This window comes from Aegilops tauschii, chromosome 1 (assembly GCF_002575655.3).
Source record: "Aegilops tauschii subsp. strangulata cultivar AL8/78 chromosome 1, Aet v6.0, whole genome shotgun sequence".
NCBI lineage: Eukaryota > Viridiplantae > Streptophyta > Magnoliopsida > Poales > Poaceae > Aegilops > Aegilops tauschii.
In genome coordinates this window covers 333,063,570-333,124,517 of record NC_053035.3, presented here as the reverse complement: position 1 = coordinate 333,124,517, position 60,948 = coordinate 333,063,570, and the positions used below count along the sequence as shown (strand labels likewise).

The 60,948-nt window shown below is 44.6% G+C and overlaps 2 protein-coding genes across 5 annotated transcripts; both read right to left on the bottom strand.

Moving 5' to 3' along the window:
• Positions 1 to 24,274: 24,274 nt before the first annotated feature.
• LOC109771504 (beta-glucosidase 22) lies at positions 24,275 to 28,338 on the bottom strand. Its single transcript, XM_020330200.4, has 12 exons — positions 28,116 to 28,338; positions 27,912 to 27,975; positions 27,185 to 27,243; positions 26,736 to 26,811; positions 26,556 to 26,627; positions 26,386 to 26,473; positions 25,897 to 26,268; positions 25,593 to 25,813; positions 25,463 to 25,491; positions 25,261 to 25,363; positions 24,868 to 24,958; positions 24,275 to 24,754 (listed from the first exon to the last, which is right to left on the bottom strand). The coding sequence occupies exons 1-12, from the start codon at positions 28,269 to 28,271 to the stop codon at positions 24,523 to 24,525; spliced, it is 1,563 nt and encodes a 520-aa protein (XP_020185789.1). The 5' UTR covers positions 28,272 to 28,338; the 3' UTR covers positions 24,275 to 24,522.
• Positions 28,339 to 35,726: 7,388 nt separating this feature from the next.
• On the bottom strand, positions 35,727 to 43,474 carry LOC109771501 (uncharacterized). 4 transcript variants are annotated; one of them, XM_020330197.2, is made up of 6 exons: positions 43,371 to 43,474; positions 39,760 to 40,066; positions 37,881 to 38,188; positions 37,753 to 37,806; positions 36,962 to 37,368; positions 35,727 to 36,392 (listed from the first exon to the last, which is right to left on the bottom strand). In XM_020330197.2, exons 2-6 carry the CDS (start codon positions 40,035 to 40,037, stop codon positions 36,051 to 36,053), a joined length of 1,389 nt encoding a protein of 462 aa, XP_020185786.1. In that variant the 5' UTR covers positions 40,038 to 40,066; positions 43,371 to 43,474; the 3' UTR covers positions 35,727 to 36,050. The 4 variants fall into 4 exon arrangements, with proteins under 4 accessions (XP_020185786.1, XP_020185785.1, XP_040241997.1 ...); XM_020330196.3 differs by having other exon boundaries at positions 43,366 to 43,459; XM_040386063.3 differs by lacking the exon at positions 43,371 to 43,474 and adding an exon at positions 41,141 to 41,566 and having other exon boundaries at positions 36,962 to 37,365.
• Between the last annotated feature and the right edge of the window lie 17,474 nt (positions 43,475 to 60,948).

Here is a 60,948-nt window from a genome sequence, read left to right as displayed (position 1 = left end):
ATACGGGGGAGGGGGGCACCCCATAGACAACAAGTTGATTGTTTAGCGATGTGCGGTGCCCCCCTCCACAGATTTCCACCTCGGTCATATCGTTGCAGTTCTTAGGCGAAGCGCTGCGCCGGTAGCTTCATCATCACCGTCACCACACCGTCGTGCTGACGAAACTCTCCCTCGACCTCAGCTGGATCTAGAGTTCGTGGGACATCACCGAGCTGAACGTGTGCAGATCGTGGAGGTGCCGTACCTTCGGTACTAGGATCGGTCAGATCGTAAAGACGTAAGACTACATCAACCGCGTTGTCATAACGCTTCCGCTTTCGGTCTACGAGGGTACGTGGACACACTCTCCCCTCTCGTTGCTATGCATCACATAGATGGATCTTGCGTGTGCATAGGATTTTTTTAAATTATTGCGTTCCCCAACAGTGGCATCTGAGCCAGGTCTATGCGTAGATGTTATATGCACGAGTAGAACACAAAGAGTTGTGGGCGATAATAGTCATACTGCTTACCAGCATGTCATACTTTGATTCGGCGCTATTGTTGGATGAAGCGGCTCAGACCGACATTACGCGTACGCTTACGCGAGACTGGTTCTACCGACGTGCTTCGCACAGAGGTGGCTAGTGGGTGTCTGTTTCTCCAACTTTAGTTGAACCGAGAGTGACTACACTCGGTCCTTGTTGAAGGTTAAAACAACAAACTTGACGAAAAATCGTTGTGGTTTTGATGCGTAGGTAAGAACGGTTCTTGCTAAGCCCGTAGCAGCCACGTAAAACTTGCACCAACAAAGTAGAGGACGTCTAACTTGTTTTTGCAGGGCATGTTGTGATGTGATATGGTCAAGACGTGATTATATAAATTGTTGTATGAGATGATCATGTTTTGTAACATAGTTATCGGCAACTGGCAGGAGCCATATGGTTGTCGCTTTATTGTATGAAATGCAATCGCCATGTAATTGCTTTACTTTATCACTAAGCGGTAGCGATAGTCATAGAAGCAATAGTTGGCGATACGACAACGATGCTTCGATGGAGATCAAGGTGTCAAGCTGGTGACGATGGTGATCATGACGGTGCTTTGGAGATGGACATAAAAGGCACAAGATGATGATGGCCATATCATATCACTTATATTGATTGCATGTGATGTTTATCCTTTATGCATCTTATTTTGCTTAGTTCGGCGGTAGCATTATAAGATGATCTCTCACTAAATTTCAAGGTATAAGTATTCTCCCTGAGTATGCACCGTTGCGACAGTTCGTCGTGCCAAGACACCACGTGATGATCGGGTGTGATAAGCTCTATGTTCACATACAACGGGTGCAAGCCAGTTTTGCACATGCAGAATACTCGGGTTAAACTTGACGAGCCTAGCATATGCAGATATGGCCTCGGAACACTTAGACCGAAAGGTCGAGCGTGAATCATATAGTACATATGATCAACATAGTGGTGTTCACCATTGGAAACTACTCCATCTCACGTGATGATCGGACATGGTTTAGTTGATATGGATCACGTGATTACTTAGATGATTAGAGGGATGTCTATCTAAGTGGGAGTTCTTAAGTAATATGATTAATTGAACTTTAATTTGTCATGAACTTAGTACCTGATAGTATTTTGCATGTCTATGTTGTTGTAGATAAATGGCCCGTGCTATTGTTCCGTTGAATTTTAATGCGTTCCTAGAGAAAGCTAAGTTGAAATATGATGGTAGCAATTACACGGACTGGTTCCATAACTTGAGGATTATCCTCATTGCTGCACAGAAGAATTACGTCCTGGAAGCACCGCTAGGTGCCAAACCCGCTGCAGGAGCAACGCCACATGTTATGAACGTCTGGCAGAGCAAAGCTGATGACTACTCGATAGTTCAGTGTGTCATGCTTTATGGCTTAGAACAGGGACTTCAACGACGTTTTGAACGTCATGGAGCATATGGGATGTTCCAGGAGTTGAAATTAATATTTCAAGAAAATGCGCGGATTGAGAGATATGAAGTCTCCAATAAGTTCTATAGCTGCAAAATGGAGGAGAATAGTTCTGTCAGTGAACATATACTCAGAATGTCTGGGTACCACAACCACTTGACTCAACTTGGAGTTAATCTTCCTGATGATAGTGTCATTGACAGAGTTCTTCAATCACTGCCACCAAGCTACAAGAGCTTCGTGATGAACTATAATATGGAAGGGATGGATAAGACAATTCCCGAGCTCTTCGCAATGCTAAATGCTGCGGAGGTAGAAATCAAGAAGGAGCATCAAGTGTTGATGGTCAACAAGACCACCAGTTTCAAGAAAAAGGGTAAAGGGAAGAAGGGGAACTTCAAGAAGAACAACAAGCAAGTTGCTGCTCAAGTGAAGAAGCCCAAGTCTGGACCTAAGCCTGAGACTAAGTGCTTCTACTGCAAAGGGACTGGTCACTGGAAGCGGAATTGCCCCAAGTATTTGGCAGATAAGAAGGATGGCAAAGTGAAAGGTATATTTGATATACATGTTATTGATGTGTACCTTACTAATGCTCGCAGTAGCGCCTGGGTATTTGATACTGGTTCTGTTGCTAATATTTGCAACTCGAAACAGGGGCTACGGATTAAGCGAAGATTGGCTAAGGACGAGGTGACGATGCGCGTGGAAAATGGTTCCAAAGTCGACTGATCGCCGTCGGCACGCTACCTCTACATCTACCTTCGGGATTAGTTTTAGACTAAAATAATTGTTATTTGGTTCCAGCGTTGAGCATGTACATTATATCTGGATCTTGTTTGATGCGAGACGGTTATTCATTTAAATCAGAGAATAATGGTTGTTCTATTTATATGAGTAATATCTTTTATGGTCATGCACCCTTGATGAGTGGTCTATTTTTACTAAATCTTGATAGTAGTGATACACATGTTCATAGTATTGAAGCCAAAAGATATAAGTTTAATAATGATAGTGCAACTTATTTGTGGCACTGCCGTTTAGGTCATATTGGTGTAAAGCGCATGAAGAAACTCCATGCTGATGGGCTTTTGGAATCACTTGATTATGAATCACTTGATGCTTGAGAACCATGCCTCATGGGCAAGATGACTAAGACTCCGTTCTCCGGAACAATGGAGCAAGCAACAGACTTGTTGGAAATAATACATACTGATGTATGCGGTCCGATGAGTGTTGATGCTCGCGGCGGGTATCGTTATTTTCTGACCTTCACAGATGATTTGAGCAGATATGGGTATATCTACTTGATGAAACATAAGTCTGAAACATTTGAAAAGTTCAAAGAATCTCAAAGTGAAGAGGAAAATCATCGTAACAAGAAAATAAATTTTCTACGATCTGATCGTGGAGGAGAATATTTGAGTTACGAGTTTGGTCTTCATTTGAAACAATGCGGAATAATTTCGCAACTCACGCCACCCGGAACACCACATCGTAATGGTGTGTCCGAACGTCGTAATCGTACTTTACTAGATATGGTGCGATCTATGATGTCTCTTACTGATTTACCGCTATTGTTTTGGGGTTATGCTTTAGAGATGGCTGCATTCACGTTAAATAGGGCACCATCTAAATCCGTTGAGACGACACCTTATAAACTGTGGTTTGGCCAAAAACCCAAATTGTCGTTTCTTAAAGTTTGGGGCTGCGATGCTTATGTGAAAAAGCTTCAACCTGATAAGCTCGAACCCAAATCGGAGAAATGTGTTTTCATAGGATACCCAAAGGAGACTGTTGGGTACACCTTCTATCACAAATCCGAAGGCAAAGTATTCGTTGCTTAGAATGGATCCTTTCTAGAGAAGGAGTTTCTCTCGAAAGAAGTGAGTGGGAGGAAAGTAGAACTTGATGAGGTAATTGTACCTTCTCTCGAGTTGGAAAGTAGTACATCACAGAAGTCAGTTCCAGTGATTCCTACACCAACTAGTGAGGAAGCTAATGATGATGATCATGAAACTTCTGATCAAGTTACTACCAAACCTCGTAGGTCAACCAGAGTAAGATCCGCACCAGAGTGGTACGGTAATCCTGTTCTGGAGGTCATGTTACTTGACCATGACGAACCTACGAACTATGAGGAAGTGATGATGAGCCCAGATTCCGCAACATGGCTTGAGGCCATGAAATCTGAGATGGGATCCATGTATGAGAACAAAGTGTGGACTTTGGTTGACTTGCCCGATGATCGGCAAGCCATAGAGAATAAATGGATCTTCAAGAAGAAGACTGACGCTGACGGTAATATTACTGGCTACAAAGCTCGACTTGTTGCGAAAGGTTTTCGACAAGTTCAAGGAGTTGACTATGATGAGACCTTCTCACCCATAGCGATGCTTAAGTCCGTCCGAATCATGTTAGCAATTGTCGCATTTTATGATTATGAAATTTGGCAAATGGATATCAAAACCGCATTCCTTAATGGATATCTTAAATGAGAGTTGTATATGATGCAAACAGAAGGTTTTGTCGATCCAAAAGGTGCTAACAAAGTGTGTAAGCTCCAGCGATCCATTTATGGAGTGGTGCAAGCATCTCGGAGTTGGAATATACGCTTTGATAGTGTGATCAAAGCATATGGTTTTATATAGACTTTTGGAGAAGCCTGTATTTACAAGAAAGTGAGTGGGAGCTCTGTAGCATTTCTGATATTATATGTGGATGACATATTGTTGATCGGAAATGATACTGAATTTCTGAATAGCATAAAAGGATACTTGAATAAGAATTTTTCAATGGAAGACCTCGGTGAAGCTGCTTATATATTGGGCATCAAGATCTATAGAGATAGATCAAGACGCTTAATTGGACTTTCACAAAGCACATACCTTGATAAAGTTTTGAAGAAGTTCAAAATGGATTAAGCAAAGAAAGGGTTCTTGCCTGTGTTACAAGGTGTGAAGTTGATTCAGACTCAATGCCCGACCACTGCAGAAGATAGAGAGAAAATGAAAGTCATTCCCTATGCTTCAGCCATAGGTTCTATCATGTATGCAATGCTGTGTACCAGACCTAATGTGTGCCTTGCTATTAGTTTAGCAGGGAGGTACCAAAGTAATCCAGGAGTGGATCACTGGACAACGGTCAAGAACATCCTGAAATACCTGAAAAGGACTAAGGATGTGTTTCTCGTTTATGGAGGTGACAAAGAGCATGTCGTAAACGGTTACGTTGATGCAAGCTTTGACACTGATCCGGATGACTCTAAGTCACAAACAGGATACATATTTTTATTGAATGGTGGAGCTGTCAGTTGGTGCAGTTCCAAGCAGAACGTCGTGGCGGGATCTACGTGTGAAGCAGAGTACATAGCTGCTTTGGAAGCAGCAAACGAAGGAGTCTGGATGAAGGAGTTCATATCCGATCTAGGTGTCATACCTAGTGCATCGGGTCCAATGAAAATCTTTTGTGACAATACTGGTGCAATTGCCTTGGCAAAGGAATCCAGATTTCACAAGAGAACCAAGCACATCAAGAGATGCTTCAATTCCATCCGCGATCAAGTCAAGGAGGGAGACATAAAGATTTGCAAGATACATACAGATCTGAATGTTGCAGACCCGTTGACTAAGACTCTCTCACGAGCAAAACATGATCAACACCAAGACTCCATGGGTGTTAGAATCATTACTATGCAATCTAGAATATTGACTCTAGTGCAAGTAGGAGACTGAAGAAAATATGCCCTAGAGGCAATAATAAAGTTGTTATTTATATTTCCTTATATCATGATAAATGTTTATTATTCATGCTAGAATTCTATTAACCGGAAACTTAGTACATGTGTGAAAACATAGACAAACTGAGTGTCACTAGTATGCCTCTACTTGACTAGCTCTTTAATCAAAGATGGTTAAGTTTCCTAGCCATGGACATGAGTTGTCATTTGATTAACAAGATCACATCATTAGAGAATGATGTGATTGACTTGACCCATCCATTAGCTTAGCACTATGATCGTTTAGTTTATTGCTATTGCTTTCTTCATAACTTATACATGTTCCTATGACTATGAGATTATGCAACTCCCGAATACCGGAGGAACACTTAGTGTGCTATCAAACGTCACAATGTAACTGGGTGATTATAAAGATGGTCTACAGGTGTCTCCGATGGTGTTTGTTGAGTTGGCACAGATCGAGATTAGGATTTGTCACTCCGATTGTCGGAGAGGTATCTCTAGGCCCTCTCTGTAATGCACATCATTAGAAGCCTTGCAAGCAATGTGACTAATGAGTTAGTTACGGGATGATGCATTACGGAACGAGTAAAGAGACTTGCCGGTAACGAGATTGAACTAGGTATTGAGATACCGATGATCGAATCTCGGGCAAGTAACATATCGATGACAAAGGGAACAACGTATGTTGTTATGCGGTTTGACCGATAAAGATCTTCATAGAATATGTAGGAATCAATGAGCATCCAGGTTCCGCTATTGGTTATTGACCGGAGATGAGTCTCGGTCATGTCTACATAGTTCTCGAACCCGTAGGGTCCGCACGCTTAACGTTCGATGACGATCGGTATTACGAGTTTATGTGTTTTGATGTACCGAAGGTTGTTCGGGGTCCCGGATGTGATCACGGACCTGACGAGGAGTCTCGAAATGGTCGAGACATAATGATCAATATATTGGAAGGCTATGTTTGGACATCGGAATGGTTCCGGGTGAGTTCGGGCATTTACCGGAGTACTGGGGGGTTACCGGAAGCCCCCGGGCAGTCATTGGGCCTTAATGGGCCTTAGTGGGAGAGAGGAGGAGGTGGCCAAGGTGGGGGCGCGCCCCCCAATCCCAATCCAAATTGGGAGGGGGGCCGGCCCCCCTTTCCTTCTCTCCTTCTCCCTCTTCCTTCTTCTCCTACTCCAACTAGGGAAGGGGGGGGACCTACTCCTACTGGGAGTAGGACTCCCCCCTTTGGCGCGCCATGAGAGGGCCGACCCTCCCCTCCTCCACTCCTTTATATACGGGGGAGGGGGGCACCCCATAGACACACAAGTTGATTGTTTAGCCATGTGCGGTGCCCCCCTGCACAGATTTCCACCTCAGTCATATCGTTGCAGTGCTTAGGCGAAGCCCTGCGCCGGTAGCTTCATCACCACCGTCACCACACCGTCGTGCTGACGAAACTCTCCCTCGACCTCAGCTGGATCTAGAGTTCGTGGGACATCACCGAGCGGAACGTGTGCAGACCGCGGAGGTGCCGTACCTTCGGTACTAGGATCGGTCAGATCGTGAAGACGTACGACTACATCAACCGCGTTGTCATAACGCTTCCGCTTTTGGTCTACGAGGGTACGTGGACACACTCTCCCCTCTCATTGCTATGCATCACCTAGATGGATCTTGCGTGTGCATAGGATTTTTTTGAAATTACTGCGTGCCCCAACATATACTTCAAAGCGAAGAATATGACAATCAAATTTGTCAGAGAGAATTTCATCAAGTGATAGTAACTTTAGTAGCATATAGGACGTCACAAATGAAAAAATCATTTCATCATGATTATCTTGTGTCCCAAAAAGCATTTCTCACGTCTCCAGCAATTTCATCAGACGTTGAATTTAGTATGGAGACCTCACCCTGCAGAAGAAATTAGTTCTTCTTCTTAACCACCCACATATGTAGGGGTGACTGAGAAGCAATGTATCGAAGTGCGCCAATAGAGAATTTAGGCACTGAAGAATATGGATTTCTCTTTAAGGGGGTTAAAGTACTCAAATGAATATTGATGTCTACTACGCAACCTTCTTCTTGTAGACGTTGTTGGGCCTCCAAGTGCAGAGGTTTGTAGGACAGTAGCAAATTTCTCTCAAGTGGATGACCTAAGGTTTATCAATCCGTGGGAGGCGTAGGCTGAAGATGGTCTCTCTCAAACAAACCCTACGACCAAATAACAAAGAGTCTCTTGTGTCCCCAACACACCCAATACAATGGTGGATTGTATAGGTGCACTAGTTCGGCGAAGAGATGGCGATACAAGTGCAATATGGATGGTAGATATAGGTTTTTGTAATCTGAAAATATAAAAACAACATGGTAACAAGTGGTAAAAGTGAGCGTAAACGGTATTGCAATGCCAGGAAACAAGGCCTAGGGTTCATACTTTCAGTAGTGCAAGTTCTCTCTACAATAATAACATAATTGGATCATATAACTATCCCTCAGCATGAAACAAAGAGTCACTCCAAAGTCACTAATAGAGGAGAACAAACGAAGAGATTATTGTAGGTCCGAAAACACCTCAAAGTTATCCTTTCTAATCGATCTATTCAAGAGTCCGTGGTAACATAACATGAAGCTATTCTTTCCGTTCGATCTATCCTAGAGTTCGTACTAGAATAACACCTTAAGACACAAATCAACCAAAACACTAATGTCACCTAGATACTCCAATGTCACCTCAAGTATCTGTGGGTATGATTATACGATATGCATCACACAATCTTAGAATCATCTATTCAACCAACACAAAGAACTTCGAAGAGTGCCCCAAAGTTTCTACCGGAGAGTCAAGACGAAAACGTGTGCCAACCCTATGCATAAGTTCACAAGGTCACTGAACCCGCAAGTTGATCACCAAAACATACATCAAGTAGATCACGTGAATATCCCATTGTCACCACAAATAAGCACATGCAAGACATACATAAAGTGTTCTCAAATCCTTAAAGACTCAATTTGATAAGATAACTTCAAAGGGAAAACTCAATCCATTACAAGAGAGTAGAGGGGGAGAAACATCATAAGATCCAACTATAATAGCAAAGCTCGCGGTACATCAAGATCGTGCCAAATCAAGAACACGAGAGAGAGAGATCAAACACATAGCTATTGGTACATACCCTCAGCCCCGAGGGTGAACTACTCCCTCCTCGTCATGGAGAACGCCGGGATGGTGAAGATGGCCACCGGTGATGGATCCCCCCTTCGGCAAGGTGCCGGAACAGGGTCCCGATTGGTTTTGGTGGCTATAGAGGCTTGCGGTGGCGGAACTCCCAATCTAGGTTATGTTCTGGAGGTTTCTGTATTTATAGGAATTTTTGGCGTAGGTCTCACGCCAGGGGGGGTCTCCGAGTCGTCCACGAGGCAGGGGGACGCACCCAGGGGGTAGGGCGCGCCCTCCACCCTCGTGGACGGCTCGGGACTCTTCTGGCCCTACTCTTTTACTCCGGGGGCTTCTTTTGGTCCACAGAAAATCATCAAAAATTGGCACGTCTATTGGACTCCGTTTGGTATTCCTTTTCTGTAAAACTCAAAAACAAGGAAAAACAGAAACTGGCACTGGGCTCTAGGTTAATAGGTTAGTCCCAAAAATCATATAAAATACCATATAAATGCATATAAAACATCTAAGATGGATAATATAATAGCATGAACACTTCATAAGTTATAGATACGTTTGAGACGTATCAGTATCCCCAAGCTTAATTCCTGCTCGTCCTCGAGTAGGTAAATGATAAAAGAAATAATTTATGAAGTGTGAATGCTAGCAGGTGCACAAGTTTGATCAATGATAATTTCAATCACCTTTTCTAGCATCATTATATGTCATAACAGTAGCTCATCTCATAAAACATTTCATGATCAAGTAACAAGCTATTCACATGTTAAATTATAGATCATAAACTTTCTTGAAACTAACAAACCATGCTCTTAGTCATCAAACAATTGCAATTCATCTTATTTCGGGAAGGGTCTACGTAAGAGCTTTGATTCAGCAAACTCCACATACTCAACTATCATTTAATCTTTCACAATTGCTAACACTCACATGATATTTATGGGTTCAAAGTTTTAGTCGGACACAGAGAAAGATAGGGGCTTATAGTTTCGCCTCCCAACCTTTTACCTCAAGGGTATGAAAACCTACATCCAAGTGGAAATATATATCCGGATCGCTCCAACACAAAGTGCTTGCCAAAGGAAAAAGTGTAAAAAGGAAAGGTGAAAATCACCATGACTCTTGTATAAGGGTAGAAGGTAAAAGTAAAAGATAGGCCATTCGCCGAGGGAAGCAGAGGTTGTCATGCGCTTTTATGGTTGGATGTACAAAATCTTAAAGCAAAAGAACGTCACTTTATGTTGCCGCTTGTGATAAAGACCTTTATTATGCAGTCCGTCGCTTTTATTTCTTCCCCATCACAAGTTCGTATGAAGCTTATTTTCTTCGCACTAAGAGATCATACATATTTAAGGAGCAATTTTTTTATTGCATGCACCGATGACAACTTTCTTGAAGGATCTTACTCAATCCATAGGTAGGTATGGTGGACTCTCATGGCAAAACTGGGTTAAGGAATGTTTGGAAGCACAAGTAGTATCTCTACTTGGTGCAAAGTATTTGGCTAGCATGAGAGGGAAATGCAAGCTCAACATGTTGGATGATCCAAGACAATATAACGTTTCGGATATAGGAAAACATAACCCATTAAGTTGTCTTCATTGTCCAACATCAACTTTTTAGCATGTCATATTTTAATGAGTGCTCACAATTACAAAAGATGTTCAAGATAGTATATTTATATGTGAAATCTCTCTTCCTTCAATATTCTTTCATGAATTGTTCAAGTGACCAACACAATGTTTGCTAACCTTAAATAAATTTACCACCTCTACTTCTTATATGTGAAGTCATTACTCCCCATGGGATAAGCATATGAAACATATATAATTTCAGATTTATGATATTCAATTCATTCAACGATTTACTCATAGGATATAAGTGAAGCACACGAGTAAATGACAAAACTACTCTAAAAAGATATAAGTGAACATCAATGAGTAGTTAAATAATTATGTAGCTATGTGAAGACTCTCTCTCATTTAAGAATTTCAGATCTTAGGATATTATTCAAACAGCAAGCAAAAAATAATAAAACAAAATGATGCTCCAAGCAAAACACATATCATGTGGTGAATAAAAATATAGCTCCAAGTAAGGTTATCGATGAACGAAGACGAAAGAGGGGATGCCATCCGGGGCATCCCCAAGCTTAGGCTCTTGGTTGTCCTTGAATATTACCTTGGGGTGCCTTGGGCATCTCCAAGCTTAGGATCTTGCCACTCCTTATTCCATAGTCCATCGAATCTTTACCCAAAACTTGAAAACTTCACAACACAAGACTCAACAGAAAATCTTATGAGCTCCGTTAGTATAAGAAAATAAATCACCACTTAGGTACTGTTGTGAACTCATTCTAAATCCATATTGGTGTAATATCTACTGTATTCCAACTTCTCTATGGTTCATACCCTCCGATACTACTCATAGATTCATCAAAATAAGCAAACAACACATAGAAAACAGAATCTGTCAAAAACAGAACAGTCTGTAGTAATCTGGTAACTTTCCATACTTCTGTAACTCCAAAAATTCTACCAAATTAGGAAAACCTGAGCAATTTGTGTACCAATACAGAGCAAAAAGAATCAGATCAAAAGCACGTTTTTGTGAATTATCAAAACTAATTTACTGGGCGCAAAAGTTTCTCATTTTCAGCAGGATCAACACAACTATCACCATAAGCTATCCTAAAGGTCTTACTTGGCACTTTATTGAAACAAAAGCTATAAAACATTATTACTACAGTAGCATAATCATGTGAACACACAAAAACAGTAAAGATAAATATTGGGTTGTCTCCCAACAAGCGCTTTTCTTTATTGCCTTTTTAGCTATGCATGATGATTTCAATGATGCTCACATAAAAGATTAGATTTGAAACATAACAGGAGCATCATGAAGAATATGACTAGCACATTTAAGTCTAACCCACTTCCTATTCATAGGGATTTTGTGAGCAAACAACTTATGGGAACATGAAACAACTAGCATATGAAGGTAAAACAAGCAAATCTTCAAGATTTTCAACACATAGAGAGGAAACTTGATATTATTGCAATAAATAGAAGCATAAGTTCCTCTCTCATAATAATTTTCAGTAGCATCATGAATGAATTCAACAATATAACCATCACATAAAGCATTATTCTCATGATGCACAAGCATAGAATTTTTATTACTCTCCACATAAGCAAATTTCTTCTCATGAATAATAGTGGGAGCAAACTCAACAAAATAATTATCATGTGAAGCATAATCCAATTGAAAAATCATGATGACAAGTTTCATGGTTATTGATAATCCCCAAGTGCAGGGAATCGTCGTAGCAATTCCCAATGATGGAAGTGATAAGTATGGAGTGTCGAACCCACAAGGAGCTAAAGGTAAGATCAATATTCTCTCAAGTCCTATCTGCCACTGATATGACTCTACGTACACCGAGCATTTGCTTCCAACTAGAGACGAGAAATAAAACTACGTTGTGGGTATGAAGAGGATAATTTTGCATGATATCGGAGAGCTAAAATATAAAAGTAGGTGTTGTTATCATAAAGTTAGAATATATTACTAAATATTATAAATAGCGAGTATGGAATAATGATAGATCGTTGTGCGGAATTGTCCTAGGCAATTGTTAACAAGAGCGGTAGTCCTCATTGCAATTTCATATGAGGGAGAGGCATAAGCTAACATACTTTCTCTTCTTGGATCATATGCACTTATGATTGGAACTCTAGCAAGCATCTGCAACTACTAAAGATCATTATGGTAAAACCCAACCATAGCATTAAAGCATCAAGTCCCCTTTATCCCATACGCCACAACCCCCTTACTCGGGTTTATGCTTCTGTTACTCAAGCAACCCACTATAAGCGAATCATGAACGTATTGCAACACCCTACAGCGGGAATCCCTCACGCTTGCGCGACACGGAGGGCACAATAGGACAGCACCAAAATAAAACATACAACTCATACCAATCTAGATCATCAATCAACCCAAAGACAAAGGATATCTACTCAAAACATCATAGGATGGCAACACATCATTGGATCATAATATGTGGCATAAAGCACCATGTTCAAGTAGGGATTACAGCAGGGTGCGGGAGAGTGGACCGCGTAAAAGAGATGAGGATGGTGATGATGGTGGTGATGTTGATGAAGACGATCACCGCGGCGATGATTCCCCTCCCGATGGCACTCCAGCGCCACCGAGAGAGAGGAGGAGAGGTTCTCCCCCTTGTGCTTCCTCCTCCATGGCCTCCCCATAGATGGGGAGAGGTTCTTCCTCTGGTCCTTGGCCTTCATGGCGATGATGGCCCCTCCCGGATCCTCCTCCATGGCCTCCGGTGATGATGGCCCTCTCCGGCAGGGTGCCTAGATTGATTTCTCGGGGCTACAAAGGCTTGCGGTGATGGAACTTCCGATCTAGGTTATTTTCTGGAGGTTTCTATATTTATAGGAATTTTTGGCGTAGGTCTCACGTCATGGGGGGGGGGGGTCTCCGAGTCGTCCACGAGATAGGGGCCCACGCCCAGGGGGGTGGGCGCGCCCCCCACCATCGTGGACAGCCCGGGACTCTTCTGGCCCAACTCTTTTACTCTGGGGGCTTCTTTTGGTCCATAAAAAATTATCAAAAATTGGCACATCAATTGGACTCCGTTTGGTATTCCTTTTCTGCGATACTCAAAAACAAGGAAAAAACAGAAACTGGCACTGGGCTCTAGGTTAATAGGTTAGTCCCAAAAAAATCATATAAAATATCATATAAATGCATATAAAACATCTAAGATGGATAATATAATAGCATGAATACTTCATAAATTATAAATAAGTTGGAGACGTATCAGCATCCCCAAGCTTACTTCCTGCTCGTCCTCGAGTAGGTAAATGATAAAAGAAATAATTTATGAAGTGTGAATGCTAGCAGGTGCACAAGTTTGATCAATGATAATTTCAATCACCTTTTCTAGCATCATTATATGTCATAACAGTAGCTCATCTCATAAAACTTTTCATGATCAAGTAACAAACTATTCACATGTTAAAGTATAGATCATAAACTTTCTTGAAAACTAATAAACAGTGCTCTTAGTCATCAAACAATTGCAATTCATCTTATTTTCGGGAAGGGTCTATGTAAGGGCTTTGATTCAGCAAACTCCACATACTCAACTATCATTTAATTTTTCACAATTGCTAACACTCATGTGATATTTATGGGTTCAAAGTTTTAATCGGACACAGAGAAAGATAGGGGCTTATAGTTTCGCCTCCCAACCTTTTACCTCAACGGTAATGTCAACAATAATAATTTATGAAAACCTACATCCAAGTGGATATATATATATCCTGATCGCTCCAACACAAAGTGCTTGCCAACGGAAAAAGTGTAAAAAGGAAAGGTGATGATCACCATGACTCTTGTATAAGGGTAGAAGATAAAAGTAAAAGATAGGCCCTTCGCCGAGGGAAGCAGAGGTTGTCATGCGCTTTTATGGTTGGATGCACAAAATCTTAATGCAAAAGAACATCACTTTATATTGCCTCTTGTGATAAAGACCTTTATTATGCAGTCCGTCGCTTTTATTACTTCCATATCACAAGTTCGTATAAAGCTTATTTTCTTCGCACTAATAGATCATACATATTTAAGGACCAATTTTTATTGCATGCACCAAGGACAACTTACTTGAAGGATCTTAATCAAACCTTAGGTAGGTATGGTGGACTCTCATGGCAAAACTAGTTTAAGGGATGTTTGGAAGCACAAGTAGTATTTCACTTGGTGCAAAGAATTTGGCTAGCAATGAGAGGGAAAGGCAAGCCCAACATGTTGGATGATCCAAGACAATATAACGTTTCAGATATAGGAAAACATAACCCATTAAGTTGTCTTCCTTGTCCAACATCAACCTTTTAGCATGTCATATTTTATTGAGTGCTCACAATTACAAAAGATGTCCAAGATAGTATATTTATATGTGAAATCTCTCTTCCTTCAATATTCTTTCATGAATTGTTCAAGTGACTAATTCCGCGTTTGCTAACTTTCAATAAGTTTACTACCTATACTTATTATGTGTGAAGTCATTACTCCCCATGTTATAAGCATATGAAACATATATAAATTCATATTTATGATATTCAATTCATTTAACCATTTACTCATAGGATATACGTGAAGCACGTGAGTAAATGACAAACTACTCCAAAAGATATAAGCGAAGAACACTGAGTAGTCAAATAATTAACTAGCCATGGGAGGATTCTTTTTCATTCAAGATTTTAGATCCAATGATTTTATTCAAACAGCAAGTAAAATTGAAAATATGCTCCATGCAAAACACATATCATGTGATGAATAAAAATACCGAGTAAGGTATACCGATAGTTTTGAAGATGAAAGAGGGGATGCCTTCCGGGGCATCCCCAAGCTTAGGCGCTTGAGTCTTCCGTGAATATTACCTTGGGGTGCCTTGGGCATCCCCAAGCTTAGGGTCTTTCCACTCCTTATTCTCCTCATATCGATATCTCACTCAAAGCTTGAAAACTTCAATCACGCAAAACTTAACGGAACTTCGTGAGATAGGTTAGTATGATAAAGAGTAAACCATTCACTTTGGTACTGTAAAAGACAAGGTTCATAATTGTTCTCACACAATGCCTACTGTACCATACCATTTCTACAATTTATATTGAGAAATATAAGCCATAGAAACTAGAAAACAAGCAAACTATGGAATGAAAACAGAATCTGTCAGAAACAGAACAGTCTGTAATGATCTGAACAGCAACCGTACTTCTGCTACTCCAAAAATTATGAGATAAATTGGTGGACGTTAGGAATTTGTCTATTAATCTTCTTTAAAAAGAATCAACTCAAAAGCACTCTTCTGTAAAAAATGGTAGCTAATCCCGTGAGCGCAAAGTTTTTGTTTTTTACAGCAAGATCACATTAACTCTCACCCAAGTCTTCCCAAAGGTCTTACTTGGCACTTTATTGAAACAAAAAGCTATAAAACATGATTAATATAGTAGCTTAATCATGTAAACACACAAAAACAGTAAGGGTAAATATTGGGTTGTCTCCCAACAAGCGCTTTTCTTTAATGCCTTTTAGCTAGGCATGATGATTTCAATGATGCTCACATAAAAGAAAAGAATTGAAACATAAAGAGAGCATTATGAAGAATATGACTAGCACATTTGAATCTAGCCCACTTCCTATGCCTGGGATTTTGTGAACACATAATTTATAGGAACAAGAATCAACTAGCATAGGAAGGCAAAACAAGTATAACTTCAAAACTTTAAGCACATAGAAAGGAAACTTGATATTATTGCAACTCCTACAAGCATATATTCCTCCCTCATAATAATTTTCAGTAGCATCATGAATGAGTTCAACAATATAACCATCACATAAAACATTCTTTTCATGATCTACAAGCATAGAAATTTTACTACTCTCCACATAAGCAAAATTCTTCTCATTCGGAATAGTGGGAGCAAATTCAACAAAATAACGGTCATGTGAGGCATAATCCAATTGAAAATTAAAATCATGATGACAAGTTTCATGGTTAACATTATTCTTTATAGTATACATGTTATCACAATAATCATCATGGATAGCAACTTTGTTTTCATAATCAATTGGAACCTCTTCCGAAATAGTGGAATCATTACTAACTAAAATCGACACTCTTCCAAATCTACTTTCAATGATAGTATTATTCATACTCCAAAAGATATAAGTGAAGTTCATGGAGCATTCTACAATTGATATAGACTAACCAATATCCAAGCTCAAAATATATAAGTGAAGCACGAAGAGCATTCTATAAGATCATACTCAAAAGATATAAGTGAAGCACATGAAGCATTCTATAAATCAGTGAAGGGCTATCTCATACTAGCATGGTTCTTAAAGAAAAAGAAAAACACAAAGGACACAAATCATGTGAACAAAACAAAAACCAAGGTATACCGATATTTGTTGAAGAAGAAAGATGGGATGCCAACCGGGGCATCCCCAAGCTTGGATGCTTGAGTATCCTTTGAAATATTTACTTGGGGTGCCTTGGGCATCCCCAAGCTTGAACTCCTGCCTCTCTTTATTCTTCTCATATTGATAGCTCCTCGATCTTCGAACACTTCATCCACAAAAACTTTGTGAGATCCGTTAGTATACTAAATCAAATCACTACCTTTAGGTACTGTTGCAAACTCATTCCAATTTCATATTAGCACCTTATCTACTGTATTCCAACTTCACCATGATTCATACCCCCCGATACTACCCATAGATTCATCAAAATAAGCGATCAACACATAGAAAACAGAATCTGTCAAAAACAGGACAGTCTGTAGTAATCTGGAAGTTTAGTAAACTTCTGTAACTCCAAAAAATTCTAAAAAAATATGAAAATTTAAACAATTTGTACATAAGTAATGTGCAAAAAGTTTCAGACCCATTTGACTTTACAGTAAAAAATGTAAATTCACGCACTACAGCCAAAGTTTCTGTTTTTGTACTGCACATAATAAACAAGCAATCTAATCATCCTAAAACCAAAGCTTGGCACATTATTTTTATAATACAATGGATATATACAAGGGGATAATTATTTTCAGAGAAGCTTCCATGAATTTTTTTACATTGTTTCCATGAGCATGAACACAAGTGTTCAAGGTCGACCCTCACTTCTCCAATGCATAACCTTCCAATCACTTCTCTTATTGAAAAACTTTTTAGGCATGAGAGGCAAGTAATTTTTTTTGTATTTTCATTCTTAATTTTTTTCCGTATGTTTCACCCACAACTAAACAGAAACAAAAAGGAAAAACAAAATCTACTTAGTGAAGAAAGCAAACAAGCACACACGAGAATATCAACCCCACGCTATTGCTCCCCGGCAACGGCGCCAGAAAAGAGCTTGATAATCCCCAAGTGCAGGGAATCATCATAGAAATTCCCAATGATGGAAGTGATAAGTATGGAGTGTCGAACCCACAAGGAGCTAAAGGTAAGATCAATATTCTCTCAAGTCCTATCTGCCACTGATACGACTCTACGTACACCGAGCGTTTGCTTCCAACTAGAGACGAGAAATAAAACTACGTTGTGGGTATGAAGAGGATAACTTTGCATGATATCGGAGAGCTAAAATATAAAAGTAGGTGCTGTTATCATAAAGTTAGAATATATTACTAAATATTATAAATAGCGAGTGTGGAATAATGATGGATCGTTGTGCGGAATTGTCCTAGGCAATTGTTAACAAGACCGGTAGTCGTCATTGCAATTTCATATGAGGGAGAGGCATAAGCTAACATACTTTCTCTTCTTGGATCATATGCACTTATGATTGGAACTCTAGCAAGCATCCGCAACTACTAAAGATCATTAAGTTAAAACCCAACCATAGCATTAAAGCATCAAGTCCCCTTTATCCCATACGCCACAACCCCCTTACTCGGGTTTATGCTTATGTTACTCAAGCAACCCACTATAAGCAAATCATGAACGTATTGCAACACCCTACAGCGGAAATCCCTCACGCTTGCGCGACACGGAGGGCACAATAGGACAACACCAAAATAAAACTTACAACTCATACCAATCTAGATCATCAATCAACCCAAAGACAAAGGATATCTATTCAAAACATCATAGGATGGCAACACATCATTAGATCATAATATGTGGCATAAAGCACCATGTTCAAGTAGGGATTACAACAGGGTGCGGGAGAGTGGACCGCGTAAAAGAGATGAGGATGGTGATAATGGTGGTGATGTTGATGAAGACGATCACCGCGGCGATGATTCCCCTCCCGATGGCACTCCGGCGCCACCGAGAGAGAGGAGGAGAGGTTCTCCCCCTTGTGCTTCCTCCTCCATGGCCTCCCCCTAGATGGGGAGAGGTTCTTCCTCTGGTCCTTGGCCTTCATGGCGATGATGGCCCCTCCGAGATCCTCCTCCATGGCCTCCGGTGATGATGGCCCTCTCCGGCAGGGTGCCAGAGAGGGCCTAGATTGATTTCTCGTGGCTACAGAGGCTTGCGGCGGTGGAACTTCCGATCTAGGTTATTTTCTGGAGGTTTCTGTATTTATAGGAATTTTTGGCATAGGTCTCACATCAGGGGGTCTCTGAATCGTCCACGAGATAGGGGCCCACGCCTAGGGGGTGGGCGCGCCCCCCACCCTCGTGGACAGACCGGGACTCTTCTGGCCCAACTCTTTTACTCCGGGGGCTTCTTTTGTTCCATAAAAAATAATCAAAAATTGGCACGTCAATTGGACTCCGTTTGGTATTCCTTTTCTGCGATACTCAAAAAGAAGGAAAAAACATAAATTGGCACTGGGCTCTAGGTTAATAGGTTAGTCCCAAAAATCATAGAAAATATCATATAAATGCATATAAAAAATCTAAGATGGATAATATAATAGCATGAATACTTCATAAATTATAAATACGTTGTAGACGTATCAGTTATCTTTATTCTTTATAGCATATGTGTCATCGCAATAATCATCATAAATAGGAGGCATGCTTTCATCATAATAAATTTGCTCATCAAAACTTGGGGGACTAAACATATCATCTTCATCAAACATAACATCCCCAACCTTGTGGCTTTGTATATCATTAGCACCATGGGTATTCAAAGAATTCATACTAACAACATTGCAATAATGCTCATCATTCACATATTTTATGCCAAGCATTCTATGTAATTCTTCTTCACGAAAGACATTGAAAAGATGAAGCATATGAGGCACCCTTAATTCCATTTTTTTGTACTTTTCCTTTATAGACTAAACTAGTGATAAAACAAGAAACTAAAAGATTCGATTTCAAGATCTAAATATACACCTTCAAGCACTCACCTCCCCGGCAACGGCGCGAGAAAAGAGCTTGATGTCTACTACGCAACCTTCTTCTTGTAGACGTTGTTGGGCCTCCAAGTGCAGATGTTTGTAGGCCAGTAGCAAATTTCCCTCAAGTGGATGACCTAAGGTTTATCAATCCGTGGGAGGCGTAGGTTGAAGATGGTCTCTCTCAAACAACCCTGCAACCAAATAACAAAGAGTCTCTTGTGTCCCCAACACACCCAATACAATGGTGGATTGTATAGGTGCACTAGTTCGGCGAAGAGATGGCGATACAAGTGCAATATGGATGGTAGATATAGGTTTTTGTAATCTAAAAATATAAAAACAGCATGGTAACAAGTGGTAAAAGTGAGCGTAAACGGTATTGCAATGCTAGGAAACAAGGCCTAGGGTTCATACTTTCAGTAGTGCAAGTTCTCTCAACAATAATAACATAATTGGATCATATAACTATCCCTCAGCATGCAACAAAGAGTCATTCCAAAGTCACTAATAGCGGAGAACAAACGAAGAGATTATTGTAGGGTACGAAACCACCTCAAAGTTATCCTTTCTGATCGATCTATTCAAGAGTCCGTAGTAAAATAACACGAAGCTATTCTTTCCGTTCGATCTATCCTAGAGTTCGTACTAGAATAACACCTTAAGACACACATCAACCAAAACCCTAATGTCACCTAGATACTCCAATGTCACCTCAAGTATCTGTGGGTATGATTATACGATATGCATCACACAATCTCAGATTCATCTATTCAACCAACACAAAGAACTTCGAAGAGTGCCCCAAAGTTTCTACCGGAGAGTCAAGACGAAAACGTGTGCCAACCCTATGCATAAGTTCACAAGGTCACTGAACCCGCAAGTTGATCACCAAAACATACATCAAGTAGATCACGTGAATATCCCATTGTCATCACAGATAAGCACATGCAAGACATACATAAAGTGTTCTCAAATCCTTAAAGACTCAATCCGATAAGATAACTTCAAAGGGAAAACTTAATCCATTACAAGAGAGTAGAGGGGGAGAAACATCATAAGATCCAACTATAATAGCAAAGCTCGCGGTACATCAAGATCATGCCAAATCAAGAACACGAGAGAGAGATCAAACACATAGCTACTGGTACATACCCTCAGCCCCGAGGGTGAACTACTCCCTCCTCGTCATGGAGAGCATCGGGATGATGAAGATGGCCACCGATGATGGATCCCCCCTCCGGCAGGGTGCCGGAACAGGGTCCCGATTGGTTGTGGTGGCTACAAAGGCTTGTGGCGGTGGAACTCCCGATCTAGGTTATTTTCTGGAGGTTTCTATATTTATAGAAATTTTTGGCGTAGGTCTCACGTCAGGGGGGTCTCCGAGTCGTCCACCAGGCAGGGGGACGCACCCAGGGGGGTAGGGCGCGCCCTCCACCTTCATGGACGGCTCGGGACTCTTCTGGCCCAACTCTTTTACTCCGGGGGCTTCTTTTGGTCCACAGAAAATCATCAAAAATTGGCACGTCAATTGGACTCCATTTGGTATTCCTTTTCTGTAAACTCAAAAACAAGGAAAAAACAGAAACTGGCACTGGGCAATAGGTTAATAGGTTAGTCCCAAAAATCATATAAAACATCATATAAATGCATATAAAACATCTAAGATGGATAATATAATAGCATGAATACTTCATAAATTATAGATACGTTGGAGACGTATCAGCATCCCCAAGCTTAATTCCTGCTCGTCCTCGAGTAGGTAAATGATAAAAAAATAATTTATAAAGTGTGAATGCTAGCAGGTGCACAAGTTTGATCAATGATAATTTCAATCACCTTTTCTAGCATCATTATATGTCATAACAGTAGCTCATCTCATAAAACTTTTCATGATCAAGTAACAAGCTATTCACATGTTAAAGTATAGATCATAAACTTTCTTGAAACTAACAAACCATGCTCTTAGTCATCAAACAATTGCAATTCATCTTATTTCGGGAAGGGTCTACATAAGAGCTTTGATTCAGCAAACTCCACATACTCGACTATCATTTAATCTTTCACAATTGCTAACACTCACGTGATATTTATGGGTTTAAAGTTTTAATCGGACACAGAGAAAGATAGGGGCTTATAGTTTCACCTCCCAACCTTTTACCTCAAGGGTAATGTCAACAATAATACTTTATGAAAACCTACATCCAAGTGGATATATATATCCGGATTGGTCCAACACAAAGTGCTTGCCAAAGGAAAAAGTGTAAAAAGGAAAGGTGAAAATCACCATGACTCTTGTATAAGGGTAGAATGTAAAAGTAAAAGATAGGCCCTTCGCAGAGGGAAGCAGAGGTTGTCATGCGCTTTTATGGTTGGATGCACAAAATCTTAATGCAAAAGAACGTCACTTTATATTGCCACTTGTGATAAAGACCTTTATTATGCAGTCCGTCGCTTTTATTTCTTCCGCATCACAAGTTTGTATAAAGCTTATTTTCTTCGCACTAATAGATCATACATATTTAAGGACCAATTTTTTTATTGCATGCACCGATGACAACTTTCTTGAAGGATGTTACTCAATCCATAGTTAGGTATGGTGGACTCTCATGGCAAAACTGGGTTAAGGAATGTTTGAAAGCACAAGTAGTATCTCTTCTTGGTGCAAAGAATTTGGCTAGCATGAGAGGGAAAGGCAAGCTCAACATGTTGGATGATCCAAGACAATATAATGTTTCGGATATAGGAAAACATAACCCATTAAGTTGTCTTCCTTGTCCAACATCAACTTTTTAGCATGTCATATTTTAATGAGTGCTCATAACTACAAAAGATGTCCAAGTTAGTATATTTATATGTGAAATCTCTTTTCCTTCAATATTCTTTCATGAATTATTCAAGTGACCAACACAATGTTTGCTAACCTTAAATAAAATAGTTTAGTATTTTTATAGTTTTAAAAGAAATTAAATCATTGTTTTGCCCTCTGCTTTATTTATTTTAGGGCACTAAACCACTTTGTAAAAATATTGGATCACACCATAATTAACTATGGAACAATTGCCATGTGATGAACAATTTAGGTTCGACATTTGAAAATTTTAATTATCTGACTTCATTTTAAATTTGAATTCGAACTGGATTGAATCAAAGAGGGATTTAGCAACAGTGAAAATGATGACATGGCATCATTAATAAGGGATTACTGTAGCTTAATTATCTGGACGTTACACAAGCTCAGGTGGCGCGCCCTCAGGGGGGACACCGGTGAGCTTGTTGGCCCCTCGGAGGCCCCTTCACCTAATTGCAACACTATAAATTCCCTAAAATCGTGAAACCCCCAAGCGAGACCCGAAACAATTTTGTCGCCACCGCAAGCCTCTGTTCTTCCGCGATGCCATTTGGAGGCCTGCGCTGGTACTCTGTCGGAGGGGGAATTGATCACCTTGTTGCCTCCATGATGATGCGTGAGTAGTTCTCCACAGGACCTACGGTTCCATAGCAGTAGCTCGATGGGCTCGTACGAGATGTCAGGTTTAGTAGCTTCGGCGAGAGAAGCTCAAAAAAGCTAACCTAAACAAGCAAGCACGTGGATTGATTCCTAAGCTAGCCACGGGACTTATTTGTGAGATTATGGACAAGTTTAATGGGTGTAAACATTAGTTATTAGCCATCACACCAGGCGGGGCGGCAGTGGACACGAAATTGAGCGGCCAGACGCCACCAATGCGATGTCCTCGAGCGCGGGTTGGACAGTGTTGAGGCGCCCGACCCCCGTGGAGATGGGGAGGTGCTGGATGAGGATCGACGCTGATTGCAGGAGAGCGGGAGAAAAGGGGTTGTGGAAGAAGATGGATATGACATGTGGGGGTATGGGTGTCGGTGAGAATAGATCTTAATCCCCGCCGGGATGGACCTTATCCCGATACGCCAAACAGCTCCAAGGTCGAAATTGATCAGGATCAATGAGTACATAACGTTGATTTCAGGGATTAAGAGGTTGAGGTTTGATTCTGACGAGCCATATGAGTTCAAAGTTTAAAACAAACTTCACTCAAATTTAGATGGGAGCTACCTGGGCGAGCTGGGCACGCCAAATATTTGCCACCAATCCAAGCAATGACCAAATCCAATGGGCGAACCAATTTTTTGGTAGGGTCACCATATAGTTTGAGGAGTTTCCCCCCAATCTTTTGACGAGTTAACGGTTTTGAGGGAAGAGCCAGATAGGTTTTAACTTCTCAAAATATATTTTTTGCGAGTTAAAAGGATTTGAGGGAAGAGCTGGAGACGTCTAATTTGAAGAATAGCCCTAGACTCTTCGTGCGATTGAGGTCTTTAATCAGGTCTTGCACATGCATGAAGTTATCATGGATGCATCGCTTCGGCACAAGGGCACTTTGGCACTTTTTTTTGGCAATTTGGCACAAAGACACTTTGGCACTTGAAGACAAGCATTGGAAATTGTCACCATTTTTTACTTCGAACTTCAAAGACAATAACTCAAATGGTTTTCTCGCAAAAAAAAAACTCACATGCTTAAGTATGGTCTGCTTTATTTATATCTGATTACCAAAACGTAATTAGTCATGACACCAAGAACATAAGGGTACAAACCTATTTCTCATCAGAAAAACACATGATGGTGAGCCACCATCAACTATAAGAGGACGAATAAAATTCCATCTTTCCAAACCGAACAAGAAAAATTATAAGCAACCATCTGGACTTTTTCTTGTTTCTCCAGTCCCCCCGACCTGAATATCTCTATGCACTGCTAGTTAACCTCATTGTTGAGCATGTGACCTCGTGTGAGGACTAACCATGTTCTCTATGTTTATCCCAATTTCACTCTTTAAGAACTTGGAGTACCACTTAGCAGAGAGCTTTGGCTGCCTTGGCAACTCAGGATCCTGAAAATCAACGTAGTGCAGTCCGTATCGCGAATAATAGCCCGCCATAAACTCGTACACGTCCAGGAATGACCAAACAAAGTAGCCCTTCACGTTGGCTCCATTCCTACAATAAGGTTTTTAAGTGTTCCCCTTGTGAACCCAATGGCTTAAACTCTACTAATAACACCAAGTTGAGACAAAATATTCATCTTCAGTGATGTACAGAATAACGCTCACCTGAGTGCAGCGAGTGTGCTCCCGATGTAACCACTTAAGTACTCCACTCTGTTATGATCATTGACCGAGTCGATGAAGAACTGCCCATAGCCTGAAATATGATAACGTGGAAGAATAGGCCAGAAAGGTTTGATTTAATGTTTGACTTGATACATAGTAACTCGGTGATGAAGCGGCAATGTCGTGTCTCAGTTTTGCAGAATTTGCCGGCAATGTATATTTTTGTTTCAAACTATGGCAATGTGGAATATCATCATTGGATTATTTTAGGCACTTCCGAAGGATTACAGAACACATAAGACTGCAGTGCCCATGATCTTGGATACTATATTATGTCAACAATGGAAGATACTGTAAACAGAAAGATTATAGACAAAAGATGAGAAGGCTTACCATTTTCTTGGACATAGATAGGGATGTTCTGGTATGTGTCCGTGAGGTACTGGAGCATACATTGCAGCCCTTGTGGATCATTGGGCATGTTGATAGGGATGAACTGTACCAATAATGGATAGGTAAAGGACAATTTGACTGGCTTTACCCAAAATTCGTCCAAAGAAAAGGTAAAAATCAAAGAAAAGAGTAACAGAAGCACCTGACCAGTACCGCTATCATTCCTTGACACTGAAACACAAAACAAACAAACGACACAGTTATTTCATTGTTTGTCAGGTGGTTTGAACCATGCTTTCTTGATCCAAAAAATATACTCTATCTAGACATACTTCTGAATGTAGCAGACATGTCGGCGTTGTAGTCCCGGAGGCTCGCGTCGGCGCCGCTCTTCCCATCGCTGACGTACACCGACGTGTAGTGGTTGATGCCGACGAAGTCGATGGCCCCACGGATCAGCTCCGACTGCTCTTTGGTGAAGGACGGAATCCGTGACCCGGCCTTCTTCGTCATGATCTCAGGGTAGTCTCCTTTCACCAAGGGGTCCAAGATCCTAAACAAGAAGGTCCAAGTTATAGATAGATCATAGATAGTAGATAAACGGGACATGTCCATGGAGAAGATCTTAATTCTCACCAGCCGACCATGAAGTCGAGCGACCTCTGCGTGGCGGCGACGTCGGCGGGGGTGGGGGAGAAGGGGTAGTTCCAGAAGCTGTAGATGTTCATGCCGACGACGCCCCCCTGCGTCGCCTGGTACTTGTCCCGGTAGAGCCTGACGGCGGCGGCGTGCGCCAGGATGGAGTGGTGCGCCACGGTGTAGGGCTCCACGGTGGAGTCCCCCGCCGTGCAGTTCATCCCGAAGGGTGCCGAGCAGCGGCACGGCGGGAAGGCGCCGCTGTCGTAGGCGGCGATGGCGATCACGTTTGGCTCGTCCATGGTGGTCCAGTGCCGCACCCGGTCCCCGAACTCCCGGAAGCACGCGTCCGCGAACGCCGTGAAGTCATCCCTGCATGCATGCATGCAACACCCATCAGAATGCAATGCACACCCTTGCACTTGCAAGTTCCAACACCCATCAGAATGTACTAATAATTTGTGTAGCCAAATAGTAAGATCTTCTTACACGACCCTGGGGCTGAGCCAGCCGTGGTACTCGTCTTCGAGGATCTGAGGAAAATCGAGGTGGTACAGGGTGACATGTATCTGGATCCCTGCAGTGATGGGTAACACAACACAAGGATATGAGCCTGAAAAAGGGAATTCCGACATTGATTCATGGATATTTTCTGCTACCTCTTCTTGTCAGCTCATTTATCAGGTTGTTGTAGTACTCTAGACCTTTCGGATTGATAGGCCCTCTTCCTCCTGTTTTCATGAAGGGAAGGGAGAAAATAAAATCATCAGTCAGGGGAGGTTGCAAGGGTGACGACAGATCTTGGTCTTTCAAATGAGGTGCAACTGGTGTGCTCTTACTTGGAATGAGCCTGGACCAGGAAATGGAGAACCGGTACGCCTCCAGGCCGGTGTCGCTCATCAACTCCACATCCTCCTACAAAATGCAGTATATAAGAGAAAAAATAACCGAGCATCGAAAACCTAACGGTACGTCATTTGACACGGTGAATTCGAATACTAGGATTCCACGCACAAATGGTCAAGTTACAACTTCTTCTGCACATTTTTCAATTCTTCCGAAATGAGCCTGCACATGTTCTGACGAAAGCCGTAGCGGCGTACAATCCATTTGTCAACAAGAAAGGTTGAAAATGACAGCCACATGAGCTCCAACCAGAACGATACATACGCCTAGAAACCAACGCATGGCATCGCTGTCGATCCGAAAAATTCAAGAGACGACCCCACTTTTGTATGCAAGCTAAGCTAGGCTAGCCTAGTGCACTGGCGGAGGAACATATGCAGACCTTGTATCTGTGGTAGCCGTCTGCGCCCAAATCGCCGGTGCTCTTGTCTGGCATCCTCCCTGCGGTCACGGTCAGATCAACAACGTCATCGTCAGTTCCGTGCACTATCAGCACAAGTTAGTACTGTACTTTTGTGTTGAGACTTGAGAGGTGGAACGAGATAGAGCAAGTTCTGGGGCAGAGGATTTTAGCTGGAGTTTAGAGAAATTGCTCTGTTCTCTGCCAAATTATGCCTTGTTCAACACATGTTTCAGGTAAGCAAGAGATAAATAACACTGCTGTAAGTTGTAAAACAGAGCAGACTTGTTCACAAAAATACATATTGAACTCTCTATTCCTCAGTCACCGGAAAAGTTATTTCTGAATCCGCTGATTTGCACATCATAAGTCTTAAAATTGCCCATGATCTATAAAATGTGCAGGCAACTAGTTCTGCTAGATAAGAAATCTTCTTTCATCCCAGATATACGGTGGTGCCTGGCACTGAATTATCATATGCAAAAGAGTAACAAAAAAAACTAAGCTCATAGCATTGTTTTTTCACCAACATAGAAGGTGCTCTGTTTTTTCATTCAGAATTGGAGAAATTACAATCAGTGATCACTAGCATGATCATGGAAGGAACTCAAGAAAGAGAAAAAAAAACCATTTAGCCATGAAGCTACATGTAAATATGAATATATGATCATGCAGCACGGAGCCAATAAGATGTGAGATTTATCATCACCTGCATGAGTAAAAGTGTCCCAAATGCTTGGGCTCCTCCCGTCTTCGTCGGTCGCCCCCTCGTACTGAACCCGCAACACAAAACCAAGCAAGAAACCCATCAAATCGACGGGAAAAACAAAGCAAAGCCTGCTCCGTTCCATCACGGGAAACAAGCGCTAGGACCAAACAACTGCGCCGCTACGCCGAGCGAACACGCACGTACCTGGTAGGCCGACGTGCCGGCGCCGAAGACGAAGTCCCCGGGGAAGTCCGCCCTCGTGAAGTTGAGAGCTCCGGCCGCCGTCGCGCCGCCGCCTCGCCATGGCGCGACGAGCAGCAGCAGCTGGATGAGCGACACGGCGCAGGGTATGGCCCTCATATCTCTCCGTCGCCCAACAGTGACGCCTCGTGTTCTTCTGGGCAACCTCTGGCTCCTATATATGTTGTTGGCCGCATGTCGTATTTATCAGCTCCTAGTTTGCGCCGAACGGCAGGTGATGGCGACGCGCTGTGTTTGGTAACCACGAAGAGGATCTTTCTTGCTTGGGGTACCCATGGTGCCGAAACTGCCAGACATTGCGCGGCCGGCTGTACAAGGAGATGGAGGGAAATGCCAAAAATGGGGCTCTTGCAAGTGAGATGAAATGGCTTCCAGAGAACCGTAATAACTTTATAAAATATGTACTGACCCTGTTTCAAAAAATGTAGTGCATAATAGGTTTTAAAAGTCAAACATGTGCATATTTGATCAGGTTTATAGAAAAAAATACGAACACCCGTAATACAAATTGGCATCATTAAATTCACCATGAAGTGCATTTTTACCGTTTACCTGTTTTGCATTTTAGTATTTGCAATCAACTGAACCGAACATACCTAGGAAACATCTTGCTGCTCCAACTGCCAATAACTTTCCGTGTCCTCGACAGTTGGTTCTCTCAGATACTTCGGTTCAAAGACCTTCATCATGGCGCATGCAAATTTCATCGTGGCCTCAAGGTATGTGCTCTCCCCCGTCTAGACAATCTCATCAACGCCATCTGCAGCTTTACCATATGCAAGCCTTCTCATAGTAGCCGTGCATTTCTTTATAGGAGAGAACGACCGTTGTCCGCAACAATTCTTCCTCGGCTTGAAATAAGAACCATATTCCTCCACATCATTCACTATGCACAAGAACAATGGTCTGCTCGTCAGAAAGCGACGTCGAAATAACCCTTCATGGTACGTTAGACCAGGTTTGAAGCAATCCTTGTAGAGAAGCCGTGCGCCAATGATCCTATCCTTGGGAACAACTCTCCTGCCTTTATGGAACCTTTGAAGCTTAAAACATGCTCCACTTACTTTCAATTTCTTCCTGGATGCTCATCATCAATATCATTTCAACATCTTCATCGTTCGAATCCGACGAATCGACGGAATCTTTGTATATGAAATTATTAAGCTCCTTGTTCTCAAAAATCATCTGACGAATCCATCATTTGTCTACAAATAAGCAAAATAATCTAAAAAATAGCTCGAACATTTCATCGAACAAATAGAGGGCGAGGTGATTGTCCGTAGGAGTAGGATGTACCGGGCTGGTACGGACAACCGGGGAGGGGGGTCGGGGCCGGTGGTGGGGGCGCTATGGGTTGGAGACGGCGACGGAGCTAGGTAGGAGGAGGGGACGAGGCAGACAAGAGAAGAGGAAGAGGATATGTCAGGCTAGGTTGGGCACGATTTGAAGAGATTTGTGAAGGGTCCGACCTATTGGATACGACGCGACAGACGCGTCCGGCTTCGAGCAGGCGTCCCCATATCCGCCGACATTGGGATGGATATGAGGAGTGTGAGACAACCCGAACGTTTGGGCTGGGTTTGGGTTCCGTTTGAGTGACGCTTTATTGTCTGGGCTGCCCGCCCGGACGTTTAGGAAGTAAGGGATCTGATTGTAGATGCTCTAAAGCTATAAAGCTATAAGAATGTAGAGCATTGGCAGCTCATATGGAGCGATAGCATCTTGTGATATGTTGATTACTGAATGGAGGGAGTTCTACATAAAAAGGGTCCAACTATCTGAATCGTAGTTAGATAGAGCAAAACCTTCTTTGGCTTACAAGAATTTTGTAGGATGTAATTTTTGTAGGAAAATTTTATTTAGAGTTCTTCGTTTTGCGGAACAAATTCACATTCTGATCCTTCATATTTCAAAAATAAGCATTAGCTCATACTTGACCGAAACACTCTATGCTACGAACTAGACGACTTATTTTTTTTCATACCTATTATATTTAAGATACATATCATTTTATTTTCTATAGCTTTTCTATTTATATAATATTATTATACTATGATCAAAGAGTCCTAAGATCTTCTCACTTGGAAACGTACTTATTTTAGAACTACATGTATATTCACTCCGAGAATATATAATTGGTTGAAAAACCCCACCCCATCCTCCATGCGCCGTCCCCGCATGCGACAGGGAGGGAACCCTAGCCGTTACCGGTACCCTCCATCCCCTTCCCTTCTCCCCCTCAGCACCGCCAGAGGGCATTGTCCGGCGAAGCCCGTTCGGCATCGACAGGGCCTTCTCGTCTCCTTGCATGGTGGAATCAACACAGCCCGATGCTGCTAGGTCGAGATGCAGCACTGGCGGGGTGTGGAGGCATGGTGGCAGGGCGTGCCTGGAGTGGCAGTGGCGGGTTTCTCGGTCAGATTTGCTCACCAAGAGGGGCGGGGTACGTGCGGGTGCCTTTGCCATGGTGAATTCAGCCGGTGGATGTGCTGGTGTGGTTGTGGTGGTAGTCGTTTGATGGCAGTTGGTGCCGGCCTGGCTCGGTCCAATGTGCTCGGATGGCTCTGGGCAGGCATTGCGTGCATTTCTCTGCGGGTGCATTGGCTTTGATTGATGACTGGATGGTGGCCCGCTATAGGTGGCGACGGAGATTGACTCGTCATGGGGGGCATTGGAGGCTGCAATGATTGACGGCTGAGGCTACCCGAGCGGTTGGAGTGCCGGCTATCTGGGTGTCCCCAGTCAAGATCTGGAGCGACCTAATCTGACGGGGCGGTGGTCGAGGCCCCCTCTGGTGGGGCGTGTCGCAAGTCGGCCAACGACACGAACCTAGTCGCTGGTATGGTGATGTGGCATTGCCCCCTGCTCGGGACTGGATTCCCTCAAGTGTGGCTTGGTGCCTCTTTGCCAGGTAGCCGGTGTGTCAGTTGTGACCTCTTTCCGCTCTTCTATCAAAGTGGGGTTCATGGGTCGGCTGGGAGGTGTCTGCTTCCCTTTCTAGTGGATGACGTAAGCGCGTTTTGCGTCGACGAGATGTTTGGCTTAGAGTGCCGGAGCGGTGGCCCCGGATGGCGGGCTATTAGGTCCGCTCTGTAACGGGCGCCGTGGTGACGGTGGTGATTGTGGCCCTTGGTTGCATGGGCGGCAATGGGTATAGCGATGGATGGCTCGTGGTCTTACAATAGAAGTGTCAAGGCCGATTTCTAGATTGGTGGGCTGGACTTCCACGCAGTTAGGGATGGCGCAGGCGTCTGATGGTGTGGGTAAGGGCTCAAGCGAAAGCTTCGTACATTGATGCAGACGACGGGGCATCTATGAGTGTCACTTTTCTTTTAAGGACGTTTTAATGGATTTCCTTCCGAGGTCAGGCCCCAGATGAAAACCCATACATGTTTGGACTCGATAGCGGTAACACCTTGCGATGCAACTTTTGTGGGGTGTCGTTGTGGAGCTCGGACATGAGCGGTCCGATTGTGACGGTGGGCTCACGCCATCATGTGCTCTTGTCCGGCGGTGTCTTCTTTGTCATTTTGTCCTATTTTTATTCGATTTCGCCCTCTCGGTTTTCTTTCGATCTGCTTGCATGGCTTGTATTGTATCGTTCGGCCATGTGTATTGTGACGGTGCTTTTACTAATTGGCACCTTTAACGTTGACGAAACGGTACAAACTGGTGAAGCTGCAAGAGGAGCGTGGAAGCCTCCAAGCAAAGGCGCGAAGGGGCCGGAGTAGATCGAGATGGCGATGGTCGAAACCGCGGCTGGCTAGCTGCTGCCACGCAAAGTGACAGAGCTGCCACGCAATGGCTCCCATCACGCGAGACCAAGACAAAACTGGCACGTGATCACATGTTTGGTTCAGCTGGACTATGCCTGGCCGGACCATTCAAAGACGGAAGCAGCAGACCCAAGAGCTCGCCCTGGCCCACCCTACTCAGGTTCGTTGGTTTGTTTGATCCTGTGCGCGTGCGATATCGATGCCTAACGGCGACTTCACCTGGGAAAAGAAAAGAGGGAGCCGATCGAGCGGCGCAGAGGATCCAAGCATGCACCGAGGTTCTTTGTGGTCAAGATCACGTTTGGACTTTGGAGTGGTAGCTGGCTAACTCGATCAGCAACAACGTCGCGGCCTCGCGCCGATGAAAGTGAAGTAGTAGTGGAAAGCGGAAGCCAACTCACCTGCTACTGCTAGCTCCATGCTTGCGAGTGCGTATCTTGACCACTCGCTCCATCGATCTGTTCCACGCTGCTTTCGGAATTGATGGGCGCAGATACGCCAGACTGAACAACCCACCTTTTATCTCATCGGCACGGCATCTCCGACGCTCACCCCTACAAGAAAATGTTGTATTTGTCGGCGGACTGGTCCCAGCTCGATCTGCCGCAGGAACTAGTCCGCCAGCAGGTCGATCTGCCGCACGAACTCATCGTTTGTGGCCGTGGCCTCCGAGAGCAGCGTGACTGCTACGGCGACGCCTGGTCCTCGTCGCGTAGGAGATGACGATCTCCTCCTCGTCGATGGAGCCGGCGGCCGCAGAAAAATTAATGCCGCAGAGTCATGTGCGCTCTGGAGCGGCGCTGACAGGCATGAATGTGCGGCAACCATTTCACGCGGAGAGGGTTTTTCAAGCATGAGGGGTTTGATTGGACCAGGGTGTCAGACACATGCGTGGCAGCGGTCTGAAAGCTTGCAAAGCCCCTGGTTTGCCTCGGGTTTGCGGGAAAACGGACGCCCTGACTCACGGACCGATGGGGTACCGCGTTGGATGGGAAATCACGTCCGGACCACTCGGTCCGGATAGTTGCGGGTAGTTTAGGAGTCCGTGTTGGATATGCCCTAAGACCGTCTACAGCAAGACCCTTATATTGGTCCTACACGTCTGGGTGAACAGTTCGGTCACTGGCGTCTGGGCTGACCGACACCTCTCATATCTGGGATGGATATGGGAGGTCTGGACATGCCTGAGCGTGTCCGCCTCACCGGACCAGACAGAAGAGACCCACCTGAAATTTCATCAAATCGTCCCGACCTAGCCAGATTTGTCATTTTCCCCTCATGTCTTCTCCCTTATCCGCGACGGCCCTCTCCTAGCTCCATCGTCGTCCCGAACCCACATCGCCGCCACCACCGGCACAAAACTCCTCACCATTCTCATCACACTGGACGCCACCGCAGTATGTCCTGCTTCTTACGTCATACACCTTGCCGCTATGTGTTCGACAAAATGTTTGAGCAATTTTTTTGGATTCTTTTGTTTTCAAAATGATGGATTCGCCTGGTTTGTCGGATGAGGAGTATCAAAACAAGGAGCTTGATGAATTCATTAAAAAAGAGTTCTTCGATTCGTCAGATTCGGACGACGAAGTGCTGACTTGATGATGATAATCAGCATCCATGAGAAAATGTAGAGGGAAGTACAACTCAGTGGCGGTGCCAGGATTTTAATCATGTGTAGTCAACTCAATCTTGTGTTGTCAAGATATATGTATTTCTACAAATTTTGTATTATTTTTGGCATGATTTGTGCTTATATATGATACTTTTTCCACAAAGTTGTGTAGTCATTTGACTACACAGCCTATACATTGGCTTCGCCACTGGTACAACTCATTCTGAACTTCAAGTGTTCAATCAAAGAGAGGAGGGTTCTGGTTAGGGTCCTGGCGCACGACTACTCTACAAGGACTACTTCTAGCCCGGATCAGCATTCCTCGATTCATTACTTCGTTGATGCTCCCGTAGGCGCAAACCCTTGTTCTTGCGCGGTGAAGAGAGTGGATGCACATGATCCCTACTTAGCTCAAGAGGGATTGTTGCGGGCAACTCTTGTTCTCTCCATTGCATAAATGCATGGTTGGTTTGAGGATGCTTACATTAGGTATCATAGTTGATGCCATTGCTGAGATGGTTCAAATGGGGGAGAGCACATGCCTTGATACCACTGCGAGATTTGCCCGCGTCGTGATGAAGGTGTCTGGAGCAGAGTATTTCAGAGAACTAACTGTGCAAGATACAAAAAGGTTGATGGCTATTGGAGCGGCAAGAGGTTTTTCAGCTATGCTCGGTTCAGTTGATTGCATGCATTGGCAATGAAAGAACTAACCTAGAGATTCATGCAAGGTGTATCAAGGTCACATCAAAGAGCCTCCATCATACTAGAAGTAGTGACATCAAGGGACTTGTGGATTTGGCATAGGTTCTTTGGCATATGTCAGCTTATCACAATGACATCAATGTGCTCCGTCGATCTTCGTTGTTTTCAAGAGATTTTGCGATGGGGATGTGTTGCCATGCAACTACACCATCAACAAGTGCTACCTTGCATGGCAACAAATAATGCTACTTTGCAACAATGCAAGAAGCAACTAAGAAGGATGTGGAGAGGGCATTCGCAGCGCTCCAAGTTCGTTGGAGTATTGTTCGTGGAGTTGTAATGATGTGAGAATCAGAGACTTTGTGGCAGCTGATGACATGTTGTGTCATTTTACACAATATGATCGTTGAGGATGAGGATGAAGGGACTGTCTGAATGCATGACTTTGAGAAGTCCAGAGTATATGTCCGTCGCTTCCTGAAACAAGATGCAGAGCATATTGTGAACTTTCTGAAAAAGCGTCGACAACTTCGAGATTATCACGTGCACGCAACTACTCAATGATTTTATGAAGCATATGTGAACCCACAGTGAAAACCAGTGAGTTTAATGTTTGAATTATGCACTTTGAATAAATTTTATGTTTGACTATGTATTTTCTATGAACAAATGTTACTTTATATATAATATTTATCTATATGATCGATGTGCATGGATTTGAGATTTTTATATGAGGAATGAAGTTGTGTAATCACGATATTTGAGGAGCCTTCCAACGTTGTTTGTGTTTGACCGAAGTTGTCCGCAGACGTTTAAAGCACGGGATTTGCCGAGCCCGGCCGTGGATGCTCTAATCCGGAGAGCTTGTACACACGTACTCCCCCGTTCGGAATTACTTGTCACAGAAATGGATGTATCTAGACGTATTTTAGTTCTAGATACATCCATTTTCGAGACAAGTAATTCCGAACGGAGGGAGTAATACATTTCTTCACGAAGTCCTGCATTATTTCCATGTATTTTTCGTGTCCACGGCAAAGATACGCAAGGCAGACACGTTGCAGTAGTGTCGTTTTCCGGAGAGTAGGTACTCGCCGTACTGGACTGGATGGAATAAACTACTCATGTTTCACGTTTTCATGTCCGTTCTGTATCCAAGTTCCTACAACACTCCGTTGCTCCCTGTTGGCCCGAGCACCAAATTCTCGTCTGCCGGCTGCAGCTATACGGAGGAAACGAGCTCTGTTTTCAGAGCACTGCTGCTGGTCATGAATTTGGAAACAGGGAAAACAACATGAATTAGAAGCACGTTCAATCGTACAGGTGGATGGGATTTTCTTCATTACAAGTAGTCATAGACATAGATGAAAGTTTTCCATTAGTCTGAACTCAGTGGTTTTCTTCTTTTAAACTGCACGCAAAAATACGTTTTTCAGTAGAGTCAAGGAGTTGGCGCGCAAGTGCCCGTCTGAAAATAAACAACATTGCAGGAAAGCCTTTTCAAAAGTTACACTGTAACAACCAAAGTTCGACTATTTCAGAACAAAGACCAGACGCAACAACAACAATAGAAACAGAAACAGACATTGCTAGGTTTACAAGCACCTCGCGGCTGAAAGCCATAGCGCCATTTTCCATCACTCTCTTCTGGCTCCGCGAAAATGTCATCAGTCAGATAGAAGGAAAAAAAAGAGAGAGGAAGTGTGCAGTTGCCGTCATCATCATCTAATTAAACGGAAGAACCGAAGCGAGAGGATAGGGTGTGTTCACTGAGACGATCTGCATCTACGATTTCCTCTTCTTTCGAGTGCGGGCGCTCCTCCATGAGCTGAGAGCAGATGATGAACCACCGCGCCTTAGAATCTTCGGCCTCCTCCCATTTCTCTTACCCGTGTAGCAGGGCTTCAAGATCCCCTGGAGGCCCATCCTGGTTGTGCCTTCTTCCTTGACGACCGCCATGGGGGCGGCGACGCTCTCATCCTCAGAATGTGCTACAGTTTCTCTCTTGACAGGTACCTGTTCCCTCTTGACTGATACCCGTAGTCGCTGGCATGGGTGACTGATCACCTCAAAATTTTGATACCCTTCCTCAGCTGGTTGGTTGTCGATCAATACATCTTCTGAAGTCTGTAAGCAAAGCAAGATAATAGTAAAGAGTTGACCTCCTTCAAATACACCACCACCACAACAATAACAACAACTACTACAAAACCTTTAGTCCCAAACAAGCTGGGGTAGACTAGAGTTGAAACCCATAAGATCGACACCACACCAGGGTTCCAATATAGCGTGTCGCTAAGATTACGCCCCAACGATTTTCTTTTGGGTTTCATCTCCTTCAAATACACAGTTCTTTAAAATTGCCACTTTTAAGACTACCCATGATTTAGTACGCATCAAATCCCATTAGTGATCATGCTTAAAATATTTCAGTAGACAATCTATCATTGTTAGCCTTTACCTACTTGATTCACTAACTTGGATTGTTAGCCACATGGAAATGTCAAGGTTTGTCAAACCTGTATGACGTGTATAGTGTAGAATCTATGGCATAGGAGAAGTTAACCAGAAACATTGTTGTGGAGAGTTTTGGCTCTTGAAGGGGTGGGGTGGTAGAGGTTGGAGCTCAAGCTCCTCCAAATAGGTGGACGAATTAGTTTGTTATGGCGTGATATAAAAGAGTTGTGGTAGCTTACCTGGCGTAGTTCACCAATTTTATCTGGATCTTCAACTGACAATAGGTTCATCGTGCTCTCAAAAATATCCATATTGTTAGCTTCTCCATAGCTTGAGACAGCACTATCGGGCATGTCCGTATCACCCATATCACAATCCGATGCATCTTGAGGTGATATTTCAGGCATTTCAGCAACTTTGCCTTTTCCATGTGAGCAATTAGAGCTCTGTGCGCCGTTGACCTGTGTGTTGACTTTAAGGAGAAGCCCCTTACTCTTCTTGGCCATTGCTTTCTTGAGATCTGATCTCAGACTACAGACTCTGTCTTGAACAGACTGAATGCTTACAAGAATCTGCTCGACAGTAGCATCGTCTCCATTACCGAGTAGCCAGTCAGCGTCATTATTTCCTTTTGTGCTGTCATCTGCTGAAAGGTCAGAAAAACTTTTGTGAACTAATCTGCTACATATAAAACAAATCATTTTTATTTATTTCCAGCAAACAGAGCACTGATTACAATATGTATGGTTTCTTGTTAAACTGACCTTGACATGCAATTATGAGTATAACTTTTATTAGTTGAGTCATCATATCTAGAGTGCTACTACTATCGTAAGCAGGAAATGAGTTTCTTCCTCTATACAAGATGCAACCAACAGTGTCTTTGTGCTCTATAAGTATGCAACACATTATTTCTGGACAAAAGCACTAGGAAAACGAATTCAGAAAGTAGAACAATATAATCACTAGCATTTTAGGTGTTCGAGAGATCATATTTGTTTTGAAATCATGAAGCAATTGCCAGTGTTACCTAAGTTTCCAATGTCGTCAATAGAATGGCCATCACCTTCCGTTTTCTCTTTTTCTGCAGGACGATTGTAATGAGATCTCACTAGGGCAGATTGTAATAAATTGTGTGAAGTAGAACACAATGGTTACCATAATAAGACAATATGGTGTGGGTTGCGATGTATGAGGGAGCATTGATTTTCTCCTCATTTCTCTTTCTCTTCTTCCTCTTCATAGTCTTCCTGCAGCAATGAGAAGAGAAGGGCACTGATCTCGACGAGGAACAGTCCAACTCAATCATTTTTGTCTGTAACTCTTTCTCATGTTTAAGTACTGCAAGCTCCCTGTCATATCTGGATACTTGAGATTGCAAGTCTTTCATCCGCAGCTCTAACCATTGGCATCTCCACATTAATGGGCTGATATAGCTTCTCCAATGATCAGTCACTTTTTTCTTTCTGCAATGGATGATAAGTTGCGTTAAATACTCAAATATGCTTTACGCGGTTGTGCCACATGTTAATAGTAAGACCACTGAGATAACACCACAGATAGGAATCCAAGAAATCAGGCATTGCTACAAAACTAGAAACATACACACAACTGAATGGCATATTGTACATCTAAAGTACAGGCATCATCAAACTTGCAAGGGCCTTAGCTTGATGGAGAAGGGTTTGGGAAAGGCATCAGCTTTAATCAATTTACTTGCTTAAAAAAATCACAAACTAGAGCCAGCATGTGCGTTGGACGGAAGAGTAAACATTTCACTTGTGATATTGTTAAGTCCCACTTTCAGGAATCAATTACATCAGATCGAAGACATGCTTCTTTATCACTATAAGAATTTTTACATATGATGGGTATTAAATATAAAGTGACACCTGACTAGTTTTGCAGCCTGGGCCATGTGGCTCATATGGTTACAGAGTTGTAGCATGGCATAGTACCCACATGGGCCACACTAAAAGTCTAAAGTGACTAGCATATATAATGCTTAGTTTGGTCTAAAAGTAAAAGTACTTCCTGATCAACCCCTTTACAACAAGGGGAGACAAAGTGCAAGCAGGGTGCTATGTGTGCATGGACCCATAGCTGTGTGCATGGACCCATAGCTTGTGGAGGGTGCGCACCAAGTGGACACTGGACTTTAACATATTGGAGTACAAATGCTCTGACCAGCAAAGATGAAGTCTAGAAACTGGTCAAAAAGAGTTCAATGAAGGAACATAGCCCTTCAATAGAAAATTAAGCTCATGCACTAATAGCACCAAATATATGTACAGGAAACTGCACATGCAAACTTCAACTGCAAATAACTAATCCGTAAATTGCTTATGAATTATAAGTTCCTCAGGGTATGCACTTCCAATCAGTTCTGAACTGATAGAAGACCTAAACTAGTATCTGCCTACAGCAAACAAGTGTTAATGTGTAGCATATTATTGTTCTTCAGCTGACTCTATCTAATTACTATGCCGTTTATTCGTCATTTCTTAATTTCTCACTGGTTAACATCATGCTCCTTTCAAACTGTAGACAGACTAACAATTGGTTGGCATATTAAGTACCAAATTCATGTCTCACATTAGCCATTCAAGATAAGAAGTTTTCTGACTAATTTTCAGAGGGAAAAATATCATCCAGATAAGAGCGATTACAGCTCAAATGAGTATAATAACTCAATGCTTTTAGCATGAGTGAAAAAATTGATTCCGCAAGGAAAATGTTATAAGGGTAACTTTGCTTCTACCATAATTTTCATTCTGTTCGAGTCTGTCACAAGATGAGCAACTACTGAAAACATGATTTGACATTTATATTAAAGCGGAAAAACAAGGTTGGGAGGTAATCAGTTACCCAAATTGATTCCGCAAGGAAAATGTTATAAGGGTAACTTTGCTTCTACCATAATTTTCATTCTGTTCGAGTCTATCACAAGATGAGCAACTACTGAAAACATGATTTGACATTTATATTAAGGCGGAAAAACAAGGTTGGGAGGTAATCAGTTACCCAAACAACTTACTTCAATAATCTATCCAAATTGTCAGCAGCGGCTGCATCCAAGAGTGCAGCAGCATCACCATTATGAGGATATCGGCAGAATGGTGAGTCTACTTCAATGTCACTAATCTCTGAAGGCTTTGCATCATCCTGAGATCCGGATAGTGTGTCCCCAAAGGAACTTGAACACTCCGTGGCATCGGGGTCTTCAGTTTTCGCCAATTTGCGGCAAGCGCCGCTACCACCATCTGGGCCAATAATGTCAACATTCCAATCTACTACTGCATTAGCATCCTCCATGTTAAGGTTGACTTTAGCCTCTGTATGCTCTGCTTAAATTAAGAGAACATAAGGTATTCAGCAAAAAAAAATTGTGATAACATTTAGAACAAAGTGCATTGCATGGGGAAAACAAATTTTTTAGTAGACATAAACTGAAATCATCCATGGTAAATTTTGTGAGACACCTGAAAATGTTCAGAATCCAAATGATAAGTGTACTGTAAATAGTTGCCAAAATAGTTCCATATGAGAAAATTCCAAGGAGATGGCCAAAATGCCTACATGTAGAAATAATATGATCTACCAAAATAGTTTCATATCACAACCCACTACATCTTCAAATTGTAGTTGAAATCTACACGAAGGTACCACTTTCAAAAAGTAATCTATTCAAACTGTGACGATCAATTATCTGTATGTCAACTGAAGTAATGAAACAATGTGTGAAATGGATTAAGTTCAGCCAAAGACCCTACGATCAAGGATGCAAAGAGTAATATGTCACCTACTTTACCACAAGAGCAAATAACTGATAAATAATACTCCCTCCGTTCCATAACTGACAATAATTATGGAACGGAGGGAGTATATTCTAAGCAGGTGGCAGTATCTTTGGCGGATTACAAAGGTTGCCTTAAAAAGAATCACAAACGGTGCTGCACAAAATCATACAGAGTAACAAACTGAATATATCATGACCATTGCCGTTATTTGGGTTTCCTCCATGAGATTCATTTATTTCGTTCTTGATACCGGCAGTTTCTACTACACTTGAAGAGGATTTCTAATCTACCAATGTTTTGGTGAAGGAATGCACATCCCTTGACTCAGGTGATGTGCATGCTCATGCCATATTTATCAGAGTATGGGATGAGGCGCACAAGAAAGTAGTCTATCCGAGTATAACAGTATAACTAATTTTCTACTGCATTTGTATTTCTCGCATCTCTTGATTCACCGCCTCGTGGGAATGTGTAATATTTACTATCCCCTATCGCTAGAATATGACTATTGAAATAATTGGCCATTGAAGTATAGCTTACTACAACTACCTGCGTTCGCCGAGGGCACCTCCATTGATTCGTAAACCGGAATGTAAGGAATCAACTCGCAGAACTAACCGAGGAATGCGTCTGGCCAGAAAGATAGACGTCAAACGCTGCGTCTGCCGCGCGCGCCGGCAGAGGGCAACACGACACGACTGCGTGGGCCGACTCCCGGGCGGCGGCGCGGTCAGGTGCGCGGCGAAGGTGGCAGCAGCAGCGCGGACGGCTGGCGACGGAGGGTAGCAGCCTAGCAGGAGCAATGGCGGCATCTGCAACCCGGTGCCTGAGTGGCGGGGCAGCCTGGAGCGCGCGCACACCAGGCTGCAGCGGCGGCGATCTCCTCGCTGGCAGACCCTCGCCGACACCCCCACCGGCTCTCGCTCGGGACTGCTCACAGCGAAGCAAAGTGTGGCGGCGGCGGCCGCAGCTCAGCTGTCGCAGGAGCTGCTCGCGGGAGAAAACAAAAGTGGGAAGGAATAGAAAACGGTGTGGGGTACGACGATGTGACCAAAGTGAGGGGGTTGATACAACCCTAATGGGCCTTGTTGGGCTGTTCTTGGACACCATCCCCCCGTGGTACTTAATCGAAGCAGAGACTTCCCTCAAAAAAAAAAAAAAACTTAACAGAAGCAGAGTTCCCTCAGGAAAAAAAAACTTAACCGAGGCAGAGACCCCTCAATCAAAAAAAAGGAAAAACTTTATCACTGTGCAGCACAGCGAAAAAAACAAGTAGAAAAACAGACTGGTTTTTTTAGACAAAAAATGTATGAATTGTAATAGAGAAAGTCCAACCCTGCACACACCCCGTACCCTCCTAAGGACCCCCGCTTCACACCTCATTTTCTTCCTACACGTATGGAAAAAGTAGCCCCCCCCCCTCCCCGCTCCTACACCGCCGGAGCTCGCTCATAGGCCGCCGCGCCACCCATGGAAGGTCACTGAAGATCACCAGAGTTCACCGGAGCTCGCTAACAACGATCGTCGGAACTCGAGGGAGCTCACCGGAGCTCGTCACCCTGATAGCCAAACCTTGTCATAGCCTGGAGTTCGCCTATGCTAGTTTTTTTAATGCGAAAAAGAGAAGAACATAAAATTCGAAGGAGATTATAGGAGAAATAGTTGGAGTGCAAAAAAAAAAACAAGGCCCCTAAAGTAGGGACCCCCCTTAAACAAACACACCATTCTCAAGTTCCCCTAACTACCTTCGAAAAAAGTTCCCCTAACTTAAACACACTCGCTCCGAAGGGCCCAACCATGGTCGATCACTGGATTTCTTATGTTTCCAGGAAAAAAAATCTTGCTCCAATCTACTGCGGTTTTAGAGCTTCTTCGGCACCATAGAGATGCACCAGAGGCGATGAGCAATGACTCGAGGATAATGTGGCATAATTTCTCAAATATTCTAACAAATTAGAGTTGGAACTTATGTAAAAGTAAAGCATGGTAGAATTGCATGACCAAATGATAATCCAATGAGAAGTAAACAAATAAGCAATGCTTCCACTACAATGAAGCGATAGCTATCGATCGAAGACACCAGGCAATGAATCTATCAAAATAAGCAAAAAGAAAGATATCGAGTTCGGCAACTGGCAAATTCCACTATGTTGAAATCTCCACTGGTTGCTGAAGCCGGCAGTAGCAGTACAAACGTAGGCCGCAGAATCTCTTGTGCACTTCAGATAGAACCAACAACTCCTAGACATGCGACATCGATCAAACTAGCTCTGGATCGAAACCTATAAATTTCTAAGAAGTTTTTGCCTAATAACAGAACTTGCAAACTTCACAAGCATCTTCTTCACAAATGTACATGTCAGAAAGCCTATCCGTCTCACACGACATGTTAACAGGCACCAAACCGACCGGGGTATGGAAGCATGGTCGGAAGCTTACATCCTAGCAGCCGACTAGGGCGGCGAGCGACAAGAACGGCCGGCATCAAAGAACTGACCTTGGCTAGCATAGCCGCAGCAGAATATTCTCTACTAGAACAACCTGACATCAGCAAAGCTAGAGCTCGCTGCTGGCGTTTCCTATCGAACAGGAGCAATAACCGCAAGCAAACCTGAAAATTCGCAGGGTGAAAGAGGCCTCCCGTAGCTCGGATCCTCACTTGTTAACAGCAAATGCGCACGAGAACAGGAGCGCCGCGCCGCCGCCGGCTCCGGAGGCGCGCGCCGAGCGAGCTCTGGAATCGGCGCCAGCCGCCAGCGCTAGCTATGTGGATGGGGGGAGTACGCGACAAAGAAGGACGGCAGAGTTAACGGGGAGGAGGGAGGGAGCGGGGAGGAAGGCACCTGACCTGCAGCGGCGCCGGAGGCGGCGGCGAGCGGGAGCGAGAGGCGCTTCGTTCCTTTCGTGCGGCGCCGCCGTCAGCTGGTGAGTAGGGAAGTATGGAAGAGCGAGGGAAGCAGCAGCCGGCGGGTTTTATTAAGTTGGGGCTACATGGGCCGGGCCGAACTCTACAGCAGGATCACCACTTAATTTCTTGTTTCATTTTGGGAAAAAATTTAATTCGTGCCTATTATACAGATGGGATTTATGATCAAAACAGGTGAACCCTAGAGACGCCGAAGAGAGTTTAGGTTTTCCGTCCACTCCGCCGCCGGTTCCCTCGCCTCGGATCTCTCTATGCAACCGAAAGGTGCGGGAATCGTGTGCGGATTTAATTTCTACCATATTAGGTCTTTGTGATGTTTGCAGTGACGTCTCGATGGTGAAGATGGTGTTGAACGGAATAAAAAGTTGCACAATTCTATTATCGTCCGCGCACGGTCGTTATTGTCGACGAGGTGGATATCGAAGAGCCTATAGTGTTTTGGTCATCTGAATCAACGGCTCTCGACATACGGTTTGTTGTCCAACGCTTCGACATATGTCAATGCGATTATGGTGGTGTAAGTGTGATACAGCAAAATCTTGTCCAGATTATTTTTTCCTACTCCTCATGGGCCCCCTCCTCCCAATACAGCATTGACACAACAATTTGACAACTTGCCTAGCAATGGGTGTATCCTTGCGATCCAAAGACGGAACTTTCAAGTATGTTAAAGAGAGTGCAGGGAAGAAAGTAGGGGATGGAAGGGCCAAGGGCTATCAAAAACAGCTCGAGAAGTCCTTGTTAAGTCTGGTCTCCAATCCACGCCAACGTTCACCATGAGTTGTTTTCAACTCACAAAGAAAATGTGCCGGAATTTGTCATCAATCTCGTCGAACTTCTGGTGGGGTGCAGTCAATGGTGAGAAGAAGGTGCATTGGATAGCTTGGGATAAGATGTGTACAAGTAAAAATGAGGGAGGCCTTGGATTTAGGGACCTGGAGACGTTTAATCAAGCATTACTCGCCAAGCAAGCTTGGCGGATACTGCAGGTCCCAGATTCCCTCTGTGCGAGGGTTCTCAAGGCACGATACTTCCCTGATTCCTCCATTCTCAATGCTACGTGCCCGGGGGGTGGGTTTTTCACATTCAGAAGCGTAATCCATGGGAGGAACCTGCTTTTGGATGGTGTTGGGGATATTACTACTGAGTATAAACCGCCCAGGAGGGGCCGGGTTATACCCATAATGAGTTATTCATATTGAAGCCCACGAAGACAAGGAGTATGGCGCTTTACGGAAGAGATCTAACATAAAGGCCCAAGGCCCAAAGGCGGATTAGGGCCCGTAAACATAAACCGCCATATGATATGTAACTTGTGTTGTAAGATAGGAAAGGGTAGAAACCGAGCCAGACACGTTTATGAGCCGGCCGAGATTCTGTGAACCGTCGGGCGTCAACCTATGTATATAAAGGGACGACCCGGCGGCGGTTTAGGGACAAGAAACAATAGATCGAGAGCCAAGCAAAGTGTATTCGCTCCCTGGTCATCAAAACCCTAGCAATTCCACCACAATTGGATTAGGCTTTTACCTTCACCGCAAGGGGCCGAACCAGTATAAACTCCTTGCGTCCTTTGTCCCGCTTTAACCCCTTTAAGCTAACTACATTGCGATGGCTCCACGACTAAGTCCTCACACTAGGACATCTGCCGTGACAAAACCACGACAGTTGGCGCCCACCGTGGGGCTATCGCATGATGGTTTCAAGTTCTTAGAGGGCTGCTTCGAAGGGCTCAAGGGATACGCCGTGGGCCGGATGACCAAGAGTCGTCGCGGCAAGCTCTACATCGACGATGCAGGCTGGGGCCCCGAGGCCGGCTCAATTGAGTACGGATACCGGGTTCCCTTCAGCGGTATTCACGTCTTCATTGGCAAGATCGGCGAACCGGGCCCTGAGCCGGACATCTGCACCGACATCGTCGAAACGGCTCAGCGTGCGAGACCCGCCCGGGTTCAGGCTGCCATGAAGCATGCCTTCGTGGGAATCATCCACGGAGCGGAATCTGAGGATAGATCGGCATCTGGTGGTGAAACCGTTGTTTACTCTGATGACGAGTCATCTACCGGAGAGTCCGAGTCATTGTACTAACTGCAAGACAGTATTCCGGACCCCTTCGATCCGCCGAGCCGTGTTGCGATCTTCATGGCCGGTACACAGTCAGTGCAGCACTCTTCGACCGCAGCGGTGATGATCTCCGGATCAGCAGCGGCGACAGCAGCTGGGGCAGGAGGCCCTGCGCAACCGCCGGTTCAGGTTTTGTCCGATTTATTTGACACTTTGGCAACACTGCTGGCGACGGAAGTTAACCTGGCGAATCAGGATCAGCATAACGCGGAAGTTGCGAAAGTGAAGGATCAGATAGTTCAAGCCAAGGCAGACCTGGCAGCTGAGAACACCAGGATGGCTGCAGAGCGGGCCGAGTTGGGTGCACAGGCTTACCGGCTTATGTTGGATCAAAACGCGTCAAATGATGTAATGAGGAGAAGGTACCGGTCTCACCTGCCTCCGGTTTATGAGGCAAGGAATCTCTTTAACACGCCAGGAGCAGGAACCAGTAACCAGCCAGTGGTAAACCGGGTGGAAGCACCTGGAACGGGGGCGCCGGTTCAGCCGCGCACGATGGATCCGCCTCGTCAGAATGTCCCGTCACAGCACGTATCAACGCCTCCGGGTCATTACTCCAACCCTTTGGATAACATAGTCGCCGCTGCTTCTCGATTGGCGGCCCTCCCAGTCGAAGGCGAGTCCCCAGTAGCGGTTGAGATGCGACGGGCTAGAGAGCTCCTTCAGACAGCCTTGACTCAGCAGCAGGCTTATTCGTACAGCCGCGAGAGGATTCATTCCATCCCCCGCCCAAGCCGGAGTTACAGCAGGCATATTGATGAACCGGCTGTATCAAGCAGTGTGCGGAATCGTAACCCACCTCGAGGGCATAACCCGGCGGGCGGTGGTGCTAATGCTCAGGACGTGGTGGATCACGATAGAGCACGTCGAGAAGCCGAGTTAGCAGCGCCGTACGCGGCCCGTCAGCTTACTCCGGTTTGTCCAACAACTTCGGTGGAACCAGGTGTTGCTTTCAGTTCTTTGGGGTTGCTGTGTCTCACCCCGGCTCTACGTAATGTGCAGCTGCCCAAGGATTTCAAAGGTCCTCGTAAAGTGCCCAATTACACTGCCGACTTACCCCCCGAATCATGGGTTGAGAGCTATGAGATGGCGATGGAGATGCTGGATGTGGATGATGCGGCATGCGCTAAATACTTCACCATGATGTTGGAAGGAACAGCTCGTACTTGGCTGAAAAGTTTGTCAGCTAACTCCATTGGATCATGGGCTGAGTTAAAGGCCCTGTTTATCCAGAATTTCAAGGACACGTGCAAGCAGCCCATGTCAATTGTGGATTTAGCCGTCTGTGTCCAAGAAGAAGGTGAATCGACAACTCATTGGGTGCGCCGAGTTTCAGCAATCTTGCATTCATCAGACCGCATCAATGCCGATACAACAGTTTTAACGTTGGAAGGCAATTGCCAGTTCACGCCTCTGAAGCTGAAGTTGGGACGGCTCAAGCGTCACTGTAATGACATGGGGACGCTTATGGCAGCTTTGGTTAAGTATGCGACTCTGATAGTACGAAGGACCCCGAGTCTGACGATGAAAAGCCGGGAAAGGGAAAGAAGAGCGGCAACACCAAAGGGCAATAGCATAACCCGGCGGGCCATGGAAACAACGGTAAGTGCAAGGCGGATAACAGTTTGGATTTTGTGGCTAACACCAACACGTAGAACAATGGTCAGCGTCGTAAGGGTAAACCGCCCCCGCGGAGTGGAGGATCAGGTATCAATCTTGAGCACCTGTTAAACCAGCCTTGCCCAAGGCACGGGACGCGAGAAAGGCTAGCTACGCACCTCTGGAAGGATTGCTTTATTATGAGGGAGTTCAAAAACTCAAATCTTTTCCAAGATGGTCATGGACCGGGCGGCGGGTCAGGACCCGGTTCTCATGGGCCGGGTTATGGTGGAGGCAGTTTTGGCTCAGGATTTCAAGGCAATCAAGGCGGTCATGGCAATCAAGGCAGTCAGGGCAACCAAGATGGATAATTTTGTCTGGAGTGATGCTGCTAATGCGGGCGTTTGAGGACTTGAAGAAGCAGTTAGCTGAGCCACCTGTCCTGGCTGCCCCGGTAGATAAAGAGCCGCTATTGTTATATGTGGCTGCCAATGCCCGGGCTGTTAGTGTGGCCATTGTGGTGGAGCGTAAGGAGGCTGGCAAGGAATATCCGGTTTAATGGCTGGTTTATTATATCAGTGGGGTGCTTATTGAGTCCAAGCAGAGGTACCCACATTGGCAGAAGCTGGTGTATGGAGTTTTCATGGCAAGCGGGAAGCTTAAGCAGTATTTTCAGGGTCATCCCATCACCGTGGTCAGTTCTGCTCCGTTGGGAGATGTAATCCAAAATAGGGAAGCAACTGGCCGGGTTGCCAAGTGGGCCATTGAGCTTGGGCCTCACGGGTTAAAATATGTGCCTCGCACAGCGGTCAAGTCCCAAGCACTTGTGGATTTCATCAATGACTGGACAGAGTTGCAGGCGCCGGAGGAAAAACCGGATAACACATACTAGACTATTCACTTTGATGGGTCCAGGCAATTGGAGGGCTCAGGGGCTGGAGTTGTGCTAGCTTCCCCTCGAGGTGATAAATTTTGTTATGTTCTCCATTTAATGTTTCCTTGCACTAACAATGTAGCTGAATATGAGGCCTTACTCCACGGTCTTCGAATGGATAAGGAGATGAACTTAAGACGGGTTAGGTGCTTTGGTGACTCGGATTTGGTAGCTCAACAAGTATCTGGTACTTGGGACTCCAAAGATCCACTCATGGCAGGTTATCGACGAGAGGTGGATGTTATTGCTGGTCATTTCAAGGGTTATCAGGTTGAACATGTGGACCGGAGAAAGAATGAAGTGGCGGACGCTTTAAGCCGTTTGGGTTCCCAGCGTAAACCGGTGCCGCCCAATGTTTTTTCTGGATGTCTTGCATAACCCGTCGGTCAAGTTACCTACAGAGGAGGATTTGGCTATTCCTGACCCGGAGGCTCAGTTGGTGGCGGCTCTTCATGTTATCCCAGATTGGACAGTCCCATATTTGGCATATATGACCCGGGGCGAGTTACCTGAGGATGAAACTTTGGCCAGGCAGATAATCCGGCGATCCAAGTCAATGACCATTGTCAATGGAGAATTGCATCATTGCAGTGTAACATGGGCGTTTCAGCGTTGCGTACCTCCCGAAGAAGGTTGTGAGATTTTGCGTGAGATCCACGAAGGAGATTATTGTCACCATGTCGGTTCAAAGTCCCTGGTAGCCAAGGCTTTTCGTCACGGCTTCTATTGGTTGACGGCTCATGCTGATGCTGAAGACTTGGTCAAAAAGTGTGATGGCTGTCAAAAATTCTCACGACGTGCTCATGTACTGGCTCAAGAATTGAGGATGATTCCAATTACTTGGCTATTTGCAGTCTGGGGGCTGGATATGGTTGGGCCCTTCAAGAGGTCCAAGGATAAGAAGACCCACCTTTTGGTGGCGGTTGATAAGTTCACTAAGTGAGTGGAGGCAGAGCCAGTCAGTAAGTGTGATGCAGCCACGGTGGTTCAATTCATCAAGAAAGTGATTTACCGGTTTGGTTTTCCACACAACATCATAACTGATAATGGCACTAATCTGTCCAAGGGTGCTATGAAAGAATTTTGTCAACGTGAGCACATCCGGCTTGACGTATCGTCAGTGGCTCACCCCCAATCTAACAGTCAAGCGGAGAGGGCCAATCAGGAGATCCTGAGAGGCATCAAGCCCCGGCTTATGGTTCCTTTACAGAGGACGCCTGGTTGTTGGGTGGAAGAGTTACCTTCTGTGTTATGGAGTATCAATACCACACCTAACAGGTCTACGGGTTACACACCTTTTTTCATGGTTTACGGAGTAGAGGCGGTTCTCCCTAGTGACATCCGTCATGACTCGCCTCGTGTGGCGGCTTATGTTGAAGCTGACAATGAGAAAGCACGTCAGGAAGCACTTGACCTGTTAGATGAGGAGCGTGATATTTGTTGTGAATCGTAGCATAATTTAAAATTTTCCTACGCTCACCAAGATGCATCTATGGAGTATACTAGCAACGAGGGGAAGGGAGTGCATCTACATACCCTTGTAGATCGCGAGCGGAAGCGTTCCAATGAACGTGGATGACGGAGTCGTACTCGCCGTGATCCAAATCACCGATGACCGAGCGCCGAACGGACGGCACCTCCGCGTTCAACACACGTACGGTGCAGCGACGTCTCCTCCTTCTTGATCCAGCAAGGGGAAAGGAGAGGTTGATGGAGATCCAGCAGCACGACGGCGTGGTGGTGGATGTAGCGGGTCTCCGGCAGGGCTACGCCGAGCTTCTGCGAGACGGAGAGGTGTAACAGGGGAGGAGGGAGGCGCCCAAGGCTGTTGTGTTGCTGCCCTCCCTCCCCCCTTTATATAGGCCCCTGGGGGGGGTGCGCCAGCCCTGGAGATGAGATCCAAGGGGGGGGCGGCGGCCACAAGGGGGGAAGGGGTTGCCTTGCCCCCCCAAGGCAAGGGGGAACTCCCCCCTAGGGTTCCCAACCCTAGGCGCATGGGGGGAGGCCCAAGGGGGCGCCCCAGCCCACTAAGGGCTGGTTCCCTTCCACTTTCAGCCCACGGGGCCCTCCAGGATAGGTGGCCCCACCCGGTGGACCCCCGGGACCCTTCCGGTGGTCCCGGTACAATACCGGTAACCCCCGAAACTTTCCCGGTGGCCGAAACTGGACTTCCTATATATAATTCTTCACCTCCGGACCATTCCGGAACCTCTCGTGACGTTCGGGATCTCATCCGGGACTCCGAACAACTTTCGGGTTTCCGCATACATATATCTCTACAACCCTAGCGTCACCGGACCTTAAGTGTGTAGACCCTACGGGTTCGGGAGACATGCAGACATGACCGAGACGCCTCTCCGGTCAATAACCAACAGCGGGATCTGGATAACCATGTTGGCTCCCACATGTTCCACGATGATCTCATCGGATGAACCACGGTGTCGAGGATTCAATCAATCCGTATGCAATTCCCTTTGTCAATCGGTATTTTACTTGCCCGAGATTCGATCGTCGGTATCCCAATACCTTGTTCAATCTCGTTACCGGCAAGTCTCTTTACTCGTACCGCAATGCATGATCCCGTGACTAACGCCTTAGTCACATTGAGCTCATTATGATGATGCATTACCGAGTGGGCCCAGAGATACCTCTCCGTCACACGGAGTGACAAATCCCAGTCTCGATCCGTGCCAACCCAACAGACACTTTCGGAGATACCCGTAATGCACCTTTATAGTCACCCAGTTACGTTGTGACGTTTGGCACACCCAAAGCACTCCTACGGTATCCGGGAGTTGCACGATCTCATGGTCTAAGGAAAAGATACTTGACATTAGAAAAGCTCTAGCAAACGAAACTACACGATCTTTTATGCTATGCTTAGGATTGGGTCTTGTCCATCACATCATTCTCCTAATGATGTGATCCCGTTATCAATGACATCCAATGTCCATAGTCAGGAAACCATGACTATCTGTTGATCAACGAGCTAGTCAACTAGAGGCTTACTAGGGACACGTTGTGGTCTATGTATTCACACATGTATTACGATTTCCGGACAATACAATTATAGCATGAATAATAGACGATTATCATGAACAAAGAAATATAATAATAACCTTTTATTATTGCCTCTAGGGCATATTTCCAACAGTCTCCCACTTGCACTAGAGTCAATAATCTAGTTACATTGTGATGAATCGAACACCCATTGCGTCCTGGTGTTGATCATGTTTTGCCCTAGGGAGAGGTTTAGTCAACGGATCTGCTACATTCAGGTCCGTGTGTACTTTACAAATTTCTATGTCTCCATTTTGAACACTTTCACGAATGGAGTTGAAGCGACGCTTGATATGCCTGGTCTTCCTGTGAAACCTGGGCTCCTTCGCAAGGGCAATAGCTCCAGTGTTGTCACAGAAGAGAGTCATCGGGCCCGACGCATTGGGAATCACCCCTAGGTCGATAATGAACTCCTTCATCCAGACTGCTTCCTGTGCTGCCTCCGAGGCTGCCATGTATTCCGCTTCACATGTAGATTCCGCCACGACGCTTTGCTTGCAACCGCACCAGCTTACTGCTCCTCCATTCAAAATATACACGTATCCGGTCTGTGACTTCGAGTCATCCAGATCTGTGTCGAAGCTAGCGTCGACGTAACCCTTTACGACGAGCTCTTCGTCACCTCCATAAACGAGAAACATATCCTTAGTCCTCTTCAGGTACTTCAGGATATTCTTGACCGCTGTCCAGTGTTCCATGCCAGGATTACTTTGGTACCTTCCTACCAAACTTACGGCAAGGTTTACATCAGGTCTGGTACACAGCATGGCATACATAATAGACCCTATGGCCGAGGCATAGGGGATGACACTCATCTTTTCTATATCTTCTGCCGTGGTCGGGCATTGAGCCGTGCTCAATTGCACACCTTGCAATACAGGCAAGAACCCCTTCTTGGACTGATCCATATTGAACTTCTTCAATATCTTGTCAAGGTATGTACTCTGTGGAAGACCAATGAGGCGTCTTGATCTATCTCTATAGATCTTGATGCCTAATATATAAGCAGCTTCTCCAAGGTCCTTCATTGAAAAACACTTATTCAAATAGGCCTTTATACTTTCCAAGAATTCTATATCATTTCCCATCAATAGTATGTCATCCACATATAATATGAGAAATGCTACAGAGCTCCCACTCACTTTCTTGTAAACACAGGCTTTTCCATAAGTCTGTGTAAACCCAAACGCTTTGATCATCTCATCAAAGCGAATGTTCCAACTCCGAGATGCTTGCACCAGCCCATAGATTGAGCGCTGGAGCTTGCACACTTTGTTAGCATTCTTAGGATCGACAAAACCTTCCGGCTGCATCATATACAACTCTTCCTTAAGGAAGCCGTTAAGGCATGCCGTTTTGACGTCCATCTGCCATATCTCATAATCATAGTATGCGACAATTGCTAACATGATTCGGACGGACTTCAGCTTCGCTACGGGTGAGAAAGTCTCATCGTAGTCAACCCCTTGAACTTGTCGATAACCCTTAGCGACAAGTCGAGCTTTGTAGATGGTCACATTACCATCCGCGTCCGTCTTCTTCTTAAAGATCCATTTGTTTTCTATGGCTCGCCGCTCATCGAGCAAGTCAGTCAAAGTCCATACTTTGTTTTCATACATGGATTCTATCTCGGATTTCATGGCTTCTAGCCATTTGTCGGAATCCGGGCCCGCCATCGCTTCTTCATAGTTCGAAGGTTCACCGTTGTCTAACAACATGATTTCCAGGACAGGGTTGCCGTACCACTCTGGTGCGGAACGTGTCCTTGTGGACCTACGAAGTTCAGTAACTTGATCTGAAGTTTCATGATCATCATCATTAACTTCCTCCCCAGTCGGTGTAGGCACCACAGGAACATTTCTTGCACTGCGCTACTTTCCGGTTCAGAGGGGGTGACTATCACCTCATCAAGTTCCACTTTCCTCCCACTCAATTCTTTCGAGAGAAACTCCTTCTCTAGAAAGGACCCGTTCTTGGCAACGAAGATCTTGTCTTCGGATCTGAGGTAGAAGGTGTACCCAATAGTTTCCTTAGGGTATCCTATGAAGACGCATTTTTCCGATTTGGGTTCGAGCTTTTCAGGTTGAAGTTTCTTGACATAAGCATCGCATCCCCAAACTTTTAGAAACGACAGCTTAGGTTTCTTCCCAAACCATAATTCATACGGTGTCGTCTCAACGGATTTCGACGGAGCCCTATTTAAAGTGAATGCGGCAGTCTCTAAAGCATAACCCCAAAATGAGAGCGGTAAATCGGTAAGAGACATCATAGATCGCACCATATCCAATAGAGTGCGATTACGACGTTCGGACACACCATTTCTCTGAGGTGTTCCAGGCGGCGTGAGTTGTGAAACTATTCCACATTTCCTTAAGTGTGCACCAAACTCGTGACTTAAATATTCTCCACCACGATCTGATCGTAGGAATTTTATTCTCCTGTCACGTTGATTCTCAACCTCACTCTGAAATTCTTTGAACTTTTCAAAGGTTTCAGACTTGTGTTTCATCAGGTAGACATATCCATATCTACTTAAATCATCAGTGAGAGTGAGAACATAACGATATCCTCCGCGAGCCTCAACACTCATTGGACTACACACATCGGTATGTATGATTTCCAATAAGTTGGTTGCTCGCTCCATTGTTCCGGAGAACGGAGTCTTGGTCATCTTACCCATGAGGCATGGTTCGCACGTGTCAAATGATTCGTAATCAAGAGACTCCAAAAGTCCATCTGCATGGAGCTTCTTCATGCGCTTGACACCAATGTGACCAAGGCGGCAGTGCCACAAGTATGTGGGACTATCGTTATCAACTTTGCATCTTTTGGTATTCACACTATGAACATGTGTAACATCACGTTCGAGATTCATCAAAAATAAACCATTGACCAGCGGGGCATGACCATAAAACATATCTCTCAAATAAATAGAACAACCATTATTCTCAAATTTAAATGAGTAGCCATCTCGAATTAAACGAGATCCAGATACAATGTTCATGCTCAAAGCTGGCACTAAATAACAATTATTGAGGTTTAAAACTAATCCCGTGGGTAGATGCAGAGGTAGCGTGCCGACGGCGATCACATCGACCTTGGAACCATTCCCGACACGCATCGTCACCTCGTCCTTCGCCAGTCTCCGTTTATTCCGTAGTTCCTGCTTTGAGTTACAAATATGAGCAACCGCACCGGTATCAAATACCCAGGAGCTACTACGAGTACTGGTAAGGTACACATCAATTACATGTATATCACATATACCTTGGGTGTTGCCGGCCTTCTTCTTGTCCGCTAAATATTTGGGGCAGTTCCGCTTCCAGTGACCACTTCCCTTGCAATAAAAGCACTCAGTCTCGGGCTTGGGTCCATTCTTTGACTTCTTCCCAGTAACTGGTTTACCGGGCGCGGCAACTCCCTTGCCGTCCTTCTTGAAGTTCTTCTTACCCTTGCCCTTCTTGAACTTAGTGGTTTTATTCACCATCAACACTTGATGTTCTTTTCTGATCTCCCCTTCCGCTGATTTCAGCATTGAATATACCTCGGGAATGGTCTTTTCCATCCCCTGCATATTGTAGTTCATCACAAAGCTCTTGTAGCTTGGTGGAAGCGACTGGAGGATTCTGTCAATGACCGCGTCATCCGGGAGATTAACTCCCAGCTGAGACAAGCGGTTGTGCAACCCAGACATTCTGAGTATGTGCTCACTAACAAAACTGTTCTCCTCCATTTTACAGCTGAAGAACTTGTCGGAGACATCATATCTCTCGACTCGGGCATGAGCTTGGAAAACTAGTTTCAGCTCCTCGAACATCTCGTATGCTCCATGTTTCTCAAAACGCTTTTGGAGACCCGGTTCTAAGCTGTAAAGCATGCCGCACTGAACGAGGGAGTAATCATCAGCACGTGATTGCCAAGCGTTCATAACGTCTTGGTTCTCTGGGATTGGTGCTTCACCTAGCGGTGCTTCTAAGACATAATCTTTCTTGGCTACTATGAGGATGATCCTCAGGTTCCGGACCCAGTCCGTATAGTTGCTGCCATCATCTTTCAGCTTGGTTTTCTCTAGGAACGCGTTGAAATTGAGGACAACGTTGGCCATTTGATCTACAATACATAGTGTAAAGATTTTAGACTAAGTTCATGATAATTAAGTTCATCTAATCAAATTATTTAATGAACTCCCACTCAGATAGACATCCCTCTCGTCATCTAAGTGAAACATGATCCGAGCTTAACTAGGCCGTGTCCGATCATCACGTGAGACGGACTAGTCAAGATCGGTGAACATCTCCATGTTGATCGTATCTTCTATACGACTCATGCTCGACCTTTCGGTCCTCCGTGTTCCGAGGCCATGTCTGTACATGCTAGGCTCGTCAAGTCAACCTAAGTGTATTGCGTGTGTTCCGAGGCCATGTCTGTACATGCTAGGCTCGTCAACACCCGTTGTATTCGAACGTTAGAATCTATCACACCCGATCATCACGTGATGCTTCGAAACAACGAACCTTCGCAAAGGTGCACAGTTAGGGTGAACACTTTTTGAAATTATTATAAGGGATCATCCTACTTGCTACCGTCGTTCTAAGCAAATAAGATGCAAAAACATGATAAACATCACATGCAATCAAATAGTGACATGATATGGCCAATATCATCATGCTCCTTTGATCTCCATCTTCGGGGCACCATGATCATCTTCGTCACCGGCATGACACCATGATCTCCATCATCATGATCTCCATCATTGTGTCTTCATGAAGTCGTCACGCCAACGATTACTTCTACTTCTATGGCTAACGCGTTTAGCAACAAAGTAAAGTAATTTACATGACGTTATTCAATGACACACAGGTCATGCAAAATAATAAAGACAACTCCTATGGCTCCTGCCGGTTGTCATACTCATCGACATGCAAGTCGTGATTCCTATTACAAGAATATGATCAATCTCATACATCACATATATCATTCATCACATCTTCTGGCCATATCACATCACATAGCACTTGCTGCAAAAACAAGTTAGACGTCCTCTAATTGTTGTTGCAAGTTTTTACGTGGTTTGTAGGTTTCTAGCAAGAACGTTTTCTTACCTACGTATGACCACAACGTGATTTGCCAATTTCTATTTACCCTTCATAAGGACCCTTTTCATCGAATCCGTTCCGACTAAAGTAGGAGAGACAGACACCCGCTAGCCACCTTATGCAACTAGTGCATGTCAGTCGGTGGAACCTGTCTCACGTAAGCGTACGTGTAAGGTCGGTCCGGGCCGCTTCATCCTACAATGCCGCCGAAACAAGAAACGACTAGTAGCGGCAAGAAGAATTGGCAAACTCAACGCCCACAACTTCTTTGTGTTCTACTCGTGCATAGTAACTACGCATAGACCTGGCTCTGATACCACTGTTGTGAATCGTAGCATAATTTAAAATTTTCCTACGCTCACCAAGATGCATCTATGGAGTATACTAGCAACGAGGGGAAGGGAGTGCATCTACATACCCTTGTAGATCGCGAGCGGAAGCATTCCAATGAACGTGGATGACGGAGTCGTACTCGCCGTGAAGCAAATCACCGATGACCGAGTGCCGAACGGACAGCACCTCCGCGTTCAACACACGTACGGTGCAGCGACGTCTCCTCCTTCTTGATCCAGCAAGGGGAAAGGAGAGGTTGATGGAGATCCAGCAGCACGACGGCGTGGTGGTGGATGTAGCGGGTCTCCGGCAGGGCTACGCCGAGCTCCTGCGAGACGAAGAGGTGTAACAGGGGAGGAGGGAGGCGCCCAAGGCTGTTGTGTTGCTGCCCTCCCTCCCCCCTTATATAGGCCCCTGGGGGGGGTGCGCCAGCCCTGGAGATGAGATCCAAGGGGGGGGGCGGCGGCCACAAGGGGGGAAGGGGTTGCCTTGCCCCCCAAGGCAAGGGGGAACTCCCCCTAGGGTTCCCAACCCTAGGCGCATGGGGGGAGGCCCAAGGGGGGCGCCCCAGCCCACTAAGGGCTGGTTCCCTTCCACTTTCAGCCCACGGGGCCCTCCAGGATAGGTGGCCCCAACCGGTGGACCCCCGGGACCCTTCCGGTGGTCCCGGTACAATACCGGTAACCCCCGAAACTTTCCCGGTGGCCGAAACTGGACTTCCTATATATAATTCTTCACCTCCGGACCATTCCGGAACCTCTCGTGACGTCCGAGATCTCATCCGGGACTCCGAACAACTTTCGGGTTTCCGCATACATATATCTCTACAACCCTAGCGTCACCGGACCTTAAGTGTGTAGACCCTACGGGTTCGGGAGACATGCAGACATGACCGAGATGCCTCTCCGGTCAATAACCAACAGCGGGATCTGGATACCCATGTTGGCTCCCACATGTTCCATGATGATCTCATCGGATGAACCACGGTGTCGAGGATTCAATCAATCTGTATGCAATTCCCTTTGTCAATCGGTATGTTACTTGCCCGAGATTCGATCGTCGGTATCCCAATACCTTGTTCAATCTCGTTACCGGCAAGTCTCTTTACTCGTAACGCAATGCATGATCCCGTGACTAACGCCTTAGTCACATTGAGCTCATTATGATGATGCATTACCGAGTGGGCCCAGAGATACCTCTCCGTCACACGGAGTGACAAATCCCAGTCTCGATCCGTGCCAACCCAACAGACACTTTCGGAGATACCCGTAATGCACCTTTATAGTCACCCAGTTACGTTGTGACGTTTGGCACACCCAAAGCACTCCTACGGTATCCGGGAGTTGCACGATCTCATGGTCTAAGGAAAAGATACTTGACATTGGAAAAGCTCTAGCAAACGAAACTACACGATCTTTTATGCTATGCTTAGGATTGGGTCTTGTCCATCACATTATTCTCCTAATGATGTGATCCCGTTATCAATGACATCCAATGTCCATAGTCAGGAAACCATGACTATCTGTTGATCAACGAGCTAGTCAACTAGAGGCTTACTAGGGACACATTGTGGTCTATGTATTCACACATGTATTACGATTTCCGGACAATACAATTATAGCATTAATAATAGACGATTATCATGAACAAAGAAATATAATAATAACCTTTTATTATTGCCTCTAGGGCATATTTCCAACAATATTGCAGCGGCTCGTTCGGCGATTTACCAGCAAGATCTGCGTCGTTATCACAGCCACCGGGTTAAAACCAGAACTTTTCAAGAAGGCGATCTGGTGCTCCGGCTCATCCAGGATCAGACTGATATGCACAAGTTATCCCCACCTTGGGAAGGACCCTTTGTGGTCAGCAAGAATCTGAACAACGGGTCATACTACCTTATCGATGTTCGAGAGCACAAAGACTCACGTAAATCGGAGGAGGAGACCCACCGGCTGTGGAATATCGCTCATCTTCGGCCTTACTACACCTGAGCCATAGGCTCCTCTTATGTACATATTCTTGACAATGTATATATTATGATCAATATAATAAACCGGCATCCCTGCTAAAGCGGGGCCTCTGCCGTTCTTCCTTCAAAGTTTTTTGGTTACATGGGGGCTTCTGTTTATAAAATGGAGTTCTGATTGCCCATTGATCCGGCTTATAGGCCACATAAAAAAACTTGGGGGCTTGCTACCCAAAGTTACAGGGGCCAAAGAGAGTCTGTTGCAAAAGCACAACTCAAACATAGGCACCCATTGAGCACAGCTCAAAATATTTCTTGGGGGCTCTTTCGTTCTACAAGAACAAAGAGTCTATAACCTTGTAATAGGCTATAAAAGCCAGGCTTGGAAGCCAGGTGTATTCACCTAAAACCCCGGGTTATCCTGCCTTTTAAGTAAGTCACTCCGCCCAGGTAATCCTGGTAAGACCCGTCGAACGTTTGACAAGTCAATCTTATACAGACCCTGAACTTGTCATAGTTAAAATGACAATTGGTTAATGTGAGGTCCATCTTATAAGGCTTTGTAAAATGGTTTAACTCAGTGGCCTGGCAGCCCATGAAAAGCCTCGTTTTTGGGCCTGGCAGCCCATGAAAAGCCTCGCTTCTTGCATGTTTTCTTTTGAAGTCTTTTGGCGGTTTATTTTGATGAGGTTTATAATAATCCGGTGTTTACTGACCCGGCCTCGCCTTTGACTATAAGTTGCCAGTAAAAAATTACAAGATAACCGGTGTCTATTGACCCGGCTTGGCTTTCGACTATAAGTTGTCAGCGCACGGTCAGCTATAATCCGGTGTTTATTGACCCGGTCTGGCTTCGACTACAAGTCGCCAGTATGATACAAGGATAATCCGGTGTTTATTAAAACCGGTCTGGCTTTGCTATAAACCGGCAAAACATAGGAGGATTTATCAATGTTCAAGATTTGGGTTATCACCCTTACCATAATAAGTTGGTAAACCAACGACGTGATTCAATATCACAGGTATGATATATTTCACATTTGAGTATTCTTAAGTACAGCCTTGGTTATAAACCCTGGCTATATGATGGGCATTATGACCCGTCCGGCGGTAAACCGCCAGGACACTTTCAACTTGTTGTATGCAGGAACAGATTGAATAAACTGCTAAGGATTATAAGAAGACATAGCATATCTTAATCATGGCGGATTAACAGTATCATGCAAAGTGAATATGCACGATGGCATAGCAGACCAAGCGTTTAAACTAGCCTATTACAAGGCGTTTTGATTCCCAAAAGGATAATTGTTTTCAACAAGTGTTGCAGTATGCAGAAGCTAAACCAGCCTCCGGTTCATGACTCTTCGTCGGGCTGACTTGACGGTTGTGGATCATCCTGCGCTGGTTCATCCTCCTCCTCTCCACCCAGTGGCTGGAAGTCAATGGTTGCCCAATCGATCCCAGTTAGGGCTTGGAATACAGCTTCATCACTTATAAGCATGGAGGGTTCAACATCAGGGGCATAGGTGTGCTTACGGATTGGCGGGATAAGATTTTGTGCATCATAAGTTGGTGCAGTAACCCGTTTGTTGTTGGCATCATAAGTCGACTGATAGTGTGAAAGATCAGTTTCTTCAGCCAATTTGCTAGCCAGTGGACGCATTTCCCTTGTTATGGCTCGGAGGTCGTCATTATCAAAGTTTGAACCGTCCTCCTTTATGCTTGGATAGCCGTTTCCAATATCGGCCGGATCAAGATCAGGTATCCATGCTTTGGCCCGGGTTAATGCAGTAAGAGCACCTGCCCTAGCAGCCGATTTCTTCAATTCTTCAAACCGGGCAGGTAACATGGACAGTCTTTCCAATGTCCCCTTGATTAAAGTTGGGGGCGACTTGTTATGAGAGGCGGTAAAGATGATCCGTTGCGCGCCGGTATATAATTGCTCTATAAGAGTATAGGCAGCCTTCAATTTCTTTTGCATATTAGAGCCCAGATGGGTAATGCGAGATCTTGCATCATTATGAACGTCGATAAACCAGCAGTTTATGGGACAATACATGTTAAACGTTTATAATAAGGATACTTACCAAACACAGCAGTGGTCATGGCATTTATTTGCCGCTTCAAGCCAGTCAGCTCTTCTACCACCGGATTAAGGGCTACTTCTGCATCCTCAGCCCTCTTTTGCAGTGTGGATTTCTCTGTGTCCCAGTCTGCCCATTCCTTCTTAAAGCCTTCCTTCAGTTTCTCCATGGCTGTTAAAGCGTTGGTCAGCTCTTCTTTAGCCTTGGAAGTCTCTGATTGTTGGGACTTAATATTTTCTTGAAGGTCGGCGATTTGGGATTCTTTCTTGCTAAGATCAGCCTGCAAGTAATGTTCAATTTA

Bases quoted from the DNA above. Each gene is read 5' to 3' on its own strand.
- LOC109771504 (XM_020330200.4), bottom strand. From the start codon at position 28,271: ATGAGGGCCATACCCTGCGCCGTGTCGCTCATCCAGCTGCTGCTGCTC. The intron at 27,244-27,911 runs GTGATGATAAAT...CCGTGACCGCAG, and splicing joins GGACACTTTTACTCATGCAG to GGAGGATGCCAGACAAGAGC. The intron at 25,814-25,896 runs GTGAGAATTAAG...CTTCTTGTTTAG, and splicing joins CTCGACTTCATGGTCGGCTG to GATCTTGGACCCCTTGGTGA.
- LOC109771501 (XM_020330197.2), bottom strand. From the start codon at position 40,037: ATGGAGGATGCTAATGCAGTAGTAGATTGGAATGTTGACATTATTGGC. The intron at 37,369-37,752 runs GTAACACTGGCA...CTGACCTTTCAG, and splicing joins TGACGACATTGGAAACTTAG to CAGATGACAGCACAAAAGGA. The intron at 36,393-36,961 runs GTAAGCTACCAC...CTTTGCTTACAG, and splicing joins AAATTGGTGAACTACGCCAG to ACTTCAGAAGATGTATTGAT.